Genomic DNA, 69855 nt, shown 5'->3' on the forward strand with positions numbered 1-69855 from the left:
TCCTAAAAAGGGGTGCGTGGGGGATTATATACTCACATTATAGCTATTGGATCCATCACAAACGTGCCAATAGTACATGTTCAGGGCAACAATCAGATAGCCAATGATATGTTTTTGCCAGTCATATTCCAAACGTATCATCCTACTGAAACGAAATCCTATGGATTTTCTTCTTCAGAAGTCTTGGAGTTTTATCCAGCTGCCATTCTATCCTGTCCTTTCCCTTAGTGTCAGCTACATAGCTATATCTGTTCTGATCGATCTCCTGTCTCTATCTACCAGCCCTGCTGAAGATTGCCTAGAGATTATTGCTCCCCGGACCTGCAAAGCATGTGTTGAAACATCAAGATGCACAATAATGTGTCTGCAATTTGGTGTATGTGTATGTGTTTAAATTTATCTGCACTGTTTAAAAACTTTCCCACAAATTATATGGTGCAAATGAGGAGCTATCTATGGATCTTCTGCGTAATGTTTTTGGATTCGCTCTCTAATGATAAGCCCTGTAATTTCCCATAAGGGAAATCAACATTCTGCATTACAAATAGTTTTGAATTCACCTAACTAAGAAATAATTTGCTTTTGAATTAAGCACTTATTTATTAACTAGCTGTTGCACTCAGGTCCTGCTTCTGGTCTTCCCCATGGCATCTGATTGGCTACTGTAAGAACCAGATGCTGGACTAGATGGGCAATGGCCTGATCCAGCAGGATTCTCATATGTTCTTAGGACTTCTTCATAGCCCTTAAAGAATGTGAAAGGCACAGCAGGCTTAATTCCATATTCCATATTATTACAACATCTAAAGCCAATTTAATGGTTCCTTGCCTATTAACATGATAAATGTTGAAGCCACAGACTGCTCAATCTGTAATGGACTGGATTAGGCATATTGGGAAGGTAGGCTTTTCAAATGAAATCAATGTATTACAAGTGAGATCTGCAGTAGGATATTGCAGAATTCAAAGTTCCAGTCAGTCAGCCATGCTCTTTTCTGAAATACACCATTCCATGATCCCCCGAAATGTTTTCTCTCCCTCCTACACATGCACACAATGGACACTCAGAATTCTGTGGCCACTGAATATGATGAGCCCTCATTGCATTATGCTGGGGTTCCCTTGCTTACATTTTTTCTAAAGCATATTTCTGCAAACCTTGTGCATGTAGACAGCACTAATGATACTGTGTTTCACCAGACACATGGATAGTCCAATGGAACCACATGTCACTGTCCTGTAAACTCTGGCTGCCAATGAGCTGGTGGGCCCAATTCAAGCTGTTGCTGCTATCATATAAAGCCGTTAAAAAGGCTTGGGGCCAAAGTACAGAAAAAGAGAACCTTCTACAATATCAATTATCTCAGGCCCTGAGATCATCCAGTGAGGCCTTGTTGGTGGTGCAACAACTAGGGAAGCCTGGCTGGTGTAGACCCATGATAGGGTCTGCTCAGTGGTGGTTCCCCATTTATGGAATGCCCTCTTTAGAGAGGTGTAGCCATCTCCATCATTATTCACTTTTAGGAGGAATTTGAAAACACTTCTGTTTACCCCCTGTTCCTTAGATCACTGGTTAAGGGAATGTTTTTAACTGTTTCTGGTTTAGAGTGTTGTTTAAACAAACAAACAAACAAACAAACAAACAAACAAACAAACAAACAAACAAACAAACACACAGCCGTCATAGAAAACCAGCAGAATCCCTAATCTGTCCTGATTACCCAATGCCAGGAACACAAATTCTATATTCCACTATATACCTTTTACAATGAAACTTAGATAGTTATATTTGAAATGTGGATAGTCTTGAAGGAAACATTTCTCCATCTTCCCTCTTGGTTCTCTAGCTAAACAAGAGAAGGAAAACACTGTACATCTTTTTATGGAAACAGGTATCATGGAAACCCAGCTTTTTATGGGAATACATTGATCATTGCGGTGGTGGTGAAAATACGCTAATTCTTTTTCAGGTATTTTGATGTTTTAAGTGACATTGAATTCATTCTTCTCCTGTACTGGGGATGTTCTCCTCCTCCCCCCCCCCTCACTAAGTTGTACTGTTTAAAGTTAGGTTCAAGCATATATTCAAATGAGTTTATTAAATTCATTGTTTCTGGAAATTAGAAATATTGAATTGAGGGTTCTGCAATATATTTGAAAATTAGAATAAGACTGCAGAGATGTAGATTTAATGGGTGAGATCTAACATACAGAGAATGGACATCATTTCTCTCCTCCTTCCTATGATCATCCTTACACTCTTTTTCTCCCATCCCACTCCCTGCCATCCCATGCTTTAAAACTAGAAATGCGGGAGAAATCTAATTCATTTCTCACTTAACCTACATAATTATCACTTTCTGATGCAGTGCACAAACCCAAACATAGTCATCCCTTGAAATTTGCACCTCTCTGAATTTTTCAATGCACTTTTTCAGCCAAGTAATGTGTACAAAATTGCACAAAGTAGGAAGTAAGAGTAGAAATTTGATTCAATTCACATTTAAAGGCAAGCCTTTCTCATTAGCATTCTCCAAAGCAATACATGGCTCAAGCATAGTTATCCTTCTAAATCAGGCATCGGCAGCCTAAGGCCCATGGGCCGCAAGCAGCCCACGGGGGTCGTTTAACCCGCCCATGAACCGCCCTGAACCGAGCCGCCGGCTCAGCAAGTCCTTGCACGCTGCACTAAACTGGCATAGCGTGGCGCAGGGACTCCACCTTTGCACTTCATAAATTATGAGCATCTTTGACCACATAACAAGTAAGTCTGGAACCTTACATGAACAAGAACAGTGTTTGTAAGTCCTCCCAGACTTGGTGGCAGCCTAAGAATAACACATTGACTTGGGTGTTCTGAAGAAGAGAAGGCCGTCCCTCAAATTACTGGTTTGTGGTGGGATTAATATGCAATGAAATAAAATAATGTTGATGATTGGATGAAATCTTTGCCTCCATTCTCACTGCTGTCTGGGTACATGTGTAGATCCATAGTACTTTAAACATACACATACTTTTATTTATGAGCTGCCCTTCGTGTATTCTGTGGTGTCTTTATCACAGTTAATGATCTGATTCAAACATATGTAACTCATTTTATTGAACTGAAATATGCACAAGCTTTATGCCCTTTCTCTCCATATTCTTAGTGTGCTGAATTAATCCACGAAGTCTGGATTATGAACCAACAGGCTAGGTTCACCAGGATCAGGGCAAACCAAGATTTAAACCAATTCTAAACCATAGTTTAAGATCTTAGCTTATTCCGAATCTTATAATGATAGTTTATTGGTTCAGCTGGAACAGTTAACTAGGGTTAATGGAAGACTTCCTGGGTTAATCTCAGCACACAAAGAGACGAGGAATGAAGAAGTAGCATGAGGATGAAGATTGAAATATTTCAGAGATACGTTGGATTAAAGTGAGATTTGAACAGTGACACTGGGCCAACGACCTGTCAAAATTAATTCACCCATAGTGAAAATTGGAATAGGATTTTGTAGACCTGAAGTTAAGAAAAACAAGTTATAGGATTGCAAATATTTGTTTAAGCTGAAGATGTGCTTCATCAGTTGCGTGCATTTATTGAATTCTGCTTCCCTCTCTTGCTTTCTTGTCTACATACTCCATACATAATGTCTATGTATATACATTAAGAAAGAGAGAAATGCATGTGTTTGTTAAGTGGATGAAGCCATGACATTGGGAGGATAAATGAGTTAAACATGATGCTCAAATAATTAAAGAATGAGGGCCATGAAATGTCCCCATCCTATACCTAACATTCTCTCTCTGCTCTTCTCTCACACACACCTGGCACAACTACAACTGTTTCAAACATTAATCATTAGTACTGCTTCTCAGTTTCATATGTCTGCACTTAGAATGAAACTCAAAACCTAAAAGTCTTGGTACTTCCCAATATATCTGAAACTGTCACCTGCTCTTTCCTAGTAGCAAAATAGGAGGCTGATAACCTTTGCTTTGGAGAATAAAATATGTTCCCTTATTAAATAATTGAGGATTTTTTAAAAAATGACCATCAAAAATGGCGACCAGCATTTACATCTCATGGTTATCCCTACCTGAAGCCCTTCCTTTAATAATTAGATTATGTCTGTGAAACTGGAAAGCCATGAAGGGATGAGAAACATCTAGACCTCCCAGTATTGGACTCCAACTCCCATCATCCCCAGACCATCATGATGAGAGCTAAAGTCCAGCAACATATGGAAGGACATGGATTTGCCATCTCTGGAATAATAATAATAATAATAATAATAATAATAATAATCCTCAAGTCTAGTTGATGAAGATGGAATGTTCTGTCGCTCTAGGACAGACACAAGAAAGTAGAATAATTGGGCATCTAAAAGCCCCACAAACCGGCACCCCATAGCTACCCATCCCAAATGTCACAGAGCATGCCAGTCACTAAATCACACAGTTCAAAGTTGGATTTAACTCTTTATCAGCAAAAACATAATCTCCACAGGGAAACATCCATGAATTTGAATAAACTGCTGTATGAATGCAACCTAACCCACACGTTATGGTAAAAGCTTTGTTTGGATCAGAGCTCACTTAGATGCAAGGTTAAAGCTTACGCTGCCATAAAATGTATTGTATAATAATAATAATAATAATAATAATAATAATAATAATAATTTATTTATACCCCACCCATCTGGCTGGGCTTCCACCGCCACTCTGGGCGGCTTCCAAAAAAATGTATTAAAATACTGTACTACATCAAACATTAAAAGCCTCCCTAAACAGGGCCGCCTTCAGATGTCTTCTAAAAGTCGGGTAGTTGTTCTCTTTGACATCCAATTCCACAGGGAGGGCGCCACTACCGAGAAGGCCCTCTGCCTGGTTCCCTGTAACTTGGCTTCTCACAGTGAGGGAACCGCCAGAAGGCCCTCGGTGCTGGACCTCAGTGTATCAACAAACTGTAGTGTTTTTTGCACACTAACATGGCTCCCACCACTGTTGTTTTGTGGGATATCTTTGGGAGAAGAAAAACCTAAGGCAGAGTTGCCATATGTCTGGAATTTCCCAGACATATCCAGAATACTGTGGTTGGTGGCAGTGTCTGGGCGGAAATCAGCAAAATGTCCCAGGAAATCTGGACATTTCGCAACCCATGTCGGCAGTGTAGTTTCTGCTGATTTTCCATAAAAAATAGCTTAAAACATCATTTTTTAAAGTGATTTGGCAGAAAAAAGCTCATCGGTGTTTTAAATATGGCTACCCTATCTAAGGAGTAAACCCTACACAATTCTGGAGTGGAGTCCTTAGATCAGTCATGGCCAAACTTGGCCCTCCAGCTGTTTTGGAACTACAACTCCCATCATCCCTACCAGGACCAGTGGTCAGGAATGATGGGAATTGTAGTCCCAAAGCAGCTGGAGGGTCAAGTTTGGCCATGCCTGCCCTAGAGGGTTGGATGGTGCCTTGTACGCCTCCTTCTGGCAACTCCTGAAGCCAAGCTGGTGCCAAACGTATTGCTCTACTTTCCTTTGGACCACATCAGCCAGGCTGAGGGGGTGGTCTTGTCTGGGCAGCTCAGAACCTCCATTCACACTGTCCAGGCTTGCGCCCCAGGAATCTCACTTTGGTGCTGCTAATATATTGGTTTGACTTCACCCTCAGAGGCTCACTCCATTGTCTCTTGAAACAGATGGATGCCAACAAGATAATATTTTCAGTTACTATTGTATGCAATTTATCATTAGACTATCATGATCAACTTTATTGTGTCAATGTAATAAATCATTACAACTACACATATTTCCCCAAAAGGAACAGGTGCCTGATTAAGAAAAAAAAACCTGTTAAAACTGTCCAAAGTTAAACCTATTTCTGAACTAGGCATATTTCACCAAGAAACCAAAACTACCTCCTCCTCACCAGTCCCTGAATAATGGTAATTTGTATCTCTGCTTTCTCATAACTTCATTATCTCAACCAGTTTGTTCTTGATGGAGCTTTCAAATGACATGCAGTGGCCACTACTGAAATACCCAGGTGTCAGGATTCTGAGAAATACCTAGACAAAAATATTTCAGAGGTGATAAAATGAGCCAACGGCCACCAACCACAAATGTGCTAATCAGGGTATTTCTTTTGTACATGTGTGTTTGAGTTTTTAGCAATGCTTTATGTCACTGTAATGAAAGATGAGGTTTAAGCTTCGAAAGAGGTTTGTGAGAATCCCAGCTGTACAAGTTGTGTTCTCAAGCACCACCCTTTTAAAAAAAGAAATAGACAATAGAATGATACATTGGGAAAATAAACCTACTGTTTGGTATTAGGCCCCAACTGCAATATTCATTAAATGGTCATGGCTTCCTCAGAGAATCATGGCAATTGTCATTTATTTATTTTTATTTTTTAAAGATATTTATTAAAGAGTTTCTTAATACAATAGAAAAAACAAACAAAATAACATAATTTTACAATAACCATATTTTCTTCACTTCTTTGGACTTCCTCGCATCTCTCGTTCCTGCGTTCCAAGTTTTTCGAGCTTTACCCAGCAATTTATCACCTTGTTTCAATTCTTATATTATAATTTTCCAATATTGTGTCTCTAGTTTTAGATAATTTTACCCAAACCTTAAAAGTTTAATTTTAGCATAATATTTATCCAAAATTTATCTTTTCTTATATTTTCATTTATCTTCATATTCCTTTTAACTAGCTTAATGGTGCCATATTGTTAATAATCTTACATCTTTCTTAACACTCATACAATTTACAATATTTTTGTAAATAGTCCTTAAATTTCTTCCAGTCCTCCTCCACAGCCTCTTCTCCCAGGTCTCGGATTCTGCCAGTCATTTCTGCTAGCTCCATATAGTCTATCAGTTGCATCTGCCATTCTTCCAGCGTGGGCAAATCTTGGGTTTTCCAGTGCTTGGCGACAAGTATCCTTGCTGCAGTTGTTGCATACATAAAAAATGTTCGGTCCTTCTTTAACACCCTCTGGCCGACGATGCCCAAAAGAAAGGCCTCTGGTTTCTTAGGGAAGGTATACTTAGATACCTTTTCCAACTCGTTATATATCATTTCCCAGAAAGCCTTAACTCTAGGGCAGGTCCACCAGAGGTGAAATAACGTTCCTTCAGTTTCTTTACATTTCCAACATTTATTATCAGACAAATGGTATATTTTTGCAAGCTTGACTGGGGTCATGTACCACCTATATATCATTTTCATAATATTTTCTTTCAAGGCATTACATGCCGTGAATTTCAAACCAGTGGTCCATAACCTTTCCCAGTCAGCAAACATGATATTGTACCCAATGTCTTGTGCCCATTTTATCATAGCCGATTTGACCGTTTCATCTTGTGTATTCCATTTTACCAGCAAATTATACATTCTTGAAAGTACCTTAGTCTTAGGTTCTAACAATTCCGTTTCTAACTTTGATTTTTCCACCTGGAACCTATCTTTTTATCCAACTTGAAAACTTCTTTGATCTGAGCATAATGTAACCAATCTCGCACTTTATCTTTTAATTTCTCCAAACTCTGCAACCTCCAATTATCTCCATCTTTTTCTATTATTTCCCAATATTTCGGCCGGCAATTGTCATTTATTAAGGGTACACTGAGTTGTTAGGAGACCCATATTCTCTTTCCTTGGAACACAACAATTCCCAGAGTCCCCTGGGCAGAAGGATTGGTTGTTAAACCACTCTGGAAATTTTAGCTGAGTGTTGTAGCTGGTGCAATAAAGCTGAATGTTGTAAGATTAAGGACAGATAAAAGAACATATTTTTTCACAGTTAAACTATGGAACCTGTTTCCACAGGAGGCAGTGTTAGTGACAATAGTAGTGGTAGTAGTAGTAGTGGTAGTAGTAGTAGTAGTAGTAGTAGTAATAATAATAATAATAATAGCAGCAACAACTTATTATTTATACCCTTGACTGGGTATAAATATACCTTGACTGGGTTTTTCCAGCCACTCTGGGCAGCTCCCAACAGAATATTAAAAACACGATAAAGTGTGTTCCCGCTCATGGAGAGCACAGGTTGCGGGCGGGGCTGATAAGACACCTCACTGTTACTAGGCAAATGGTTTGGCCATCCTTTAAGCAGGGGTGGGCTGTTACTGGGGAAATCTAGGATGTTGATTGACAGCCATATTTGTTAAATACAATTCTCGCAGTGAGGAACTTCCTCTTTTCTCTGCTTACTTCGGATCACCTGGAGCACTTGGACCATCTGGAGGACAGTGGAGTTCTTCTCATTGTCTGGTTACATTTCTTTATTTCCCCCTTCTCTTTAATCCTCTCTAGTCCCTTAATTAATTTAATTCCACCCCTTTTTCTTTTCCTCTTTGATTTCCCACCCCACCCCTTACCCTGCCATTTGGGAAGATTCTCCCTGTACCTGTGAGCGCTGCCTGTGCATAATCCTCCTTGGCTTGCCTTTCCCAATAGGGAGAGTGCCCCCATTAGGGGCTTTCTTTTGCAGAAAGGTTTCCCTCATTTTGCCTGTTTGTTAATTGTGGGGCTAGTCAGGACTGTTCCCAGCTTAGCTGGAATCACTTTCGTTTATAGTATCCCCAAAGGTGGCTTTATTTTGGGTGTGTGCAGCGCTGTTGGCCGAATTTTAATCTAGCCTTGGACAGGAGCACCATTTTGAGCTTCCTTTAATATTGCAATGAGTCAAAGATTTTTAAGAGCAGAAGCAGTGAGGCCTACATTCAGGCCTAAGCCTGCTACAGTTAGCAGTAAATTGTTAAGTCTCTGTGACATGTGACTCATTCTCTCTCTAAGAATGTATCTTTTGCTTGCAGGCTCAGTTGCTATTGTATATTTGGGGCAGACAGAGTGGAGCCAGTGTCTCTGTGCCTCCAATGACTATGAGCACTCTGTGTATGCTCTTTAACTATGCTGTTTCTGAACAAGTTTATTTTCTTCAACTTTGTTTTGCCCTGATAGTGGCTCCCACCATTTTAGAGATGATTTGTGTCTTAGTGGCTAGAGTACAGGACTAGGTCCTGGGAGACAGGGTTCATTTCCCCCTCTTAGCCATTGTTATAACAAAACAAAACAAACTGCTCCTTTTGGACTATTCTGTTGCTGGGTAGTTGAGCCCATTTGTGATTTCATCGCCCCCCCCCCAAAAAAAAGAAGAAGAATGGAAATGAAAAGAAATTTGGGTTTCTTGAGGAGGTGCTTCCCTCTAAAAGGGCAAGCAGTGGAACCATCAGATGGTGGCAAAGCTTTGAAGGCAGTGAAATGCTACTCGTGTGGACGTCTAGGCCATATGAAGAGGGAATGCAGATTTCCCAGGGCCAAGACAGAGCAGCGCAGTGAAAGCTCAATGCGTGGAAAAGGCAAAGGCAAAGGTCCGGTGTCCAGGACAACGCAGCACAAGGCAATGGTCTCACGCTTCACTCCAAAGGTTGCAAAGGTCCAGAAGACGTCTAGATCGTTCTGTGTATCTGAAGAAGTGTGCATGCACACGAAAGCTCATACCAAGAACTAACTTAGTTGGTCTTTAAGGTGCTACTGGAAGGGGAAAAAAATTGTTTTGACTATGGCAGACCAACACGGCTACCTATCTGTAACTAGATCGTTCTTTGTGATTGTTTCAGGAGCGACCCGCCACATATGCAACGACAAGTGACTGTTTGTGTCTTTTACACCGCAGGAAGGTATGATTCACCAGGCGGATGACCACACGATCTCCAGTCAAGGCTACGGAACTGTTGTTCTTCACAGTTTGGACTTGTTGATACACAATATTCTCTACGTTCCAGATGCTGCACACAATCTACTCAGCGTTGTGCAGCTGAATGAACGGAACATTGACGTTTCATTCAAGAACAAGAAGTGCACCATCACAAAGAAAAATGATTATGTATTGTATGCTGAATATGTTGATCGTTTGTTCTGCATTTTGATGATGTTGTGCAGGATGAAACTTTTTGCATTGCAGGTTCTAACAAAAGTTTGCATGTAGGATGTATTCATGATTTTCACAGGAAATTTGGTCATTTACATTTTGAGGCAGTATCTAAAATGCCTGCCTTGGTTGAAGGTATGACTATTAAACCCTGCAGGTACCACACGAAGTGTAAGGCATGCGCAGCAAACAAGGTGAAAATGGCTGTGAAAGGTAAGGTGTCTAGTAGACAAGCTACAGAACCATACCAGGTAGTGCCCTCTTTGGGTGGAAACAGGTACTTCATGGTTCTCATTGATGCATTTTCCAGGTATATTTATGTGTACAATCTTGAGCAGAAATCAGAGGCTTTTCCAAGGTTCAAGGAATTCTGTGTTTGGTTGGAAAATGTGCATGGTAAGAAGATAAAGACTCTTTTCACTGATTGCGGGGGGAATTCACTTCTCAGCAGTTTGAAGCTTTTCTAACTGAGAAAGGAATTCAACATGATTTGTCTAGTCCTCGTTTGCCATGGCAGAATGGACTTTGTGAGAGAGAAAATCAAACATTGTTTCAAGCGTTAAAAACCTTACTGCATGATGCCAATCTTCCAGAGAGTTATTGGGCCGAATCTCTCTCCTGTTTTGTTTACAGTTATAATCACAGGTGATCTTCAGCGATTGGTTGTACCCCCTATGAAAAGATGTTTGGCAAGAAACCATACATCAAACACATGAGAATTTTTGGTTCTGACATGTGGGCTCACACACCACAAAGCTCCAAGTTAGGCAAGAGTGGATTGCATGGTATCTTTCTAGGTTATCAGAAAGGTTCTTACAGAATAATGATGACTGACTCTAAAAAAATTAGGCTCACAAGAAGTGTTGAGTACAATGCCAAGTGGGGGGAGAATGTGGGAATTTTCCAATGTTATCCTGATGACAGTCATGAGACTGAGGATAGGCAACAGCCACAGCAACAGCAGCCACAACAGCCACAACTGCCGCAACAACCCACACCCACTGATAAAGGTCCTGATCCTGAGTCTGAGACTGAATCAGATGATTCAGAGGATTTCAAGAGTGCAAAAGCCTCTATGCGACCCTCTGAAAGCTCTGATCAAGAATTGGAGGAACCCTTGTTCACAATAGGTCACTTTTCTCCTAAGAAAGAAGAGGAGAGTGTTGAAGACCTAAGGCTAATTCGCAGGTCACAAAAAGCCACAAAAGGCAGACCTCCAAAGAGATTTGCTGATGAGTTTGCTAAGACAGCAGTAGCAGCTGTTAAAAGCTCCAAGAAGGTATTTGAACCTTCAAGTTTCCAAGAAATCCAGGATTTGGATTCAAAGGATGCTGAGCCATGGTTAAATTCCATGAAGGCTGAGCTTGACTCCTTACAGAGGAACAAAACATGGGAGCTAGTTCCAGTAGTTCCAGGAATGAAACTGCTTGGAAGCAAATGGGTCTTCAAAGCGAAGACAGATCAAAATGGCACGTCAGACAAAAAGCCAGATTGGTAGCCAGAGGTTTTTCACAGGTACCAGGTGAAGACTATCACGAGACCTACTCACCAACAGTGAGGTATGAGAGCATTAGGCTTATGCTCAAACTTGCTGCAGAAGAGAATCTACACGTTAGTCACCACAATGTGAATACAGAGTTTTTGTACGGATCTCTAGGTGAATCACTTTTTATGCTTCCACCTGATGGCGTACAGGTAAAACAGGGATTTGTTCGTGCTCTGAAGAAGTCCCTTTATGGTCTAAAACAAAGTGCACGGTGCTGGCACACTAAACTCACTGAAGTATTGTTTTCTCTAGGTTTTCAGCAAGGGAAAGCTGATCCATGTGTATTTGTCAAAGAGGAAGGGCAAAAGAAGCTGTATTGCTTGTTTTATGTTGATTATATTTTGTTCTTTTGGAAAGATGTCACAATGTACAATAACGCCCTAGCTCAACTGAAAGAGCACTTTGACATGAAAGATCTTGGTGAGGTAAACAACTACCTATCTCTGGAAATAGAGAGAGATCAAGATGGTAACATTCTAGTACACCAATCACGGAAAATTGCTGCTGTGTTAAGCAAACTAAACCTGATGGATGCTAACCCTGTAGACACACCGATGACAACAGGTTATCAGGTAGATGACACTGAAGGAGCATTTTCTGATACTACACTGTACAGAAGTGTGCTAGGCAAACTAAACTTCATTGCCAGATGTTCAAGACCAGACATTGCTGTTAGCTGTAATTTGCTAAGCAGACAAGTCAACAATCCTACTGTTAAGGATTGGAAAGCTCTGAAACACATAGCTCGCTATTTGAAAGGCACTATGCATTACAGACTGAGATTTAACAATCAGAAGTCTGGAGGTCTTGAGATATTTGCAGATGCAAGTTTTGGATGTGACACTACAGACAGGAAAAGTACATCTGGAGTTTGCTACATGTACAATCAGGGTCTATTTGATTGGTCATGCAAGAAGCAAATAACAGTTAAGTACTTGTGAAGTTGAACTGAATGCACTGTCTTATTCACTTAAAGATTGTGAATGGTTGTTACAATTGTGCAAAGACATGAAAATTCCTGTCAAATGTCCAATCCAGGTTTATCAAGACAACAAAGCATGTTTGGCTTTGCTGAATTCTGAAGGTTGTAAGCAAAGCATGAAGCATTTGCAATTGAAACTGCAAAATGCAAAATGTGTTCAGAAGGGACTCGTAACGGTGTCCTATATGCCAGGTAATGAAATTCCTGCTGATGTATTGTCCAAGATTGTATCAAGGGATCAACACTGTACCTATGTGCAGAAGTTGGGTTTGTACTGATATTGTATGAACATGCTGCCCAGTGATGTTCACAGAAAGGGGGAGGATGTTGGTTTCTATTTCCCTCACTGAGCAGCAAAATGCTTGTCACAAGACAATTGTTTACATTCCACAGTAAGAGTTACTGTTGGGTTCCCACAGGAATGGGAGACTGGATGTGACGTATACTGGTTTCCTGTTTTTCAGTGTTCTCTTGGTGTTCTTTGTTTCCGAGGGGAGTTGCTTCTCTGCTCTCACAGAGGCAGGATGGATCTTTGTATTCTCTCAGCATAGAGTCTAAGTAAAACCTAGCATGTAGCACAATACCTGCTTATCCTTTCGTTCTGCGGACTGGAATTCTGCTCTGCTGGGCTCAAAGCAAGATGAGCCATAGTGTCAGCTCCAGATGGGCCGGAGCTGGCCAAACAAACTAACAACCTGTTCAGGCGGTGGGCTGCCTTGAGTTTGTTATTTCATTGGAATTATTTATGTCTGGCCTAGCAGGTGATCCTAAGGCTTTGCTTGCTTTGTCCTAGAATTCGATAGCCTCGTGCAGCGATTCTGGCCTGAATAGCGTCCCCAAGTGGTGCACGAAGCATTGGTTTCACCGGTTCCTCACATTGTTTAGTTTTTTGCAGACTATGGCAGGGCCTTTGCAGATGCATCCAGAGCTTGCCTCTCCTGCAGAGGATGACTTGCTAATGCCCCAGGTGCCTTATTCCAGAAGGAAGCTCTTCGGAGGTGGCAATCCAGGAGGAGGGCAAAGAGGAGCAGGGATGATGCTTACACTTCCTCGCAGGGATGGGGACATGCGGACTACTTGCGCAGGTACATCAGCCCTGGGCTCTGATGAGGATTCATACATCACCTTGGACCTCTATGGGGGTCAGGGTGAAGCTGTTCCAGGTCTTTAAGGATCATCCTGGATAGCTCAGCAGGTCAGCGCGTGCGTGGTGCTGGTAATGTCTAGGTTGTAGGATCGGTCCCTGTATGGGACAGCTGCATGCTCCCCATCGTTCTAACCGGACACTGAGGTCCAGCACCGAGGGCATTCTGGTGGTTACCTCACTGCGAGAAGCAAAATTACAGGGTGCCAGACAGAGGGCCTTCTTGGTGGTGGCACCCGTCCTGTGAAACACCCTCCACCAGATGTCAACTACCAGACTTCTAGAAATGGAAACAGGAGGAGCTACCTACGATAGAAGAATGGAGAACTAAAATAATGGACTATGCAGAACTGGGTAGAATGACAGGAAGGATCCGGAATCGACGAGATCAAAGATTTTCAGAAGATTGGGAAAAGTTTATTCAATATTTGCAAAAACTGAGTGATAACCAGATTACGTTTGTAAGTTTTAATGAAGCTCTGTGATGGGAAAATGTCAAAATAAGTATTAAGAAATAGAATGAAGTTTATAGTAAAAACGTAAACGGGTAGAAATGTGTAAAAAGTAAAAATATGAAGGATTTGCAGACAAATTGTGGGAAGTCAAAAAAGAGAAGGGGGGTGCGAATGTCAGAGCTGTCCCCGGGCGGGGTCAGTTAGTGCTACCAATGCCTAAGCAACCACTCACATTGCTGTAATTTGAATAAAGTTGTGGCCAAAATTATGCCAAAAACCTTAAACAAAAATTAAGTGTCAATTGTGTTTTTCTTTGGGGGGGGGGGGGTGTCTTGGGGACCTCGACACGCAAAACATCAAACATTTAAAAAGTCCCTAAACAGGGCTGCTTTCATTTGTTTTCTAAAAGTCAGATAGTTGTTTCTTTCCTTGACATCTGATGGAAGGGCGTTACACAGGGCGGGTGCCACTACCGAGAAGGCCTTCTGCCTGGTTCCCTGTAACCTCATTTCTTGCAGTGAGGGAACCACCAGAAGACCCTCAGAGCTGGACCTCAGTGTCCAGGCAGAATGATAGGGGTGGAGATGCTCCTTCAGCTATACTGGGCCAAGGCCATTTAGGGCTTTAGAGGTCAGCACCAACACTTTGAATTGTGCTCAGAAACGTACTGGGAGCCAATGTAGAACCTGGATGCTTTGAAGGGGTATTTGATAAATCCATGGAAGCGAAGATAATAAAAAACTACTAGCCTCCGTGGTTAGAGGCAGTAATGTTTCTGAATGCCTGGAAAGTGGAGGAGGGGTGAGTGCTCTTGTGATTGGGTCCTACTTGCCACAGGCATCTGGTTGGCCAAACAAAGAACAGGATACAGGACTAGAATGGTCATGGGCCTGATCCTGCAAGCTCTTCCTGTGTGCTTAACAAAACAAAATAGAAACTCAAGTCAACAATTCTCTAAATAAGTAATTCAATGGCATTTAAAAAAGTAATAAGTGGCTAACCGGATGCCTACGAGATGCCCCAAAGCAGGACTCAAGTGCTACAGCTTCCCACTGGTGATTTGCAGCAACTGTGCCTGCTGCCCCCAGCACTGTTTCCCCACCCTGCTGCCTCTGCTGCTGGCCGAGAAATAACACTAATACCAGCACTAATTTTGGGTGAGATCTCACTGAAAGTGCCCCACAAGATATGCCCAGAATGCCGATGGGGCTGCCATCTTGGGGGCTTCTTTTGACTGAAGTAACCGCTTCATTCTGCCTCATGACAGAGCCCTCCAGATGCCTATAGGTCAACCAGATGCCTATGAGAAGCCTGAAAGCAGAACCTGAGTGCAGCAGCCCTCTCCCCACTCATGATTCCCAGCAAAGGCATAGCCACTGTGTCTCAAAGTCATTGCTTCTGTGTTCCTTCTCTTCTAGCTAGGCTAGATTTCTGTTTGTTCCTACCAATCCCACCAAACACCTTTTCTCCTAGCACCTTGTTTTTAGGAACTTTGCCTCCCTTAGCATCTCTGCAACTTGGCAATGCTTCCCAGTGCTCAGCCCGCCCCACAAAGCTATTTCTCTGTGGACAACTTTCTTTCCCTTTTGAATCCCTGAGCAGTTGGAACTATGAGCAGCCACTTGGTGCCAGGGGCTTCTCTTCAATAATCATAATACAATGTAGATGTTGACATGGGAGAGTTACAAATTAATTAATTAATTGCATTTTTATCCCATCTTTTCTCAATTGAGCTTACACCCTTCTCCTGCCCCTCATTTAATTCCCACCTCAACCCTGTGAAGTGGGATAGGCCAAGAGGCAGGTTCACCCATTGAGCTTCATGGCCACGTGGATATTTGAACCCTGGTCTCTTAGGGCCTAGTTCAACACTCAGACCACTACACCAATTGAGGAATTCAGATTTTTGAAATCAGATCCAATTTCCCGACCCAAGCAGCTACACATTGCAAAAATTTATAATTGTAACTTCTTCTTCTTCTTCTTCTTCTTCTTCTTCTTCTTCTTCTTCTTCTTCTTCTTCTTCTTCTTTTCATGAGACCAGTTTCCCATGAAGGGTGGGATTCATTAAAGAAAGAAAGAAAGAAAGAAAGATCAGGAGACGTGACCTGTGAATGTCTTTCAAATATTTGCTCATCTCACATCTAGAAGGATTGCCACTCATTTATTTTTTAATGTCTTTCTCAAGGCATTTAATTTTATTAATCATTTCTTTCTCCAGCCTGGGGTGTCAGCCCTCTATAGAGCTTCAGGCAGGAAGTGACCACAGATGCAAGCCTAGATGCACATGATTCAGTTTGGTTTCCTTTGCTCCGAAAACATCTGCCGATTGTGACTGCACTTGAAAGCAGTGACCGAGAGACTGAAGGCCATTTTTAGTATATCCTTGCAAATGAGCTTGAAAGTGGGGGGAGGGGAATACACAGAGAAAGGCAATGATCCAGGAAAACAATTTGTACCATAGTGTAATGGTGGTAAAGTTGTTTTGCTACAATTTCTGGGATTCTCCATTTTGTTAGTAGGGTGACTATGCTAGAGGTTGGATGCAGAGACTCCATTTTGTGTGCTAGAGGTTGCATGTATCTGGGAAGGTGCAGATTAATAATAAAATACTCGAACCACTGGTGTTTGAAGCCAAGTGCACATGACATTCGCCACAATTCTTCAGTATTTTGTAGTTTCTTTAGAATGACCCCTTACTCTCCAACTAGCTTCCACCTGATTAGAAAACAGAAGCCATGGTAGAACTGAGATGTGTCAGGCAGCCATTGTGAAGAAGAAGAAGAAGAAGAAGAAGAAGAAGAAGAAGAAGAAGAAGAAGAAGAAGAAGAAGAAGAAGAAGAAGAAGAAGAAGAATGGGTTTCCTCAGCCACTCTAGGCAGCTTCCAACAGAATATTAAAAATACAATAAAACATCAAAGATTAAAAAGTTCCCTAAAACAGGGCTGCCTTCAGATGTCTTCTAAAAGTCAGATAGTTGTTTATTTCCTTGACATCTGATGCTCAGAAATGTACTGGGAGCCAATGTAGGTCTTTCAGGACCAGTGCTATATGGTCTTGGCGGCCACTTCCAGTCACCAGTCTAGCTGCCACATTCTGGATTAGTTGTAGTTTCCGGGTCACCTTCGAAGTTAGCTCCACATAGAGCGTGTTGCAGTAGTTCAAGCGGGAGATAACTAGAGCATGCACTACTCTGGTGAGACAGTCTGCGGGCAGGTAGGGAATCAGCCTGTGTACCAGATGGAGCTGGTAGACAGCTGCCCTGGACACAGAATTGACCTGCACCTCCATGGACAGCTGTGAGTCCAAAATGACTCCCAGGCTGCTCACCTGGTCCTTCAGGGGCAGAGTTATCCCATTCAGGACCAGGGAGTCCTCCACACCTGCCCACCCCCTGTCTCTCCAAAAACAATACTTCTGTCTTGTCAGGATTCAACCTCAATCTGTTAGCCGCCATCCATCCTCCAACCGCCTCCAGGCACTCACACAGGACATGACATCAGGTAATGGACATCAGGTGAATACCACCCTGCCCCTTTTCTGGTATGAACCACAACATTAAAAAGTTACTTGAAAAGCAATAGGGAAAACAACATGAGGCATTTCAAGGTGTTAATATGTATATAGCCATAGCCAAGATTAAATTACAGAAGCAAAACAAGCAAACAAACAAAAATTGGGCATATTTTTTAAGAACGCATTTTCTATGGTCCCTCTTTTATACCCTATAATAGCTTTATTGATGATTATTGCTGCGATTGAAACAACTTTTTTTTTGCTCTCCCTTCTTACAATTTCTAAACTTTGCATAATTTAGCCCCTTTAACTGTGAACTAGCATGAATTTCATTTTTAGCTTGCTTTTCCTCTCAAGGGAGACCAGGCCAGCAAGCAGCAAAACAATATGATATATATAATATATATAAAAAAATCAGAATATATCCTAACTGCAGCTGCTGAGATTGCAATAGACATTCACAATCTTAAAGGGCTGGATAAACAAACAGGCCTTTATGCTGCCCTCAACAGCAACAGTGTAATAGACAGATGTGTCACCTGGGAACAGAGTGCCATAAATGTAGTGTGATCATGGAGAAGGCCCTGTTGTGAGTCATTGTCCATTAGCCTCCCCTACAGATAGAATGATAGAAATGTAGAGTTGGAAGGGACCTCAAATGGTCCTCTAAGTTCAATTCACTGCAATGCAGAAATCTCAACTTCTTCTTCTTTGGTGATCACTCATAGTCGAGTAAGACTGTCTTTCGTAAACACGGTTTTAACAATGAGTCCGTAAGTGACTGTGGAGGCCAATTCTAGATCCACACGTCCTTCCACAGTGGGGACATAGGCTTCCGGGCAGGAGTGGATCACGGTGAAGGTTTGCCAAGCTCATTTCTCCCTTTCATCCTGAGTTCGAGCATCTTCAAAGCCCATGAAACCTTTGGTAAAGGCTGTACTCCAATTAGAGCACTCGCAGGCCAGTGTTTCCCAGTTGTCAGTGTTTATACTACTTTTTTTTTATTTGCCTTGAGAGAGTCTTTAAACCTCTTTTGTTGACCACCAGCATTACACTTTCCATTTTTAAGTTCGGAATAGAGTAGTTGCTTTGGAAGACAATAATCGGGGATCCGCACAACATGGCCAATCCAGTGAAGTTGATGTTGAAGAATAATTGCTTCTACACTGGTGATTTTTGCTTCTTCCAGTACACTGGCATTAGTTCACTTGTCTTCTAAAGTGACGTGTAAAATTTTTCGGAGACACTGTTGATGGAATCTTACGAGATAGTGTTTATAAGTGGTCCATGTTTCACAAGCATACAGTAAGGTTGGTATTACAATACCTTTGTAAACTAGCATTTTGGTTTCCCTGTGAATATCCTCAAACACTCTGCACTTCAGTTGGGAGAAAGCTGCACTTGCAGAGCTCAGGCAATGCTGGATTTCTGCATCAATGTCAACCTTCAACCGAATCTCAGATGAAGCATCCATGATAGATGGCCATCCAACCTCTGCTTAAAAACCTCCAAGCCTTCTGATGGAGTCTGTTCTACTGTCAAATAGCTCTTACTGTCAGAAAGCTATTCCTAATGTTTATTCTGAATCTCCTTTCTTCTAACTTGGAGCCATTGGTTCAGGTTCTACCCTCTCTAACAAGAGAAAACAATATTGTTCCCTCTTCCATGTGATATTGGAAGATGGCTGTCGTATCTCCTCTTTGTCTCCTCTTGTCCCAGCTCCTTTAACCGTTCCTCATAAGCTTGGTTTCCAGACCCTTGATCATCTTGGTTGCCCTCCTCTGCACAAGTTAAAGCTTATCAATATCCTCCTTAAATTGTGACACCCAGAACTGGATACAGTGCTTCAGGTATGGTCTGACCAAGGCAGAATAGAGTGGTATATATCAAAGTAGGGGTTGGAGAGTATTACTTTGTACTTTTACAAATATTTCTATACCACGACCTCATACAGAAAATATTTAAGTGGTGTATGGCAAATATAAAAAGAGACAATGTTGTGCCGTAGTTAGAGAGCTGGATTAGGACTTGAGAGAGCAGGGTTCAAATCCCCACTCATCCATGAAATTCACTGGGTGACCTTGGGCTAGCCACTTCCTCTCAGCTTAACCTACCTCTCAGGATTATTGTGAGAATTAAATGAAGAGGATGAGGATTATGTAAGCTGCTTTGAGCTCCTTGGACAAGAAGATAGGACATAAATGCAATAAATAATTAACACAATAAGAACAATATAAAAGCAATGGAGGGAATTGGAAGGCACCAGCCATTCACATAGAATCCATGCAGCTCAAAAGAGCTGTAGACACATGGATGTCTTCAGAAGGCATCTGGAAGTATCAAATGAGGGTGCCTGGAAGATTGCCATCAGGAAGACATTCCGCATTGCTGGGCCAGCTATGCTAGATGCTCGGTTTTTCAAGGATGCCACATTCAGTTAACAGTATTCCTTAAACATATCTCAGTGATATATGTTTGAGTGAAGGGTTCAGGTGGTCCTAAAACTATCCTGGACCCAACTTGTCATTGGCTTTGTACATCAAGGGCTGTGAACTTGGGCCCTGAGCCATTTGGGGCTTTGAACTCTAGTATCGAAACTTTTAATCAGGCCCAGTAGCACAGAGAAGTGTTCTACTTGAAGGACCTGTGATAAATTGTCCCATTCCCCTGAAGAGCCCCAACTTCCAAGCATTCTGCCCCAGCTTCCAGACAGTTTTCAAGGGTAGCTCCACATAGAGTGAATTGCAATTAGACCAGATGTCTGCAGGTCTTTCTTTGAAACCTCTAACTCCCTCCTGTCTCTCTGGATTCAGGGTAGATTTCCAGGGCATTCTCTATCAAGAGGGCTACCTTGCATTCTTCTAAAATTAAGTCATTACATCCAGTGTTCCAAACAAGCCAGATGACATCTGGAAGTTTAGTTGAGGGTTTGCCACATTGCTGAACATTCATGGGTGGCCACGCTTCAAAGCTTTTCAGTTTCAGCTGCTACTGTTCTTCCGGCATTCAGCATTCAAATGAAGTGGAAGCTAGTGTAGAACCACAGGTGGTTGTTTCAGAACGGCAACCACATGGTCTGAAAATAAGCCCGAGAGCCTCAAAATGGTATCTTGTAAAGCAGATTGCAGAAACCTGTTGTTGTTGTTGTTGTTGTTGATCTCCTATTTTTAGAGAGCAAACAAAGACTGAAGCTAATGACATTTTCAGATTAATGAAAAATTCAAGACACTGAAATATTGGTAGGGATCTTGGAGTTGTTTAGCCCAATGCAGGTTCAACTTTGATACTTCTCAATGCAGGATCACCTTTCATATTTTCCACTCCTGTTATCTAATATCTTTTTGTGAGTCCTTTGCTTCTACAGTACACTGTCAGCTCTGGCATCCATGCAGCATTGTCACTGGGTGCACAGAGCAAGTGGGTCAATGGCAAGGTGAAGTTCCCCTAACCTGGACAGATTCCATAAGAACATCAGAGCTCTGATGGATCAAGCCCAAATATCCATCTGCTCTAGCATTCTACATTCCTCAATGGCCAATGAGGTGGCTCAAGGAGACCCACAAGAACATAACAACGAAGGCACACTAGCTCTGGAAATTTGGCTCTTATGGACCCAGCAGCCATTGATATAATTTATCCTCCATGGATTTGTCTAAAACACTATTGAAACCACCCAAAACCGTGGCAATGACCAGAATTCATGGAAGTTACTTCTGTGTTTCAGTGTTTGTATTTATAGAAAACGCAGTTGACATTCCATACATGTAAAGTCTATTTCACCTGCCCTTGCTTTGTCACCCTCACCAATCTGAGAACTATTGTTATGTACGAAGAGGAACATAAGAAGAGAACTGATGGACCAGGCCAATGGCCCATCTAGCCCAGTACTCCCAGTGACCAAACAAGTGCCCACAGGGAGCCCCCAAACAGGACCTGAGTACAACAGCACTCTCCCCCAACATAGGAGCCAAATCCAGGGAGCCAGGGGTGCTTGGGCACCCACAATAATATAATTCTGGGGGCAGGGAACCCACAAAGTCAACGAGAAAAGGCAGCAGATGGCAGCAGTATTGCCTCTGAAAGAGAAGGAGTTCAGCACCCCCCTCCGCAGCTAGCAAGCGAGGCAGCCTTTATGGGGGGGGAAGGCTTGGATGCAGAAGTAGGGCACCCCTGCTCCCCAGTTGTGATTCCCAGTGTCTGGGAATCAGAGGTTTATTGCCTCCTGCAGTGGAAAGCGAAAATATTCCCTGTGGACTGTAGCCATTCAGTTGCTCACGTGGCTTGGGCAGTTTTCAGATTAGGAATCTCAGGTCCTATGGTCAATTAATTCCTCTTTCCCATTGCATGCTTACTGATGTTACCTCTCCAAGGCGTTTTTCTAACAACAATATTCATCATAAGCTTTCCTCAGGAGGATTATGTGTATCTTGCACTATATGTGAAGAACCAAATTTCAGCTATTTGCTAGAGAAGTATGCTATCCATTGTTTTGTTTTGTTTTTAAAAAATAGGCACTTCAGTGAGTAAGACTTAAGCATCCTTCTCTCTAGTCATGTTTGAGAATTCATAAGAATGAGAAAAGAGCTCCACTGCATCAGAACCAAAGGTCTATCTGTTCCAGCATCCTCTTCCTCACCTGTGGTCAATCAGACTCATATATGAAGCCCGTGATCCCTCACAGTGGTCTCCCTGTTTCTCACAGTGGTCTCCCTGTTTCTGGTACTGTGGTAGCTCGAGTTACAAGCACCTCATGTTACAAATACTTCAGGTTACAAACTCCGCTAACCTGGAAGAGTTACCTTGAGTTGAGAACTTTGACCCAGGATGAGAATGGAAACTGTGTGCTGACAGCACAGTGGCAGCAAGAGGCCTCATTAGTGAAAGCACATCAATAGTTAAGAACAGTTTCAGGTTAAGAACAGGTTAAGAACAGACCTCTGGAGCGAATTACGTTCATAACTAGAGGTACAACTGTATTCAGAAGCATGATGCTTCTGGTCCTGGAAATAGCATACAGTCATTATGGTGAGTGCTATCATTGGCTAGTAGTCATGGACTAGTGGCCAATGGGTGGCGCAATGGTCAGAGGGCCAGACTAGGACCCGGAAGACCAAATCACTGGGTGACTTTGGTTCAATCACTCTCTTTTCCTCGAACCCGCCTCGCAGGATTCTTGTGAGGATAAAAGGGGGAGGGGAGAATAATGAGCTCCTTGGAGGAAATGTGGGATATAAAATGCAATAATACTTAGAATGAAATAAATAGAATAAGATTTTACCTATGTGAATGTTGTTATTTAACATCAATTAATTGGGTGTTTTTTTTTGATGGTTGGTATGTTATTTTTATCAAAAATGTATTAGTTTCCACTTTACCACTTGACTCTTGATGGACAATCTAAGTCTGTTGTTTTCAATTAAAAAAACACACGAACAAAACAAAACTTTTCTGCCTCATTCTCTGATAAGTGTGCAGCTAGCAAAACAAATGCTAATTTGTTTCCCCTTCCAAACCAACCTCATTATCTGCTTCCCCTGATGTACCAAGAGAGCAAAAAGTTTGCTACTAACTCTTCAAAACTTTGTTGCCTGATTAAGTCCCATGCCTATAGATTAATTTTGTTCACATTTCTGCAGGATACCCCCAAAGGCCTACAAAACTTATTGAATTAATTAAAGTGCTTTACAGTCTGAAACTTCTACCAAGGGAGATGATCAAAAGGATTTTGCTAACTTTTCTCCTACTGTAAATGCAGTAACAGGTTTTTTTTCCTGCTATAAAATTATACATATATAATGTTGTGTGTGTGTGTGTGTGTGTGTGTCAACATATCAAGAGCTTTAGGATGTTTGTTTTCATGTGCTGATCCTAACTTAGACCCCATCTGCACTATGCATTTAAAACAGTATCATACCACTTTAAGCAGTCATGGCTCCACCAAAAGCATCCTGGGAACTGTAGTTTGTTAAGGGCAAGGCGAGTTGTTAGGTGACTCCTATTCCCCATTCTGGACTACAGTTCTCAGAGTGGCTTAACAATCAATCCCTCTTCCCAGGAGCTACATCGCCTAAGAGCCTCTCCAAACCTTTGGTCTCCACTGCACCGGGTAACAAGAAGAATTGGGCCAAACATTCAAAAGTAAAGTCCAATCCAGTTCATCTCTCTCTCTCTCTCTCTCTCTCTCTCTCTCTCTCTCACACACACACACACACACACACAAACGCGCGCGCACACACATACACACACACACACACACACACACACACACACTTCAAGATGGAAAAGGGGACAACACAAAGGAAGGAGTAATTCTGAATTGCCCCCAATCTTCATAATGGCACACTCCATCCTATGTTCACAGTTAGGACTGCACAAGCTGAGGCACTCAATAGAGGCTAGCTGCTCTCAAAGTTGTTTGTAGCACAAGGTTCAGTTTGAATTAGGCCTCATCAAATTTTGATTGTGGAGCTGGTTTTCCACGTTAAGATTTACCTTCGAAATATCACATACCGGTTGTGTGTCCCAGAAAAAATGGGACATCCCTCCCCCCCCCATGCAAGATCACAACAGCCATTTTGCGTGCTGCGAACTCTCGCCGTCTCACCCTGGAAAAGCACTTTTATCAGGGTACAGTGAGGCGTGGGTCACATGACTTGCCTGGGAGTGCATCCCAGAAGACACACGTCCTGGTATCAGATCTCCAAAATATGGAGGGTATGACATCACAGTGCTTTTCTTGCATCCTCCCAGTGCCTTTTCCCCGTCCAAAGCTGATTTTTCACACAGTAGCTATCACTGGCAGATTTCATGAGAAAACTATGAGAGGGAGATAGGCTCATCAGGTTTCTCCACCATTAACCCAATGAAGCAGATTGTAACAAGCAACCATATCTAACAACAGATCAGCCATTTTTACTATTTTTTCACCAGGATACCTGATAGGAGCCTCTTTTGGGTTCCTCCAGATGTGAGCTTAGGGCTGTAGCCTACTAAGTTCTACCCTGAAATTAATTGGTCTAAATTGGCAGCTATATTAATTTCAATGGGTCTACTCTGAGTAGGACCAACTTTGAAGACAACTCTTAGTATTGCAAAAGGAGTTGTTCAGATATTGCAAGTGTGTGTTCTGTGTGTGTGTGTGTGGTTTATTAGAATTCCCCCTGAAAAGGTAAATCCAAATTGAATGGGGCTGGGGGATTCTGAATGCCAACAATGTTGTGTAGATGCTGGCAAAAATGTGTATGCATTAGAAGCACATGGTGACCCATTTTATGTGATTTGTTTCTCTCACAAATTGGACTTTTCACAATAGGGTATTCCAACCAGAAGCCCCAGTTTTCACAAGAACGGAGGTGTTGCTAGTAAAACCTTTGCAGAGCTGCAATTCCCAGCACCCTTAGTAAACTGCAGGTCCCATAAATCTTTGAGGAAAGCCATAGTTTTTAAAGTGCTATAGGAGTGCATTAAATGTATGGTATGGGTGTGACCAGGGACTTGTAACCACCCTGGCAGAATATATGAACAGGAGCACAGGCTTCCTCCCTCAGGTGGTTGTTGTGCTGACAAAACTGCATAGTGCTGCCCCCTCGTGGCACTTAAAGGGTTATTTAATCTTCTACAGTAAAGAGTTCTTCCTTGAAAAAGATACAATGATTAGTATGTGTGAAAAGAATAAAAACACAATTTCCACAAAAAGCTTAAGCCAAAGCCGGGCTCAGAGCAGGTAACAACAAGTAAAAATAGTACAGTGTACATAAAATCACATAGTCAATTAATTAAAATACATTCTAAAATGAATTCAGAATCAAATTAATGGCAACCATTGCGTTAGAGTTCTATGAGGATTACAGAAGGAGAGAGGGGGATAGACTGTGCCTTGGCCAAAGGCCTGGTGGTACAGCTCTTTCTTGCAGGCCCTGCAGAAAGATGTCAAGTCTCTTGTGACAGAGCATTCCACCAGATATGGGCCACAGCCGAAAAAGCCCTGGCTCTGGTCGAGGCCAGCCTAACCTCCCTATGGCCCGGGATCTCCAAGATGTTTTTATTTGAAGACTGAAAGGTCCTTTATGGGACATGCCAGGAGAGGTGGTCGCGTAGGTACGAGGGTCCTTGTGAGCCAAAGTTCATCAAAACTCAGTTCTGGCACCTCTCAGGTGGGCACCATTGCCATTATAAGAGAGCAAGGGAGAGGTTCATGGTGAGTTCTGGCATTAATTTTTATAGAAAAATAACACTGCCTAAAACTATGATTCTATGAATTTCTAACTATGAAATAAGGCTCTGGTGATAATTCACAGGTTTTCCACAACAGTGAAGGCTTTTGTTTTAATGAGAAAACTATTTATTTCGGCTTCTGAAACTCCATAAGAAGTATCATGGGTCTATTTCAACCAGTTCATAACTCCCCCTTCCTTCCATCATTTCAAACTGCATGAGTTTCTCTGCATTTTGTTAAATACATGCTTGCAGGCAAAAGCATTTTTCAAAGCATCTTGGACCTGCCTGTTCCTCAGGCTGTACACAAAGGGGGTCATTAGAGGACAAACCACATTGTTAAGAATGGCCACAACCTTGTTGAAGTTTTGCCCACCATCCCGCTCAGGTATGACGTACATAGAGATGCAGCTTCCATAAGTGACAGTGACAATGGTGATGTGGGAAGCACAGGTGGAAAAGGCCTTCTGCCTCCCTGCAGCACTTGGGATGTGGAGAACAGTTGAGATTATATTCACATAGGACACAACGGTGATAGCTAAAGTCCCCAGTAGCGTAAACACCGAAAGAATAAAGCTGGAGAGCTCCAATAAATGTGTGTCACCACAGAGAAGATGGAGTAATGCTTTGCTGTCACAGAAGAAATGGTCAATGATGTTGGAGCCACAAACAGGAAATTGAACATATAGCAGAGTTTGAGCCAAAATCACAGCAAGCGACCCAATCCAAGAGAAGAGCACCAAAAGTGTGCAGAACTTCTCGTTCATGATGGTGGTGTACCTTAGGGGGTTGCAGATGGCCACATATCGGTCAAAGGACATCACAGTCAGCAGGAAGAAATCTGTGGTGCCCAGGAAGAAATAGAAAAACAATTGGCTTATACATCCAGCATACGAGATTGTTTTCCTGCCAGATGCAAGGTTGAACAACGCCTTTGGGATGGCAGCAGTGGTGTATCCAATTTCCAAGATGGCATAATTCCGGAGGAAGAAATACATGGGTGTCCTGAGGCGGAAATCCATGAGAGTGATGGTGATAATCATCATGTTTCCTGTTACTGCCATCAGGTACATGATTAAGAAAAGGACAAAGAAAAATAGCTCTAGTTTGGTGTTCTCAGTGAATCCCAGCAGTAGAAATTCATTGATCTTTGTTTGGTTCTCCATAAAGTCTTGACTTTCATGAGTTATCTGCTGGCAAAAGATGAGTATAGATAAATAGCATTATTATCATTATCATTATCATTATCATTGTCATTATCATTATGAAGTTAAGCCAAGCCTGCCTGGATCAGACCACAGAATCATATAGTTCAGACTCAGAATCGGAGTCATAGAATCACAGAGTTGAAAGGGACCACAAGGGTCATCTAGTCAAAACACCTGCAATGCAAAAATCTTTTTGCCCAGTGTGGGACCTGAAGCCAAGACCATAAGATTAAGAGTCTCATGCTCTTCCAGTTGAGCTAAATAACCTGTGGAAATTCACACAACTGAATTCAACTGACCATACCTGCAAAAATAGAGGGAAAATGTCCATTTACAAGTGCCATCTTTATCCAAAGCACACATGCAAAGAGTCAAGCACACATGCAAACACTGAACTCATCACTTACAAAGTCCTTGCCTGACAACATATCTGCAAAGAAATTCATTGGGACCACCAATATTTATTGGTAATTGACATTCACACAAACGGTTAGTACTTCCACTTAATGAAGACTTAATAACAGTGTTTGTGAGATAGTGCGTGAGGAAGACAGTTAGTGAATTTGCACATCACCATGGTCAGCCCTAACTTAGGCTGAGTGAGGCAGTTACCTTATGGAACAGAAACTGAACGGTATCAGTGCAATGTTGAGGATAGAGTTGTGGATACCACAAGCCCTGCCATATATTCCTTCAGCTAAAGTTTGGCAGAAGACTTCACTGTGTCACCAGTGTTGACCTAAGAGTCAGCTGCCACAGTATAGGCAGTTTCTGTACCTGGAGGGAAGGTGGCATCCTGCCCTTTGCCACATGCTCCGTAATACCTCATCTCGCCATGTCCATTGTATTGTGACTGCCTCTGCCCTGAAAGAGAGTCTGACTTCACTGTGACAATGGTTGGATTACCAAAATCACAAGCTGAGCAAATGGGATTGTGGCAGGAAATTGCTACAACAGCTTTGCTAACTGTCATGGAGCTCAGGTCAGAAAATTACCGTGTACGGCGTCTGTGGCTTGAAGTCAGAGTACATAGAAGCCTTCTTGTCCAAAATGGTTGTGAGAGAGCTCTAAGATTTCCAAAAGTGTGTAATTGGAGTCCAGCCACAGTGCCTAAAGGAACACAGGTGGAAGGGAGGGAATACTATGAATATAATGGCAAAAGTGGTCAAATTCTGCTATAAATAGTAATGGTAATAATAATAATGAGAAGCGCAGGTTGGAAACCTCTTTTGCTGACCTTTTATGGAGTACATGTGCAAAATGGTGGCAATGATCATCAGAGACACCCGAGACAGACAAGGAGATGACTAACACCAGTCCAGACAGAATGTCCTCCAGAGTCAGAAAGAGCTGCACCTGATTTCAAGGAACTTTTATCATTGTACCATAGTCACAGAAAAAATGGTCTATGACATTATCGCCACAGAAGGACAACCAAGTCAGCAAAAGCGTGGGAGCAAAGTTGTTAAGGAAAGCGTCAACATTCTTCACATTACATTCTTGTTAAATGTGTGTTGTTGAAGGCTCTCAAAACAACTAATAACACATAAACGGGGGGGGGGGTTATCATTTTTCAAAAAATTCAGTTCTCGAAATATTGGAATGCTGTTCTCCAGCCACGTAGTGGGTGCAGATGTGCATATACTAGGATAGAAAGTCCATAAAAATGCACACATTGGTGACAATAACATGTCAAAGTTTATTATATTATAATAAATTGCTTTAAAAAACATGTAGATTAGGAAGAAATGTGCACATTAGGGGGATTTTTTTCATGAAGACTTAAAAAAATATGTAAATACAAGCTGATTTGCCAAATGTTTGTACTAGTTAACTATTTAATCATATAGCTTGGCACTGATACTACCCTAGATATGTCTCTCTCAGAAAAAGGAATAATTGACGCGTTTGGCCATAATGAAAATAAGAAAATTCTGAATACCTTTATAAAGCAAAGCAGTATAATATGCTATAATATGCCTTACCTTGGTATGATGCAGCTTTCAGCACCAGATCTATAATATAGATTTCCTGTGTCACTTAAATCTTATCACAGCTGGGTGTCTTCCATCATCCTCTCCATGGAATACTCGTGAGACAAGCTTTACTTAAAGGTCCCTTGGGAGGAGGACGTTCATTCTTAAATGGAATAAAGCTGTGTTAATTTGCACAGATTAGCCTTCTCCAACCCATGCTCTCCACATGTTTGGACCACAGCTCCCAGCTGCCAGGGCCAGATTCAGAGGGTCCCAAATTCAATCTCCAGGTTAGGAGCTGATGATTATTCCAGTCTTTCCCAGGCCTATCTGAAGTTGGTAGCAATTGAACTCAGGACTTTGTGTGTGCAAATCAGATGCTTTACCACTCAGCCCTCCCTGCCCCCACAGTGGAATGTGTTGCACCCATAACTAAGGACAGGAAACAATTGGCCAAGTGGAGGAAGTCCCCAATTGTTATTTATACATATAAAAACATACACACTAGACCTGCCAGCATGCTGAGCAAAGCAAGAAAACAACTAGAAGTTGGCAAAAAATGTATCTTTGGATCTCTGTACATCAGTGGTGGTTAACTTTGGTAGGACCACAGGATAGCTACCCTTGCTCTGTCTATAGGCATCACCTTTGCCTGTTTAAGTGATGGTCTGCAGTGATTAAAAATGGGTCCATTTTCTAGACACCTTCCTCCCAATGAAATGCTTTGCAGACATTTAATTTATTTAATGAACTGTAACCCCCTTACAGTGGAGTTTACAGTTTTATGGTGAGTCTTTCAGTCTCCTGAAATAGCTGTTTGCCAGTTCTTCATGCTTGCAGTGGCCTGACCGCCATCAATGGATGCTAACTTTTCCTTGTAGCCCATCTCTCCTCTCCTCTCATTCCTTGAATGCTTTCCAAAAGTACTTTATAAGTATCTAAATGTGCACTCACCCAGATATGGCTAGCTGGTATCACTGAGAGCAATAGTAGGGAACTGAGGGTGCCGACAAGTGGTGTTTAATTTTAATTTTCTCCAGAATACTGAAAAGGTTGCCATAAAAGTGATTTTGTCAAAGTGGAAAGTGTTTGTTCATTTCTAAAGAGAGCTGCTTTTTTTTCAGAAATGAATACAAATGACAACAGTTTTACAAAGGAGTGCTGATTTAAAAGGTATATTATTGTACATTGATGTTTAAGTTAGGGGACTTAGATTGTTAAAAAAAAAACAACCGATCCCAGTATTCATAGACTATCTAAAAAGTACTGCAGGAAACTTTGCTATATAATAAACTTTAAACTTTATTATATATTTTCCTAAACTCCAAGTCTACTCATTAACTTCTTAATAATAGTAGTAGTAGTATCTATGCTGAAATACCTCTATGAATCAAGTTGTGCTTCTTATTCATTTTCTGGGTGGTAATTAATTCTCTAGGGAATGAATTCAAGGAACAAATTTATTAAACTGTGACAGAATAATTTCTGACCTCCAGCAACCTTAGTTTATTCTAGCAGATCAGAGTCCCTTACAGCCACCCAGATTTGACTGGTTGGCATAACTGAGGGCAATTGTGAGGAACTGAGAGTGTGGGCAAGTGGTGGGAATTTAAACAAATTTTTATTTTTTTATTTTTTGTGCACAGAAAAAGTTGCCATAAGAGTGATTTTGACAGAGCTGGAAGTGCTTGTGAAATGCCATGAGTAGTTTCACCTCAACTCTAAACATGACATTCTACCTGTCAGAAGGAGGACCTTTTTCAAAAGCATGTTGATTTTAAATATACAGTATGTCTTTTTACACTGATGTTAAATTACACTTTTACACAGGACTTTTAAAAATCTAGTTTTCATAGGCCTTTTCATAGAGCATTGCTAGAAACTTGACAGATAATTAACTTCAAACCTTTTTTAAACAACTGATTAGTTCCCAAGCTCCAGTCTACTTATTAACTTCTTAAAAATTAAACCATCCAAGTTGAGATGCCTCCAAGGATCAAAACTTGCCTCTCACTTCAGGGTAATTAATTCTCTAGGGAATGATTGCTAGGAACAAACTTCTTAAACTTTTTTTAAAAATAATGATGATGATGATGTTGACCTCTAGTAACCTTGGTTGATACCAGGAAATCAGAAAACAACTGAATGAATACCAGATCTCCTTCTCATAGACCAGCATGTAGACAGTGGTGAAGTGGTCAGTTCTAAAGTGCAGGAACCTATCAGGACAGCCCCCCCTCAACACGGGAGTCCACAAAAGTGGGCTGGTGTGGACTATATATATCAGTGGTAGCCAAAACGGTGCCCTCCACATGAAGTTGGACTGTTGATACTGCTGTCCCTGACCAATAGCTATACATGCTGAGGCTGATGGGATTTGTAGTCCAACAACTTCTGAGGGGCATCTTATTGGTAATCCATGATCTGCATACAGGCACATACACACGAGGCAAAGGACACAGAATATATTATCCAATGTATGAGGGTCAGAAAGACTGTAATTCAATGCACGGTTTCCTGGAAAGGAGCCAGGAGTGGTTCATCCAGTGGAGCAGATTGCAACAGTGAGATCACTGCCACATACCAGAAGGGAGGGAAGGTGAGGATGATGGGGCTGTGTGGCCCCACCATCAGGGTCAATACAGCTCTCCTGCCATTGCACACATGCAGCCTTGACCTGACTGCCACCTTGCTCTTCCTCTTCTGGTAGATGACAGAAAGGCTATGCTCATCTCCACTTTACCAGGTCAGATGTTTGAGGAGTTAGCTCCATAGGATGCCACAGAGGCCTGTACTGTATGCTTCCATTGGTTCTGGGCTCTGGACTCCTAGAAACATGCCAGTTGACCCAATAAAGAAGGAAGCTGTTTATTGGACAATAAACTAGTGTGATTTCAACTTCCTTCAGACTTATAAGTATGTAATGTACTTTTCATTTTTCTTTGACATTTTTTGGACTAGGATCTGGGAGATGAGGGCTCAAATCCTTGCTCAGTCTCGAGGCTCACTGGATGAAATTGAGCCATTCAAAATGTATCAGCTTTACCTACCTCAGAGAATGGTTGTATGGATGAAATAGAGAAGGCAGAACTATATATGGCATCTTGGTTGGAGGACAAGTGGGATAGCCATTAAAGCAAAAATAAAATAAACCAAATGACATCCACAGGTATTATGCCAATGCCTTCAGAATTGTACCATCTTGGAAATTGGACACACCCACTGCTGCCATCCCTAAAGTGTTGTTCAACTTTCCAACTGGCAGGAAAACAATCTTGTATGCTGGATGTATAAGTCAATTGTTTTGCTATTTCTTCCTGGGAACCACAGATTTCTTCCTGCTAACTGTGATGTCCTTTGACCAATATGTGGCCCTCTGCAATCCCCTAAGATACACCACCATCATGAAAAAGGTCTGCAACTTTTGGTGCTGTTCTCTTGGATTGGGTCACTTGCTGTGATTTGGCCCCAACTATGCTATTCATTCAATTTCCTTTTTGTGACTCAAACATCATTGACCATTTCTTCTGCGACAGCAAACCATTACTCCATCTTCTCTGTGGTGACACACATTTTCTGGAGCTCTCCGCCTTTATTCTTTCAGTGTTTACACTACTGGGGACTTTACCTATCACTGTTGTGTCCTATGTGAATATAATCTCAACTGTTCTCCACATCCCAAGTGCTGCAGGGAGGCAGAAGGCCTTTTCCACCTGTGCTTCCCACATCACCATTGTCACTGTCACCTATGGAAGCTGCATCTCTATGTACATCATACCAGATCAGGGTGATGGGCATAATTTCAACAAAGTAGTGTCTGTACTTAACAATGTGGTTTGTCCTCTTATGACCCCCTTTGTGTACAGCCTGAGGAACAGGCAGGTCCAAGATGCTTTGAAAAATGCTTTTGCCTGCAAGCATGTATTTAATAAAATTCAGACAAACTCATGCAGTTTGAAATGATGGAAGGAAGGGGAGTTATGAACTGGTTAAAATAGAACCAGATCAGGGTGATAGGCATAATTTCAACAAAGTAGTGCCATTTCTTAACTATGTGTTGTGTCCTCTTATGACGCTCTTTGTGTACAGCCTGAGGAACAGGCAAGTTAAAGATGCGTTGAAAGGTGCTTTTTGACTGCAGACATTTATTTAATAAAGGACAAATAAACTGGTGTAGTTCAAAAGAAAGAGAGGAGGGATAAGTGTGAACCAACTCAAATAGGCCTGTGATACTTCTTGTGGCATGTCAAAAACTGTAACAAAAAGTTTTGAAAAAGGAAAAAGGGGGGAAAGAAAACCCTCCTTTGTTCGCAAAACCTCTCTTTATACCTTTTAGGCCAAATAATCCAAATCCTTGTTCAATTCAGGAAGTCCAGAGCAAGAGCATCTGAACCAACTCATGATGGGTGGCTTTCACAACACCTTTCCTTACCAAATTTGCAAATGAGAATAGCTATGTTCAAAACCATCAGCTTTGGGGTTTGTGGCAGGGAACAAGCACATCATTTGGTGTGGGAAATGTTACTTTCCTCAATCTCAAATTATGGAATTGCATGAAAAACCATCTCAACTACAGGATGCTGGCAAAGCCTAATTCAAAGTAGAACTTGTGCTATATAACATAATATATAATACGTCTTCCAGAACAGTATGTAGTATATGGATATGTTTGTCTGTTTAATGAAATGAAATTAAATAATACATTTATTTAACAGAATTAAAGAACAATAATAGTAATGATCAGTGTTTTCTTGTTCCTAAAAATGTTTAAGGGTACTCTTGTTTTGACTCAAGAAAATCACCATTTTATAGTTCAAATTGGGAAAAATAAATACAGCAAATGGACAAAAGTACAGTGGTACCTCAGGTTAAGTACTTAATTTGTTCTGGAGATCTGTTCTTAACCTGAAAGTGTTCTTAACCTGAAGCACCACTAATGGGGCCTCCTGCTGCCGCTGCACCGCCGCTGCACGAGTTCTGTTCTCATCCTGAAGCAAAGTCTTTAACCCGAGGTAATATTTCTGGGTTAGTGGAGTCTGTAACCTGAAGCGTATATAACCTGGAGCATATGTAACCCGAGGTACCACTGTACAAAGATTCACAAAATGATTACGGTTATACGTAACCTTGTGTCCTCCCTGGTAATGATGATGTTTCAAGATGGAGTGTAACACTAATTTTTCTAGGCAGAGCTTCTGCAAAGATGGATACTTCTGAAGAATAATACAATGCCCATTTCCTTTCACAGTCTCTTTTCAGATGATCTCTTTTCACAGTTCCTTTTCAGATGGTCCCTGGTCCCTTAGCAATGGTTTTGAGTTGCCCAAACAAATTTCTCAAGGCCTCCTGAACCTGTTTGTTCCTCAAGCTGTAGATGAAAGGGTTGAGCAAAGGGGACACAACAGTATTGAGGACGGCCACCATTTTGCCAAACTCCACTTTGCTGCTCTGTGTTGGTTTGATATAAAGGAAGATGCAGCTCCCGTAGGTGAGGGACACCACAATGAAGTGAGAGGCACAAGTGGAAAAGGCCTTCTGTCTCCCTGTGGCAGTGGGGAAATGTAAGATGGTTTGGATTATCTTAACATATGACATTACTGTAATTGTCAAGCTTCCCAGCACAGAAAGCACAGCAGTGATGAACCCAAAGAATTCCAAAAGTGATGTGTCCCCACAAACGAGTTTGATCAACGGTGTATTGTCACAGAAGAAGTGGTCAAGGACGTTGGACTTGCATATTGGAAACTGTAGGAAAAGCATTGCTGGACCAATGATCAGGAGAAAACTGCCAACCCAACAAAACACAACCAGCGTGATGCATAAGTAATGGTTCATGATGGCTGGATATCGCAAGGGATTGCAGATGGCTACATATCGATCGTAGGACATGATAGCTAAGAGGAAGAACTCGGTAGTTCCCAGTTGGAAATATAAGAAGGACTGTATCATGCAACCAATGTAAGTGATGTGTTTATTGCCGGTTGAAAGATGGACCAAGGTTTGGGGAATTATTGCTGTGGTGAAGCCAATTTCTAAGAAAGAGAAATTCTGGAGGAAGAAATACATAGGAGTGTGTAGCCGGTGATCTATTTGAGCAACCGTGATAATCACAGCATTGCCTAGGATGGCCAGAAGGTAGGAAAAGAGAAGGGTGGTGAATAACAGGAGCTGCAGTTTCCGGATGTCGGTGAAGCCCAGAAGGATAAACTCACTGACTGTTGTTTGGTTGTACTTCATGCCTTCTTTAGAACAGGAGATGGGGTGGGAGAAGAAAGTGATGGACAGAAATAAATAACATTGAAATAAATAAATAATGTTGTGAACAACCCTGTGATCTTTAGATGAATGGCTGTGATAAATATAAGCCAACACATAAATGAATAAATGTTCATAATCATTTTAGTCACTACAGAGCTGTCGACAATTGCATGTGCAACCCCCAAGTTAAAATATGCCAATCGAAATTACTTAATGGTGTTGATGTTGAGGATTGAGTTCAGTCAAGATAACCATTATCTCTACTGCTGGGCTATGGCCCCTACAAAACATGAGGAAAACACACAAAGTAGGAAAATTGATGCCAACCTTTACTATATTTAGACAGACAGATGGACAGACAAACACACACACACACACACACACACACACACACAGGGCTAGAAGAGTAAAGCATAAGAAAGGCAGAGGTGGATGGAAGAGGAGAAAGGGAGGAATCTAAGCCTGAGTGTGCTTTTTATCTTGGTGGATAGGTATAAAATTCTAAGCTACTGAAAATCTTTTCTCCGCATCCTCGCAGTAACTCTAAAGTATGTCACCTATGGAAAAGAACCAGCATGGTGCAGTGTTTAGTGTGTTGGACTAGGGCCTGGGAAGCTTGAGTTCAAATCCTGACACAGTCATGAACCTTGGCCTAATCAACTTCTCAGGTTTATTGTGATGAAGAATGGGAACGAGAGAACCATGTGACCATTTTAAGCTCTTTGCAGGAACTATGAAGTCAGGCTGCCAGGTTCCAAATGGCATTCCTGCTATCAGGGAAAACTGCAGAAGCATTACAATGTGCATTGTATATCCAGATAATCGTGGGAGAAAGATAGGGGTCCATTTTAAATTAAGATGGCTGGTGGACCTAAGTTCTTCCAGAGGTTGTTGGATTCCAGCTCCCACCAGCCCCAGCCAGCATGGCCAATGGTCAAGCAGTGTGGGAGCTGAAGTCCAAAAGGATCTGCACAGCCACAGCCTCCCCATTCCTGACAAAGGATATGAGCCACCTCTCCTTCCTAAAGCTTACCTTGCAAATTATTTCATGCCTTCCATATTGTGGCTGTGCCAACTGCAGTGTAAAGGACCGTGGACAACATTTGTGAATGATTAGCCCCCTAATATCTCCTTTCTTTTCTATATTTGAAAGCTGTATAGAAATATTGACGAACGGAGATCTAGTTTTGTCAGATTTGTGGCTCATTATAGGTTCCCACAACATTATAGGTTCCCAGAAGATCTATGTATTCTGAGTAACAGATGACTAATTTAATCCTCTCTTGTTTTGATTCTATGGACTCCATACTTGAAATGGGGGAGTGAAATGAAGAGGCCATGTTGCGTCTAGGGCAGGGCATGGTGAGCTTAAACCCAGGAGGGCAAGGTTCATATCCCCAGAGAACTCAGAAACTTTCCTTGGGCCAGGTACTCTCTCTCAGCTTAACATCCTTCACTGTTGTGAAGATAAAATGGGGGCAGGAACCATTCATGGAATAGTGAGATAAGAATGTAAGAATTAAATGGCAATGCTATAAAATTCATAACTGAGGTCTAAATGATATACTTTTAATTTAAAAAAAATCAGGGTTAACATTGTTAATATTTTAAAAATATTAAAATGCTTGCATCATAATGTGATGATGATGATTCAGCTCACAACTATGGTGGGAATGGAAGGTTTTAACCATTTCCCTCCCAGCTATTTACCCAAATCTCTCTCCAACCCCTTTCTTTGACTTAAATGGGAGCTTTCTTCTAAATGCCAATAGAGGCTGGCGGGTAGGGGAGAGGATTTTCACAGAATCATAGAATCATGGAATGGACCCTGAGTCATTGTGACCAAAGCCAGAAGGGAAAGGTTAGCACCCCACACCCCAACCTGATGTTTCCCTGACCTGTGGCTATCATTTCTGTTTTAAATGATTCCTGTAAACCTAGAGAGATACATTGAACTTCACATTTTGGATTACCTGTGTTGGTTTCTGAAATATACTCAGAGTCCTGTAGTGATTTCATGCTCTTTATTGCAGCTTGTAAAACAGTGATTGAATCCCCCCCCCAAAACCCTCAGGCTTTTATATACATTATTTACACAATGAGTCCTGTCTGATTGGCTGATTCTGCTTCCCTCCTGGAGCCTGACTGGTCTTTTTCTGCAAGCCAATCAGTTGTTGCATTCTAGGATCCTATTTGCCTATTGTTCTAGGATCCAAGCTTAGTACATAACAGTTTCTAAATAGCCCTTGAGGGACACCTATTGTCTGTAGCTAAGGTCTGAAAGTGAGTGTTGTGGGGGGTGGACATAAATGAAAGCAGAGGAGGATGCTTTTGGTGGCAGTTGAAGTGTGGAGATGTCAATGAGTTGGCCATGCCCTTTTCGCAAGATAGGTCATTCCATTACCCCTCCCATCGCATTTCCACCACTATCACCCTCAACAGTGAGTTAGCAGCATTTCATGGCTATGGAGCATGCTCACTGTACTTTTGGCTCTCTGGGCAATGAAAGTGAGATGAGAAGGACTTTACTTGAGACTTGGGTTCCCCTGACATTAGGTATGCAGCTGGGAGCTTTTAGGACTCGGTATTAATCATTCCCAAGTAACTTCATATAAACTCTGTCTCAATGACAGCACATTCTGTAGTAAGAATGAAGACACGGCACTAAGTCATGGTAAGATTAGGGGGCCAATGAACCAACACTTTATTTCTTTATTATCTTGATTTGGCCGGTAGCTACATAAGAAAATTCAGAGGATGTAATAAATTTTGTCTGTGACTTTCTAATTCTTTGGAGTCTTACGGTGCTGGAGTAGAAGAAGATACAGGTTTTTTTGCCAATTTCCCCTTCCATCGGCACCACTTTCCATACTGCTCTGACCCCACCCCAGCAGCACCTTCTGAGTAAGATTTTAGGGTGCATATGAGTCTGCAATGTGGAAAGGGAATATGCCCCCTTCTCCAATCTACTGACTCAATGCTCTCCTGAAAAGAAGAGGGCTCAGTGGGAGCCACTGGATAAATCCAAATAATGTTGGCTGTCTATTTTAGATTATTCACTATACACATACATTGGGTTTTAAGAATAATGGGGGCTCTTTAAAGAGGTATGTGAATAGAAGAACAATTTGTTCATCTTCCTCCTCACATCAGACAGTTCTAAACTGAATCATTCAAACATGCCTATTATACTACTGTTGCACACATTTGTTTCATGCATGGGGTGGTGATTTTTTCCAGTACAGATACAGCATTTTTCCATGTATAAGACGCCCCCTAATTTTGGGGACTCCAAATTGAGAAAACACCCCACAGCACTACCCATGTATAAGACGAGCCCCAATTTTATTTATTTATATTTTTTGTATAAAAAAAAACCTAGTCTTAAACACAGAAAAATACAGTAATCGACTTTTCTATCACCCACTTGTTAGGCATTGATCTGAGAAAAATCCAACCTAGGACAATCTTATGGAACCTCTCATTGTTAGGAATAGGCCTGGGAAAGAGTGGAATAATCATCAGCTCCTAACCTGGAGATTGAATTTGGGACCCTCTGAATCTGGCAGTGGCTGCTGGGAGCTGTGGTCCAAACATGTGGAGAGCATGGGTTGGAGAAGGCTAATTAAAACAGCTGTGCAAATTAAAACTTCTTTGTTCCACTTAAGAATGAACATCCTCCTCCCAAGGGACCTTTAAGTAAAGCTTGTCTCACTAGTATTCCATGGAGAAGATGATGGAAGACACCCAGCCGTGATAAGATTTAAGTGACACAGGAAATCTATATTATAAATCTGGTGCTGATAGCTGCATCATACCAAGGTAAGGCATATTATAGCATATTATACTGCTTTGCTTTATAAAGGTATTCAGGATTTTCTTATTTTCATTATGGGCAAACACGTCAATTATTCCTGTTTCTGAAAGAGATATCTAGGGTAGCATCAGTGCCAAGCTATATGATTAAATAGTTAACTAGTACAAAATTTTGCCACCATCTTTCACATGTACTCCGTAAAAGGTCGGAAAAAGACGTTTCCAACATGTGCTTCTCACAGCAGAGCCACACCCACCTTTTATGGCAGTGCAATATTCATGTACTCCTTGCCCAGCCAGGGATAATCTTGGTATGTCCAGAAGGGAGTTGCATTACTTACTGGAGTGGGTACACCATTTCTGAACCCTTTTATTTATAGTTTGAGGAATGAGAAGGTCAATGAAGCCTTCAAAGACTATCTGAAGAGGAGGAAATCTGAACACGTGTGGTCCTTTTTTACAAAGTGGCTGGCAAATTAGGGAGGCTGGCAAATTAGGGAGGGGTGGTGAATTAGTGGCAGCAATGTTTGTAGTAGGTTGATGGCCCTTTCCTTTGGTACAAAGATATAGATCCCATCTTCCAACTGGCAACATCAAGGCAATCTACAACCTGTTATATGCCTACAGGAAAGCTGTATGTAGGACCTGAGTGCAGCAGCAACCAGAAAGCAGAGTGGTGGATAAAAATTCCCTCACTCCCCTTTCAACTTATTCCTTTTACACCCCCCCCCCAAAAAAAAAACACAAACCATTTTATGGCAGAAATCCTTAGCAATTTGGAATGGAATGCTACACCTGCCACCCACCTAACATGCCTTTACCTACCCTAAAAAGTCACTCATAAATCCTGCCTTTTCTGGGGGACAACTGATCTCATGAACAGGTATGTGTCCAGCCCTGTATAAATATCAGGAAAGCACTCATTTAACTGCATAATAAGGGATTTATCAGTGTGTGAGAGCATATCTATATATGTGTGTTTATCTGTTTGGCAGGACTATTATTTTTAAAGGCTCAAATTGATGTAGAAACAGAATTAAGGCATGTGAATGAGAAGTGAGCCAAAATCAATAGATCTACTTGTTCATATTTCAATTACATACAGTTCATCTATAATACTCCCCCCTCCCCCCCAAAAAAAACCACCCTCAGATTGAAGGGGAAATACTCTTTTGAAAGAAAAGACAGCTGAAGGCAGGCCTGAATCAGGAAATTTTAAATGTCTGATGTTTTACAATTTTTATATATGCTGTAAGTGGCTCAGAGTGACTGGGGAAACGCCGCCAGATGGGTGCTGTATAAATATATTTATCATCATCATCATCATCATCATTACTTCTTCTACTACTACTACTACTACTACTACTACTATACTATTATTTATAGCAGAATTTGACCACTTTTGCTATAATATTCATAGTATTCCCTCCCTTCCACCTGTGGTCCTTTAGGCACTGTGGCTGGACTCCAATTACACACTTTTTGGAAATCTTAGAACTCTCTCACAGCCATTTTGGGCAGGAAGGCTTCTATGTACTCTGACTTCAAGCCACAAACGCCGTACATGGTAATTTTCTGACCTGAGCTCTGTGATGGTTAGAAAGCTGTTGTGGCAATTTCCTGCCACAATCCCTTTGGCTCAGCTTGTGATTTTGGTAATCCAACCATTGTCACAGTGAAGTCGGACTCTCTTTCAGGGCAGAGGCAGTCACAATACAATGGACATGGTGAGATGAGGTATTACGGAGCATGAGGCAAAGGGCAGGATGTCACCTTCCCTCCAGCTACAGAAACTGCATATACTGTGGCAGCTGACTCTTACATCAACACTGGTGACACAGTGAAGTCCTCTGCCAAACTGTAGCTGAAGGAATATATGGCAGGGTTTGTGGTATCCACAACTCTATCCTTAACATTGCACTCATACCGTTCAGCTTCTGTTCCATAAGGTAACTGCTTCACTCAGCCTAAGTTAGGCCCGACCATGGTGATGTGCAAATTCACTAACTGTCCTCCTCACGCAGTATCTCACAAACACTATTATTAAGTCTTTATTAAGTGGAAGTACTAACCATTTGTGTGAATGTCAATAACCAATAAATATTGGTTGTCCCAATGAATTTCTTTGCAGATATGTTGTCAGACAAGGACTTTGCAAGTGATCAGTTCAGTGTTTGCATGTGTGCTTGACTCTTTGCATGTGTGCTTTGGATAAAAATGGCACTTGTAAATGGACATTTTCCCTCTATCTTTGCAGGTATGGTCAGTTGAATCCAGTTGTGTGAATTTCCACAGATTAGTTAGCTCAACTGGAAGAGCATGAGACTCTTAATCTTATGGTCTTGGCTTCAGGTCCCACACTGGGCAAAAAGATTTTTGCATTGCAGGTGTTTTGACTAGATGACCCTTGTGGTCCCTTTCAACTGTGATTCTATGACTCCGATTCTGAGTCTGAACTATATGATTCTGTGGTCTGATCCAGGCAGGCTTGGCTTAACTTCATAATGATAATGATAATGATAATAATGCTACTTATCTATACTCATCTTTTGCCAGCAGATAACTCATGAAAGTCAAAACTTTATGGAGAACAAAACAAAGATCAATGAGTTTCTACTGCTGGGATTCACTGAGAACGGCAAACTAGAGATATTTTTCTTTGTCCTTTTCTTAATCATGTACCTGATGGCAGTAACAGGAAACATGATGATTATCACCATCACTCTCATGGATTTCCGCCTCAGGACACCCATGTATTTCTTCCTCCGGAATTATGCCATCTTGGAAATTGGATACACCACTGCTGCCATCCCAAAGGCGTTGTTCAACCTTGCATCTGGCAGGAAAACAATCTCGTATGCTGGATGTATAAGCCAATCGTTTTTCTATTTCTTCCTGGGCACCACAGATTTCTTCCTGCTGACTGTGATGTCCTTTGACCGATATGTGGCCATCTGCCACCCCCTAAGGTACGCCACCATCATGAACGAGAAGTTCTGCACACTTTTGGTGCTCTTCTCTTGGATTGGGTCGCTTGCTGTGATTTTGGCCCAAAGTATACTGTTCATTCAATTTCCTTTTTGTGGCTCCAACATCATTGACCATTTCTTCTGTGACAGCAAAGCATTACTCCATCTTCTCTGTGGTGACACACATTTATTGGAACTCTCCGGGTTTATTCTTTCGGTGTTTACGCTACTGGGGACTTTAGCTATCACCGTTGTGTCCTATGTGAATATAATCTCAACTGTTCTCCACATCCCAAGTGCTGCAGGGAGGCAGAAGGCCTTTTCCACCTGTGCTTCCCACATCACCATTGTCACTGTCACCTATGGAAGCTGCATCTCTATGTACGTCATACCTGAGCGGGATGATGGGCAAAACTTCAACAAGGTTGTGGCCATTCTTAACAATGTGGTTTGTCCTCTAATGACCCCCTTTGTGTACAGCCTGAGGAACAGGCAGGTCCAAGATGCTTTGAAAAATGCTTTTGCCTGCAAGCATGTATTTAATAAAATGCAGAGAAACTCATGCAGTTTGAAATGATGGAAGGAAGGGGATTTATGAACCGGTTAAAATAGACCCATGATACTTCTTATGGTGTTTCAGAAGTCCAAATAAATAGTTTTCTCGTTAAAACAAAAGCCTTCACTGGTGTGGAAAACCTCTGCATTATCACCAGACCCTTATTTCATAGTCAGAAGAACATAGAATCATAGTTTTAGGCAGTGCTCTTTTTCTATAAAAAGAGATGCCAGAGCTCATCATGAACCTCTCCCTTGCTCTCTTATAATGGCAATGGTGCCCACCTGAGAGGTGCCAGAACTGAGTTTTGATGACAAGGACCCTCATCCCTATGGGACCACCTCTCCTGGTATGTCCCACAGAGGACCTTTAAGTCTTCAAATAAAAGCATCTTGGAGATCCCGGGCCACAGGGAGGTTAGGCTGGCCTTGCCCAGAGCCAGGGCTTTTTCGGCCATGGCCCATATCTAATGGAATGCTCTGTCACAATAGACTAGGGCCCTGCCGGACTTGACATCTTTCTGCAGGGCCTGCAAGAAAGAGCTGTACCACCAGGCCTTTGGCCAAGGCACAGTCTATCCCCCTCATTCCTTCTGTAATCCTCATAGAACTCTAACCCAATGGTTGCCATTAATTTGATTCTGAACTCATTTTAGAATGTATTTTAATTAATTGACTGTGTGATTTTATGTACACTGTACTATTTTTACTTGTTGTTAGCCACTCTGAGTCCAGCTTTGGCCGGGGAGGGTGGGATATAAATAAAAAATTATTATTATTATTTATATGTATAAAAAAAAACCTGGTTTGAGGCCTTGTAGGCCAAATCTGCATCCAGGGCTGGAAATCTAGAGCAAGCCAACCTGGAACATATGTGGCCATTCATGGTAGGAAGCATTCACCACAACACTTTAACACCGTGCTCCGATGGAAGCTGCATCTCTATGTACATGAAACCAGAGCAGTACAGCCTTTCAGTAAGGCTGTGACCGTTTTCAACAATGTGGTTTGTCCTCTTATGTCCACTTCTGTGTACAGCTTTGTGGAACAAGCAGGTGAAAGATGCTTTGAAATATGCTTTTGACTGAAAACATGTTTTTAAGTTCATGGAGTTTGAAACAACGAGAGGAAGGGGGAAAGTGAACTGACTAAAATAGGCTCATGAAACATTTTGTGGTGTATCTGAAGCCCAAATAAACCAATTTCTTTTAAAATAATCAATGGTTTCCAAAAGTCAATGAACTTGGCATATCATGTGTGCCTCTTGACTTTCAAGCAACAGAAAACTCTGTTCTACATAACTGGATACTGGTAATCTCTCTTACTCCCAGTATGGTTGTTCTAAGGAAACTTAAGCTTTTTTGAGGAAATTGTGTTTTTATTCCTTTCGCACATACCAATCACTGTATCTTTTTCAAGGAAGAACTCTTTACTGTAGAAGATTAAATAACCCTTTAAGTGCCACGAGGGGGTAGCACTATGCAGTTTTGTCAGCACAACAACTGTCTGAGGCAGGAAGCCTGTGCCCCTGTTCATATATTCTGCCAGGGTGGTTACAAGTCCCTAGCCACACCTATACCATACATTTAATGCACTCCTATACCACTTTAAAAAACATGGCTTTCCCCAAAATTTCTGGGAACTGCAGTTTACTGAGGGTGCTGGGAATTGCAGTTCTGCAAAGGTTTTGTAGCACCCTGCTTGTGGTTAACGCTTAGCTGGAATGAAATATTCAACGCAGCAATAGAGAAATTAAAATAATAATTTATTTGTCAGACAAATAAATGATAGGCACAGTGGTATATGGTTACCAAAGCTCTGCCCCTCCAGCCGTGATGGCCAGCACTTATATTTCCTCAGCCCAGCCCCCTTGCTCCTCTTTTGGCTGCCTCTGTCCAATCCTATTGTCTGTTTGCTAGAACCAATCATAAAAGATACACCCATTTCCTATTACCTTTTATGGGAGACAAAGAGCTATATTTCCTTCTATCCATAAATGGCAGACAAGTAGCCATATATCTTACATTTGCCTCGACAAGGCACCTTAATTACCAGATCACCTTTTGCCCCTGTTGCCCCTGCATTCCAAAACAAATGGCTAAAACAAATGGCTTATGGTATTAAATTCTATCTAAACAGAGATCTTGGGTTCACATTCTCACACACCACCAATGAAATAAGAATCTAACATAAGAATCTAACATTTCTTACTTTCTAAATCCTTTGAATAATTACATTAAGCCAACAAATCTCATACATAACATAGATAGCTTTTTAGAAGAAAAGGCCTTTGCAAAGTAAAAAAGGAACTCAGTAAAAACAGCTTCAAAAGAAGCCTCTTCAGTTTATACCCCCCTTTCCCAGCCAGCTGCTTTTCCCATTAGCTCTTCCCAAAATTTATTGCCCTTTAACTCTCTCAGTATACCTTAAACCTTAGGAAAATATGGCTAGAGTCTGATGGGAGGCACATGGTATTATTTTCTGTTAAACAATAAATATTACTATTTACCAACTCTTAATTAGTGTTTTTATATGCCTGTTGTCTTTGTCCATGGAGTTTTCTTGGCAGGGATACTGGAGTGGCTTGCCGGTTCCTCCTCCAGGACAGATTGTGAAGCTGAGGCTCCAGTACTTTGGCCACCTCATGAGAAGAGAAGACTCCCTGGAGAAGACCCTGATGTTGGGAAAGATGGAGGGCACAAGGAGAAGGGGACGGCAGAGGACGAGATGGTTGGATAGTGTTTTCGAGGTTACCAGCATGAGTTTGACCAAACTGCGGGAGGCAGTGGAGGACAGAGGTGCCTGGCGTTCTCTGGTCCATGGGGTCACGAAGAGTTGGACACGACTAAACGACTAAACAACAACAACAATTAGTGTTTTTGCAGCTTGATTATATTCTGTAATATGTAGGGTCAGTGTAACATTTGCTCCCAGCCTGCAATTCCCTTTTACAACTTTAAGAAACTTGTCTCCTGCTACTGCTATAAATCAGGGGGGCCCTTGTTCAGGAGAGCAGGAAGATAAACAACTGCCAAAGTACTTAGCCAGCTGGTTTCTGCCTGGCATGAAACATACAAACATTTGCAAATATATCTTTAAGCTCATTTTAAAATACAGGCCTTGATCAGATGCCTCAGTTTTACTAGCAACCCTCATGCGATCTCAGTTCTTGTGAAAAGTGGGCCTTCTGGTTGGAATACCCTATCATGAAAAGTCCAATTTGTGAGAGAAACAAATTACATAAAACAGGTCACCGTGTACTTTTAATGCATGAGAGAGCCACTGTGGTGTAGTGGTTAAGAGCGGTAGTCTCGTAATCTGGGGAACTGGGTTCGTGTCTCCGTTCTTCCACATGCAGCTGCTGGGTGACCTTGGGCTAGTCACACTTCCTTGAAGTCTCTCAGCCCCACTCACCTCACAGAGTGTTTGTTGTGGGGGAGGAAGGGAAAGGAGAATGTTACCCGCTTTGAGACTCCTTCGGGTTGTGATAAAACGGGATATCAAATCCAAACTCTTCTTCTTCTTCTTCATACACATTTTTGCCAGCATCTACACAACATTGTTGGCATTCAGACTCCCTCATCCCCATTTAATCTGGATTTACCTTTTCGGGGGGAATTCTAATAAACCGCACACACACACACGCACACACACTTGCAATATCTGAGCAATTCCTTTTATAATACTAAGAGTTCTCTTCAAAGTTAGTCCTACTCAGAGTAGACCCATTGAAATTAATATAGCTGCCAATTTAGACCAATTAATTTCAGGGTAGAACTTAGATGGCTACAGTCCTAAGCTCACATCCGCAGGAACCCAAAAGAGGCTCCTATCAGGTATCCTGGTGAAAAAATAGTAAAATGGCTGATCTGTTGCTAGATATGGTTGCTTGTTACAATCTGCTTCATTGGGTCAACGGTGGACAAACTTGATGATCCTTTCCTCCTCTAATAGTTTTCTCATGAAATCTGCCAGTGATAGCTACTGTGTGAAAAATCAGCTTTGGATGGGGAAAAGGCACTGGGGTGATGTAAGAAAACCACTCTGATGTCATACCCTCCGAATTCTGGAGATCTGATACCAGGATGTGTATCTTCTGGGATGCACTCCCAGGCGAGTCATGTTACCCACGCCTCACTCTACTCTGATAAAAGTGCTTTTTTGGGGGGTGAGACGGCGAGAGTTCGCAGCACGCAAAATTGCTGTTGTGATCTTGCACGGAGAAAAAAAAGCATGTCCCATTTTTTTCTGGGACACACAACAAGTATGTCATGTTTTGAAGGCAAATCTTAGTGTGGAAAATCAGCTCCACAACCAAAATCTGATGAGGCCTAATTCAACCTGAACCTTCCCCTAGAAACAACTTTTAGAGCAGCTAGCCTCTATTGAGTGCCTCATGTTGTGCAGTTCTAACTTTGGACATAGGTTGGAGCTGTACCATTATGAAGACTGGTGGCAATTCAGAATTACTCCTTCCTTTGTGTTGTCCCCTTTCCCAACTTGAAGTGTGTGTATGTGTGTGTGTGTGTGTGTGTGTGTGTGAGAGAGAGAGAGAGAGAGAGAGAGAGAGGGAGGGAGGGAGGGAGGGAGGGAGGGAGATGAACTGGATTGGACTTTACTTTTGAATGTTTGGCCCAATTCCTCTTGTTACCTGGTGCAGTGGAGACCAAAGGCTTGACAAGGCTCTTAGGAGACGTAGCTCTTGGGAAAAGGACTTGATCGTTAAGTCACTCTGAGAACTGTAGTCCAGAAAGGGGAATAGGAGTCACCTAACAACTTGCCTTGCCCTTAACAAACTACAGTTCCCAGGATGCTTTTGGGGAAGCCATGGCTGCTTAAAGTGGTATGATACGGTTTGAAATGAATGGCGCAGATGGGGTCTAAGTTAGGATGAGCACATGAAATCAAACATCCTAAGGCTTCTGATATGTACACACACACACATTATATATGTATAATTTTATAGCAGAGGGAAAAAACTGTTACTGCATTTATAGTAGGAGAAAAGTTAGCAAAATCCTTTTGATCATCTCCCTTGGCAGAAGGTTCAGACTGTAGAGCACTTTAATTAATTCAATAAGTTTTGTAGGCTTTTGGGGGTATCCTGCAGAAATGTGAACAAAATTAGGCAACAAAGTTTTGAAGAGTTAGTAGCAAACTTTTTGTTCTCTTGGTACATTAGGGGAAGCAGATAATGAGGTTGGTTTGGAAGGGGAAATCAATTAGCATTTGTTTATCCTCACAAGAATCCTGCAAGGCGGGTTCGAGGAAAAGAGAGTGACTGATCCAAAGTCACCTAGTGATTTCGTCTTCTGGGTCCTAGTCTGGCCCTCTGACCACTGCACCACCCATTGGCCACTAGCCAATGACTACTAGCCAATGATAGCACTCACCATAATGACTGTATGCTATTTCCAGGACCAGAAGCATCATGCTTCTGAATACAGTGGTACCTCTAGTTACGAACTTAATTCGTTCCAGAGGTCCATTCTTAACCTGAAACTCTTCTTAACCTGAAGCACCACTTTAGATAATGGGGCCTCCTGCTGCCGCTGCGCCGTCGGAGCACGTTTTCCATTCTCATCCTGGGACAAAGTTCTCAACTCGAGGTAACTCTTCCAGGTTATTTAAGGCAGTTCCATTTTTCTCCAACATTTCTCTGTTGAAAATAGGGACATCCCATCCCAGAAAGATAATTTTACTATTTATACCCCACACATCTTACTGGGATGCCCCAGCCACTCTAGGCAGCTTCCAACATATATAAAAATATAATAAAACATTAAACATTTTTTTTTAAAAAAAAACCTACCTATACCAGATTGCTTTAAAATGGCCTAGGGGTCGGATAACTCCCTACCCTCCAACATTTCTCTAATGAAAATAGGGACATCCTAAGGAAAAGTGGGACATTCCGGGATCAAATCAGAAACCAGGATGGCTTCTCCAAATCAGGGACGTCCCTGGAAAATAGGGACACTTGGAGGGTCTGTGATGGTTGATGTTTGGACGGTTTGAACTGAGCAGGACCTATTGGGAATTGTAATCCAAACATAACAAGAGCACAGATTGTAGAAAGCTGATTCAAGCATTGTGACCATCCTCCGAAGGCATCTTTAAATAAAGCTTGCTCAACTGATATTATGTCAACAGAATGAAGACAATCAGCTGTGGTAAGATTATAGGATTTAGAAATCTACATGAAATATAATTTCACCATGGCTATGCCAGGCATATTACAGAATATTATACTGATTTGCTTTCTTTATAAATGTATTTATAGATTTTTTATTATGGGCTGAACATGACTATCTTTTGTGTGAAAGACATCTAGTGCAGTATAAACGCATTATTTTGTGTTTTGTGCTTTCTGTTTTCTTCCTACCTACTCTACAAGTCATTGTCCAAAAATAAATATACTATACTTCTACATAATTAAATCATTAAATAGGCAATAAAGTTAGAATAAAACCCAAAAGAATAATCTACAAAGCAGTTGGAAATGGAACCACAAATCTATTACTGTTAATATTATGTATCTAACTATCAAAGTCTTTATTTGATTATACATATTAGGCTGGGTGTATTTCTTCAGGAAGGGATATACCATGAAATCGTATAAAGTCTTCTTAGAAGTTTGTCTCCTAGAGTTCAACAAGGTTTAATCCTAGGAAAATGGGAATAGGATTGCAGCCTTAATGCTCTATGTACAAATGCTGAATTTTTGTATTTGGTTGGAAATAAGGATGAGTGGTTGTGTGAATTTTGATTTATCTCTGTTCCTCACTTTTCACATTCTGAAGTTTGGTTTTCCACATTTTCAAATCGGATTGTGGTTGTTGTTGTTGTTTAAGTCATCCTGAAAAATTGTCAGTATCTCATTGCAAATTTCTCCTATTTCTTCCCCATCCCTAGTTGGAAGATTGAGGATGCTGTGGTTTGTTTGTTTTTTAAAATGAGAAGAAGGTATAGATGAGAAATAAGGCTCTTTGTGATCAACAACTTTATCTTGTAAATGATATTATAAAGAAGCAATAGAAATAAAACAAACACATAATTAGAGGTAAGGTAAAGCAGCTATCTTTCTTTTAATAAGGTCCAGTGAAGGTCTGATTGTCTTGAACAACACATGTTTACATGCAATGTACAGTGAAGAATGCTGGTCATTTTCCAAGTGCAGAGTACTGCAAAATCAATGACAATTTTACAGAATCATGATCTGGAGGAAAACCTACTTTGAGCTATCTGTTCTAAACTTCTACTGCTTGAAAGAAAATAAAACATTCTGTGTGTTTTTTAATGAGCAACAGAATGAAAGGAACAAAGAATTAGTTGTGGTGTCAACAGAAGACACCTTGATAATGCTTGTCAGCGAGGAAGCTCCTGTTAGTGCCCAGAACAGTAGAAGAGTGGAAAAAGAGTCTGCCTTGAATCACACAAACTCTAAAGCATACATGTTTCAACTGCTTGATTGTTCTATACTTCCACATTGGCCATGGGATTGAAGAACCAGAGCAGCATGGAGCAGGTGACTGAGTTCATCTTAACTAGCTTCCATCTTCCTAGGCACCTGGAGTTCCTCCTTTTTGTGGTGCTTCTTGTTGTTTTCCTGATAACAATATCTGGGAATATCACCATCATCACACTGGTATGCTTGGACCAGCGCCTCCAAACCCCCATGTACTTTTTCCTCTGCAACCTCTCACTCATGGAGGTCTTCTTTGTCACGTCTATTATCCCCAAGATGCTGGTGGACATGGTTTCTCTGAACAAAGTCATCTCTTTCTTGGCCTGTGTGGCCCAGTGCTATTTCTACTTCTTCTTTGGGGCCAGTGAGACCATCCTTCTTGCTGTGATGGCCTTTGATCGCTATGTCGCCATCTGCAAGCCACTGCGCTATGCCATCATCATGAATGCATGGGTCTGCATTGATTTGGTCCTGGGCTGCTGGATCGGTGGCTTCCTTGCTCCTGTTGCCCCAATCATTTTACTCTACCCACTATCCTTCTGTGGCTCTAATATTATTGACCATTTCTTCTGTGACTACACCCCAGTTGTAAAGCTTTCTTGCAGTGATGTGCAGGCCCTCCTGGCTCTGGAGAATATCTTGTGCTCAGTTATGCTCCTGGGCTCTTTGTTTGTCACTCTTCTCTCTTACGTCTACATCATCGGCACCATCTTGCGCATGCATTCCACCAAAGGTCGAGAAAAGACTTTTTCCACCTGTGCATCTCACATCACTGTAGCCTCCATTTTTTATGGCAGCTCAATTATCATGTACTCTTTACCCAGCCAGGGATACTCCCAAGTTGTCCAGATGGGCCTTGCTGTCCTTACTGGGGTAGTTACTCCTTTACTGAATCCTTTTATTTATAGTCTAAGGAATGAGAAGGTCAAGGAGGCCTTCAAAGACTGTCTTAAGAAGAGAAAATTCACACTCTGAGAATGAAGCAACTTGTTGATCCATCCTGCTCTTCCTTTGTCGAACTGTCATTGGTTTGATTTGTTCTTCTACAAATTGCCTGGCGAATGAGGGCAAGTTGTAGGGTGATGTGGTCAGTGCTTTTTTCTAAAAAAAATAAATGTTTAGGGGTACTCTCATTTTCCTACTCATATTGAAATACTGCCCCTCAACGAGGCCAAACTTAGATTCACAAAATGTTTAGCAGTATGCATACCACTGTATACTCCCAGGAGAAAAAGCACTGAATGGGTTAAATTCCACCTTACCTCCAAGGAGCACAAGGTGCTGTGCATGGTTCTCCCCACTACCCATTCCACCCTCACAACAACTATGTGAGGTAGGTTAAAGAAACAGAAATACAAAATTGGGTCATATGACAAGAAGGTTATTAAAAAAACCAAAAACAGTGCACCTTTTCTCTCACACACATGCCCAGAAAATGGAGAACATTGAGCAAACTTATCTCCAGGTATTTCCCATGCTGTTAGGGTGCATGTGGAGTAGTAGTCACCTTTTCCCTTTAGAACACAGATGGGGAATCTCTGACATATGGGCCACATATGGTGTTCCAGGTGCCCCTATTGGGATCTTCAAACTATTTTGGGGAAAGCTGCACCCATCCACCATACACTTGATGTGATATTTGCATAAGTTATGGGGCAGATAAGGGTGCGGTTTCAAAGGAACTATTACGAGATTAAAGCAGGCTCCTGATTATTCCTTTGCTGAAGGAAGGTTTGCATTCCAATGTCCAGCAGCTGATCAGATGTTGGCACACACCTTGCTCAAGGAATTCAGTGAAAACCACTTCTTCCTCCCCGTGATGTTCCTTGAAGTTGTCCCATGCTGGGGACTTAGGTACCTTGGCAGAACTACCAATTGTGTGACTTCATAATGATGCCACATGATTGCCAAGTGAGGTGTCCCACCCAACAGTCAATCGTTGCCCTATAGCAGGCATGTCCAACAGGTAGATCCTGATCTACCGGTAGATCATTGGATGTCTGTGGTAGATTACTGGTAGATCACTGGCTCCCCCGAAAGAAGCTGAACAACTGTGGCTCCCCTAAAAAAAGCTCCTCCTCCCTGAAAAAGCTCAATAACTTTGACCTGAACCCTAAAAAAGAGGGTAGATCACTGTCAGTTTTTAACTCTGTGAATAGATCGCAGTCTCTTGGGAGTTGGCCACTGTGCTCTACAGGGTGGAGCCGAATGTTCCCCTGCCTTCCCTCTAATGTCACTAAGTCTGGGATCCTGGGAAGGATGAAAACTCCTGGCCAGAATTCCAACACACTTGCTGCTGCTGTGCCCGACTCCACTTGCAACCTTGGGGTGGAGGAGAGAAAGAAGAAGATAAGCTAATGTATTGTAATCATTATTATTTATTTATTATACCGCCCTTCATCTGAGGATCACAGGGCAGTTTGCAGTACAGACATCCCTTCCACATACACACGATCAATTAATAATCAACTGTGTGTACACGCAGTGCTGGGAAATAATCAAATAATTCAATTCAAACCAGGAAATGGTGGGAGAGAGCTGGAGAGTGCTTGTGGCTCATGCATAGACCATCCCCGGAGCTCAGAGAGGAAGCCCCTTAGAGACCAGAGGTATAGTGGGGCTTTGTTTAGGCTGCTCAGCCTCCCTGCCTAACAGACGGTGTGTGGGATAGTGCAGCAGCAGCAGTCACTTTTCCACATGTCCTCCAGCCTCCTGCCCACCTCAGAGCTTCAATTCTAGTTGTGGATATTTTTGGACACAGTATATTTGGTATGGGTTGAAAAGAGAGTGGCAGAGAGGGAGTTTAAAGGGTGTTTAAAGGGTGCTCCCCATCTTATGTGATTTCACTTAAGCATGAGGGGGCCCGGAACGTAACCCCAAGATAAGTGGGGAGTCACCTGCATAAGAACACAACAATGCATAACATAATTACAAATGGAACCCTCCCCCAAACCACAGTTTCAAAGGCCATAGATTATTTAATTAGCCAAAGGTACAGAGAGGATGAATGGTTTTTTCTTGTAACTTGAATGCATTGATTCAGGTCCTACTCTCTGGAGCAGGAGAAAACAAGCTTGCTCTATATTCCCCAAGTGGTAGCCCTTTAGATATTTGAAGATGCAAAGGCAAATCTAGGGGAATAAAACTGGTTTGGTTGTACTGGCCACGGAACCTCTGGGGTGCCACAACAATTTGAGGCACCAGTCTCTTCTTTCCCAGGGTAAACATACCCAACTCCCTTATCTTTTCCTCATAAGGCTTGGTTACCAGACCCTTGCTAATCTTGGTTGCCCTCTGCTGCGCAAGCTCCACCTTGTCAACATCCTTAAATTATTCTTTATCACAAATTTGTTGGTTTTCAAACACACTTTTTCTCAGAAACGCATTTTTGTACACATTATATGGCTCAAGGGCAGCTGAGTTTCAGTATGCATACTATTTCAGAAAGTGTGACTTAGGTAGGCTTGTGTTTAAATGCAAGCTGAATTGAATCTTTCCCACCATCCCTGCAATGAGTCCAGATCCACTTTGTCTCTAAGTTTAATAAGCAGAAGGAATATACCATCTGTGTTTCATACGTCATCTAGGAGATGGTTACCACAATCCCTTGGACATTAATTTCACAACAAGGGAAGCAAAGAAATAGGGGCGTATTTTGATTTGTGTTGTATGTCATGCAGTGTCTTTAACAGAGGTGTTTATATGATACTATTTACATGAAAGTCCTACTTGCACATTCAGTGTGATATAGCCATCGTCCACACACATTAAAGCTTTATTTTCAGTGTTTGTGGAATGGGTCCTATTCATATACAGCTGTATGCATGAAGAACTCTATATGCATTAGAACTCTGAGGCAAAATTTAGTTACTCAAAGAGATATCTGTCTTTAAGTTTCCTTTCATTAATACTGAATGTGTGGCTAATAGAAATGAGGGGAAACCTACCTATTTCTGGCTTCCAAAAGAAAATAGGTGAACCAAAAAAACAACCATTTCCCCAAAAGTATGCTTCTCAAATTTTGCAATGATGTCATTCCACCAAGTAATATGTACAAAAATGCACGTACTAGAGTGAAGTGTGCGTATAAATGTGTATATTAGTGACATTTGCTTTGCAAAAATGTTTGTATTTGAGAAATGTGCAATAAAATGATGCTGATGAATTTTAAGTAGAATTTTTTAAAAATGAAAACCGATATGGAAATGTAGAGAACTGAATTTATGATTATGGGAAATTGAGAGAAACTAAAGCTGACAGGTAAGAAAAATTAACAATTCACAAATATTATGTATCAGGGACTTTATCCCATGCTTGCTTCATTCAGCAACCCCCCTGCTCTGTTGGAGAATTTTAAGTTCAGCTGATGGATGTTATACATATATGGGTGTTTGCTTGTTAATAAAATATCTCTTCTAAATTCATACATTGAACCTGGAGCTTCAAAGATCACACATGTTACTAGGATTGAATACTGTGTACAGTATACCTGTGTACCTGCCTTCATTTTTTTCTCTCCTTCCCTGCCCTGACTTCATGCAAATTCAGGATTGTGATGTGTGATAGAAAACCTCCAGTGGAGGCTACGTGATGATAACCTTACATTTCTATGCATATAGGAAGAAATACACTCCATTTGTGTTCTGGAACAGTCGACAGGTATGTATGAATACTTTCTTTCTCTTTAATTTTTCTTTTCCCTTCTAACTCCTACAAAGCAGATAAATGATGCCAACTATCACTTCATTATCTAAGTTTATCATGGTTCCTTGAGGCCTCCTCCAAAGCAAACACTTCTAGCTGTGAATATATCAAGGCGAGACAATTGGTGGAAACTAGTCCCCAACACACACGCAAGGCAAACTTTAAATTGAAGAGTATGTGTATGGAAGCACCCATTCAAATAGCAAAGGCACATGTTGAATCAGGCCCAGAAATGGGGTCCACCACCTACCCTTACACCAGCCAGCTCTCTTTGCAAGCCTTCCTGCCTCTGAAGCAATGTGAAGAAACAACAAAACAAATATCTTGAGTTCTATCCAATATTAAACCTACTTAGAGTGGACCCATTGAAGGGAAGGGGAGCCTCATATTGAAGTACCAAATTTGTGGCCCACTAAGCCTCTCTAAACCTCAGCGCCTAGGACTTGCCAATCGCATGGTTGGCGGTTCGAATCCCCGCGGCGGGGTGAGCTTCCGTCGTTCGGTCCCAGCTCCTGCCCACCTAGCAGTTTGAAAGCACTCTTAAGTGCAAGTAGATAAATAGGGACCGCTTTCTAGCAGGAAGGTAAACGGCGTTTCTGTGTGCTGTGCTGGTGCTGGCTTGCCAGATGCAGCTTCGTCACGCTGGCCACGTGACCCGGAAGTGTCTTCGGATGGCGCCGGCTCACGGCCTCTAGAGCAAGATGAGCACGCAACACCAGAGTCGGACACGACTGGCCCGGACGGGCAGGGGTACCTTTACCTTTTAAGCCTCTCTATCTGGTGTCCACAACTCTCCTCAGGCCACACCCTTCATTTGCTCTGCTTCACACCCACACATGTTATTCCACATCTGGAATGTGTCCTTGAACTCTGCTTCTTGCTTGTCTGGATGGAAGAGAGGGGAGTATGAGTGTAAACGTGGCCCAGATAAGAGTCCTGCCCTCGGATTAATAAAGTTTCTCAACCCAGGCAATAGAAGGAGGGTGTCAGCAGGCTTATCAAAGGACCTGCCCAAGGGACCCATTCCTGAGCAAATGTCATGTCAGGATTTACGATCTCCCTCTCACACCAAAGAGACAGCACGCTGGTGGTTTTATAACGTTCAGATTTATCGGTATTTACACAGTAGTTCAGTCCAAGCACACAGCTCAATCTTCCTCACTCGATGGGTCAGTTGAGCCCACTGGAGGGTGGACTCTTTTCCAACAGGATATCCACCATCTGCTCCTCCTCCTGTTGGCGTGACACCAAGCCTGGACTCTTCTCATCCTCCTAGTATGAGGAGACTCAGGAGCAGATTGTCCAGTTTTCCCCTCCTACCCTGAGAGCATGTCTGAAAGCTGCAGCCCCTCTGCCTGCCTTACGCTGTCCTGGAAATTTACGACCTGCATTCCAGGATGGGAGTGGCTTGCCTCACTTTTGAAGAAAGCAAGCCTCTGTCTCTTTTTGCCTGTCACCCCCCTTGGTCCTCGGAGCCCTCAATGTCACTCTGGGAAATAATGTTCCTGACATGTTGCAAGCAGCCTCCTCTCTCTATTTCCCCCTTTCTTTTTCTTTTAAAGAAAGCCAGTCAGTGCCTGTCGGTCTCAGACCCCTGGAAGTGATTAGGGGATCAAAGCAATGCTTTGGTTGAAGGAACCACTGGGCTGAGCTGATTCTGCAAGCAGCCTCCTCTTGACTGAGCTGGGATAGCTCAGTCAGTACAGCATGAGACTCTTAATCCCAGGGTTATAAATTCAAGCCTCATGTTTTTGTGATTTGTCCCCACAAAACACTTCATTACAGTTTCTTCCTATCTATTCAAAGGGCCTCTGCTGCACAATACTGAATGTAACAATTCACTGATAATTGTATCTATGTATTGGCTCACTGGGAAAACTTCAGAAATACATATAGACATGTGAGCTCAGCTACTCAGCAGCCCCTCTGCCTGAGTGATAATCCCTGGCATCCTGATACCTGAGTGCCATTCCAGAAATAACAAACCCAGATGAAGACAAAAGGGTGTGATTAACTTGGCTGGGGAACAGGGAAATGTAAATATCTCTTTTGTTACACTTAATGGGTGTTTGGTGGAGGGCAAGGGGAACCATGGGGCAGGGTCCAGGATGCTCAGATTACTGCCTCCAGACCTCCCCTTTCATGATGTATTAGTGATGTAGTTTTTTTTGGGGGGGTGTAATATGGGGATTAGCAGCTAATAAAAGTTTGGGTTCTCTTTTGTTTGGGGCTTCCATCTTGTTTCACCTTGTGGCAGGTGGGAGTCCTGTCGCAACAGTCTTCAATAAAGACCAAGCCTACTGGCTGCTGTTTTGCTCTGGTATTCCCAGCTGGTGTCCTTGTTTTTTGTCCAAGGGAGCCCTCAGATTTCTCCATTAACACTTCCAACTCTACAATTCTGTGTGAAATATCCTCAGAGTCGCAAAGTGATTTCATGCTCTTTATTCAGCTCATAGTGGTGAGGAGGAATGAATGAATGTCCCCTCAAAGTATCTGCTTTATATACATTATTTACACAATGGGCTGCACATGATTGGCTAATTCTGGAATTCTACTGTAAGCCAATCAGGTTGTGGATTCACTTATATCTGGAGCATGATTGGGTGGTTCCTGCCAACCAATCATATTGCTGCATTGTTCTAGGACCAATCAGACTGCTGCAGTTTGGATCCTATTCAACTCAGTACATAACACCCCTCCCCTCTAAGTTCCAGTCCTGCCCGGGAGGTCGCATTCATAGTCCTCGAGGTACGCCGGCGGCCTACGTGTGTGTTGCGGCCTGGGGTGTTCCCTGGTCCGGGGTTCAGGTTCTGGCTCGTGTTCCAAGGCTGCTGGCTGTGATGGGGCTGTTTGGTCTGGCGCAACCGGCTCGCTCAGTCGTGGTTCTGGTTCCGGTGTCCTTTCGGCCTCACGGGTCCTCTCTGTATTTACTGATTCTGCCTCTCCTGCTTGCCCCTGCTGCTCTATGGGCCTCACTGCCCCACTGTTCCCTTGGGACTCCTCTGACCTGTCCTCCTCCTCCTGGTTTTCTCCCGGGAATCGTCGCCGTATCTGGTCGCAGTGGCGGCGCCAGCATTGCCCCCCATCCGTTAGCACCTCATACAACACGGGGCCAGTGACCCTGGTGACTGTGGCAGGTACCCATGCTGGGCCTGCCCCAAAATTCTTTGCGTACACTGGGTCCTGGGCCTTGAAGGTCTGGGGGTTCCTGCCTTCCCCCACCACTACCTCATCCTGAGCTCTATCGGGGTGAAGGCGGTCCAATCTGATTGCAAGGCGCCGACCCATTAGTAGTTCAGCGGGGATCCGGCCAGTTGTTGAGCTGGGGGTGCTGTGCTGTGCTAGGAGGAATGTGGCAAGGCGGTACTCCCAATCCCCTTGCGTCATGCGGCGAAGGGTGTCCTTGGTGGTCCGCACCATGCGTTCTGCTTGGCCATTGGTGGCAGGGTGGAATGGCGCCGAACGGATGTGGCGGATGGCGTTCTGCGCTGTGAAGGTTTGGAATTCTCCTGACGTAAATGCAGTCCCATTGTCTGAGACGAGAGTGTCAGGGAGCCCGTGGGTTGCAAAGAGCCTGCGTAGTACCCGGATGGCTGCGGATGTAGAAGTGGACGGTACCAGTGCAACTTCCAGCCATTTGGTGTAGGAGTCCACCACTATGAAGAATGTTTTCCCCTGAAAGGGGCCAGCGAAGTCCACATGTAGGCGTGACCATGGTGCTCGGGCAGACTCCCAGGACTGGACTGGGGCCCTTGGGGGATCTGGGCGGGATTCTTGGCAGGCCTGGCAGTGTTTGACCCAGGCCTCTATCTCTCCGTCGATCCCTGGCCACCACACATAACTCCTGGCCAGGGCCTTCATTCTTACTACCCCTGGGTGTGTCTCATGTAGGGCTGTGAGGACCCTTTTGCGGAGGGGCTGGGGAACAACAACCCTGCTTCCCCATAACAGGCACCCCTTGTGGGCTGACAGTTCATGTTTGCGGGTTGTGTAGCCAGCGAATTCTGGCCCGGGGCTGCTGCTGGGCCATCCCCTCCACACCCAGTCCAGGACCCGGGAGATGACCCTATCTTTCTTGGAATGGTGTGCAACTTCTTGTGCCTGAATGGGGCGGTGAGGAAGCAGCTCCAGGCTCATAACCTCTTGTGCAGGTGCTGGGTCGGGGCCTGTTTCTGGTAGTGGTAGCCTGCTGAGGGCGTCCGCATGGCCCATCGCCTTCCCCGGGCGGTGAATCAGTGCATACTGGTAGCTGGCAAGGAAAATTGAGGACACGAGGAGACAGCACTTGGGGGGTCTGCTTTTCGGAAGCAAACAAGCCAAGCAACGGCTTGTGGTCAGTCACCACGGTGAAGGGCCGCCCGTACAAGAAATCATGGAATTTTTTTACTCCCTTCACGATTGCGAGCCTCTCCTTGTCTATTTGCGAGTAGTTCCGCTCGGTTGCATTGAGTGTCTGGGGAAAGTATGCTACCGGTACCTCTCTCCCATCCGGGAGTTGGTGTCCCAGGACAGCGCCAATGCCATAGGGCGAGGCGTCGCATGCTAGCACCACCAGCAGCCTCTCGTCGAAGTGTGCCAAGACCGAGTTTGAGACAAGCAGGTCCTTGACTGCCTGGAATGCAGCCTCCTGGCGCTGGCCCCACACCCAAGGGGCCCACTTGTCCAGGAGTCTGTGTAGGGGCTCCGCTACCGCCGCTTTGTGGGGAAGGAAGGAATGGTAAAAGTTCAATAGTCCCAAGAAGGCCTGAAGTTCAGTCTTGCTCTTGGGTGCTGGGGCATCACAAATGACCCGTACCTTGTCCCCAGTTGGGTGGACCCCTTCTGTGTCCACCATAAATCCCAGAAAGTCCACCTGAGGCACTCCTAGTAGACATTTTTCCCGCTTAACCTTGAGACCCGCCATCTGGAAACGGTGCAGAACGGTGCGGAGGCGGTCCTCAAACTCCTCTGGTGTGGGCCCGGCAATCAACACATCATCGAAGAAGGGGGTGACGCCAGGAATCCCTTTAAGGAGCGAGTCCATTAGATTCTGGAATATGCCTGGTGCCACACTGACACCGAATTGCAGCCGCTTTATCCTGAACGCTCCTCTGTGCGTCACAATTGTCTGTGCCTCTGCTGTGGCCTCATCTACTGGCAGCTGTTGATATGCTTGGGCCAAGTCCAGCTTGCCAAAAATTTTCGACCCAGCCAGGGTGGCAAGGACATGGCTGACCACTGGCACTGGGTATGCATGGGCCGTGAGGGCCTTGTTTATGGTACATTTGTAGTCTGCGCAGATGCGGACTGAACCATTAGGCTTGACAGGTGTGACGATTGGGGTTTCCCAGGGGGCATTAGGCACCGGCTCCAGCACTCCTTGCTCCACAAGCCGGTCCAATTCCTCGTCTATATGGGGTTTCAGGGCGAACGGGACCCGGCGGGCCTTTAGCCTGACCGGTCGTACTGCGGGGTCAAGCTGTAGAGCAATGGGGGGGGCCCCGTATACTGTCCCAATTTCCCATCGAAAACCTCTGGAAATTCCTTGCATATGGCATCCACGTCCACTTGTAAGGTAGTGTGGTTCACCCCGGTGACGGCTAGCCCCAGTGGTCCAAACCATGCCAATCCCAGTAAGCTAATGTAGGGGCCCTTGACCACAAGCAAGTCCAGTTGCCGCGTCCGCCCTCGGTATTGCACCCTGAAGGTCTCCACCCCCATTGTGGGGACCTTACGTTTCTGGAAGTCCCGGAGGGTGAATGGGGCCGGCCTGAGTTTGGGACCCCCAGTAGGACACAGTTTCCTTAAGGTCCTTGCCGAGATTATGGATAGATTTGAACCCGTGTCAAGCTCCATGCGGCATGGGGCCCCCTCTATCCGTACCTCTACATAAATTTCCTCTATGTTGGGGTAGGGCAACTGGTATACCTGGACGTCCGTGAGCTCCGTCAAGTTGCCTTGGTGCGTTGGGCCCCGGGACCTGGGGCTCTTGGATTGGTCATCTGATGCCTGGCGTCGGGTGGGCCGAGCCCGACACATCCGGGCGATGTGTCCCAATTTTCTGCACTGCCTGCACTCTACGTTGCGGAAACGGCAGGTCCTCCTCTCGTGACTTTCCCTGCAGCTTGCGCAGTTCCCTCCTTCTCGTCGAGGCAGCTGTGGTATGTGGGCTGCTTGAGTGTGCTGCTGTACTCGGTGCACTTCCTCCCTGTCAGATCCTGAGTCGTCGGTGAGGTCTTCGTGGTGAACCCTCGGTTGGGATGGCAGGCTCGGCCGTGCCTCTTGTGTCGACCTCTTGGCAGCTTCCGTTGCCAGGGCCTCCTCCAGAGCGACCTGGAACGTTAGGTCCTTCTTAGCGTAGAGGCGTCGTTGCAGCTTCTCATCCTTCAGGCCACCGACAAGGCGGTCCCGAAGCATGTTCTCCAGCTCTGAGAAGTTGCAGAACCGGGCGGCTTGGCGGAGAGAGGTCACAAACCCAGTTATGGTTTCCCCAGGGGCTTGCCGCTTTGCGTAGAAGGCATTTCGACGAGCCACCACTGAGGGCTGTGGCGAAAAGTGCCCCTTAAGCTGTTCCATTATTGTTTTGTATGGAACAGTAGCGACGTCTTCAGGCGCAAGGAGGGCCCGGGCGATTTCAAATGTCTCCTCTCCACAGACGCTGAAGAATATCGCCCTCTTCTTGGCGTCTTCTTCATCGGTGACCCCTTTGGCTTCTAGGAGGAAGGTAAAACGGGAGGCGTACGCTTCCCAGTCTCCCGTTGCTGGGTTGAACGGCGAGAAGCTGCTGTCGGTTGCCATTCTGAGTTCCTTGTGTCCCGGAGCTGAAGCCTGGATACACGGTGCGAGGCAGCGGTGCGGCAGGTGGCGGTGCTGCGGTGCTGTGTGTGGCAGTCAGCTCAGCGGGATCCCATCCTCGTCGCCAGTGAAATATACTCAGAGTCGCAAAGTGATTTCATGCTCTTTATTCAGCTCATAGTGGTGAGGAGGAATGAATGAATGTCCCCTCAAAGTATCTGCTTTATATACATTATTTACACAATGGGCTGCACATGATTGGCTAATTCTGGAATTCTACTGTAAGCCAATCAGGTTGTGGATTCACTTATATCTGGAGCATGATTGGGTGGTTCCTGCCAACCAATCATATTGCTGCATTGTTCTAGGACCAATCAGACTGCTGCAGTCTGAATCCTATTGTTCTAGGACGAATCAGACTGCTGCAATTTGGATCCTATTGTTCTAGGACCAATCAGACTGCTGCAGTTTGGATCCTATTCAACTCAGTACATGTGTTTCCATGCAGATACTGGTCTGTGCAAAATTAGCCACCTTCCTCCTCCCAGTGGGCATCAGTGACTCTCCTGGTGAGAGGTCAAGCAAGCACAGCTGTCCCACCTTGCCACCCAATATTCCAAAGGAAATGATCTGGCATTACTGTTGTAATGCTTTGAGTCCATAGTAGGGTGACCTAACAAGAGAGAAGGGTAAGATATCCCATTGGTGGCTCAGTACGGCCAATGCAGTAGTGTCCTAGTGTATTTCTTGGGGCAGCAATAGGATTGAAGGAGCCCCAGGTTCGTGGGAGCCCCACAGGGGCAGATGACCCAACAGGGTTACCACTAACCTGGAGCACTCTTGACCTTACAGACATTGCCTCTCCCTGTTCCACTACTGTCCTGACCAGCACAATGCAGCCAATGACAGGAGGTTATTTACCTCTGTACCCAACCAGGAAACACGTTTCCTACTTAGTAACAGCAGTGCACATTAAAATAATAGCATCAGAAAATGGGGTGGGTCCTCAAGGGTAATTTAGCTGTATCGTGGTACCTTGGTTCTCAAATGCCTTGGTACTCAAATGCCTTGGTTCCCAAATGCTGAAAACCCAGAAGTAAGTGTTCCGGTTTTTCAACGTTTTTCAGAAGTCGAATGTCCAATGCGGTTGTCAGCTATTGTTTCCGGGGCACCTGCACCAAATAGAAGCCGCACCTTGGTTTTCAAACCTTTTCAGAAGTCAAATGGACTTCCAGAACGGATTAAGTTTGAGAACCAAGTAACCACTGTATTTGGCGCTTTTGTTTTTGCTATTTATTTTGCATTTTTGTTTTTGAGGCTACTGATTGATTATTGTGTGACTGCAGAAATGGATGAAAGCCCCCCATCCAAACAATGACTATTATCAGTGCAGGTAAGAATTTAATCATTTTTTATCATTTACAATATTGTCTTATTTATTTTATAGTACAGTACATTGGTTATTGCTTTCATTTTATGTCTTGTTAGATTGTAAAATTCATGTAAAATTGCTGTTTTAGGGGTTGTTTTTAAAGTCTGGAATGGATTAATCCATTTTGCATTACTTTCAATGGGAAAGCATGCCTTGGTTTTGGAATGCTTTGGTTTTGGAATGGACTTCCGGAACGGATTAAGTTTGAGAACCAAGGTACCACTGTAGGTCAAACCTTCTCATGCAGGGAATCTGCTCCTACTAGCCCAAGAGAAAACAATCTGAAGTGTGCTTGATTCACCTTGAATCCCCAGGAGTGAAATGTTATGCATGTCTACTCAGAGGAAAGCCACAGAGTTCAAAGGGACTTGCTCCCTGGTATGATACAACCGTATATATGTTTAACTGGGAGTAAGTCCTATTGAATTCAGAAGGAGCTCCCTTTGTGTAGATATGCATAGCTAATGCATTGATAGTATCAAAAATAGGAGTGGCCCTACAGATGTTCAACTCCCAGCATCCCTGATGATTGACCTTGCTGCCCTGGGCTATTGGGATTTGGGAGTTCTGCAGCATCTGGATGGCCAAAGGTTAACCCCCTGGTTCTAAAGCAGTGTTTCCCAACCGGTGTTCCGCGGCACACTAGTGTGCCACGAGACGTTGCCTGGTGTGCCGCGGGAAAAATTAAAAAATTCGAAACATATCCGGAGAGGCGGCCTTCGGGCGAGTTTTAATTTTAATTTTCCTTCTCCCACTTAATGCCCCACGCTCGCCCGAGCAGCTTGCAGTCCTCGGTAACCACGGCGACCCGAGGGAGGGGAGGGAACAGGGAAGTCGAGGGCGGCGGCGAGCCGCGATGACGTCAGTGGGCCACGCCGCCTCGCCCTGGCACGGTGTGAGAGCCCCGGCTAGTGGCGCGAGCTTCAGAATAAGTGGGATCCGCGTGCGCGAGACCGAGATCGTGGGTAAGGAGCTCAGCCCTGGGCAGGAGGAAGCGGGGCCGCGCGTGCGGGCCACATCCCCACAGAGAGCGAGCCTCCCCCGGCCCACCACTCCAGGCAGGTCCACTCGCATGAGGGGGCGGCGATGGCGACGGCCGGCAGCTTGCCTGCAATGCCATCCCTCGAGCAGGTGAGGAGCCCGGAGGCTACCAGATGCGAGTCCTCTTTCCCACCCTGCTCGGGAGTCCAGAGCACTTGGTCGCATTCAGGATCTAGAGTGGGGAAGCGGGGCTTGTGTCTGGGCTGGACATATTGGGCTGCCTGTGCCGCTCGACCTGCCACTCGAAATCAGGGTGGGAGTCACGACCGTGAGGCAGGGCTGTCAAGTGTGGCAGAAGAGGACACGGCCGTCGCACCTGTCCTTAGGTAGGAGCTTCTTCCGTGTCGACCTGCTGCCCTAAAGTCTTGGCTTTTTTCTTGGCTTTTTGGCGGTTGGCACAGAAGGAAGGCAAGGGGGAGGGGGAAAAATTGAAACTTACACTTTCGTGCGTCCCTCCCGGCGTGACGCTGCGCGCTGACGTCACGGGGCTGTAATGGTGGTGTGCCTCGAGATTTTTTTCATGAAACAAGTGTGCCTTTGCCCAAAAAAGGTTGGGAAACACTGTTCTAAAGCATCAAACATTTACTTTTCAGCTCTTAATTGTTTGTAACTATTATTCCTTTGGGAACCTCTCCATGAAATGTAGAAAATGAAGACTTCTGGGAATTTGAGTTTACAAGCACCTAAGAAGGCATCTATCTCATCAGGTAGATGATAGATACCCATGACAAAGAGTGCTAAGAACAGCTTCTTTCTCCTGCTATTGCCTTCTTGTGTTTATCTTCCCTTTTTATTTCCAGAAAAAGCAGCACACAAACATTACCAGAACTCTGACAGATAACCTCTGAAATCTGTATTGTTGCTCCTAATGCCACATTCTTGCATGTACTTTAATTTCTGTTATTAGTGGGAGCTTTGTTTTGTTTTTTTAAGTATATAATTGCTAGGAGATTCCAGTGTTCCTTGTTGGATGCGAAGAAATTTGAATGCTCTGCTTTTTATCATATATTAAAATAGCTTTTTAATTATTTCTTCACAGGCTGAAGAGAGGAAACACAACAGGTAAGTACAGCAAACAATAGATTGTAGGCAATAATGGATTGTAGACTATATTAGTTGAAATTAATGAGCATGATTGGGGTCCTTTATTTTTCAACAGGTCTACCGTGAGTAAAAAGTAGTTGGATACAACATACAGTGGAGAAATAAAGAGTGGCCATGGACATGAAGACCAGTGAAGAATGTTGAGAGAGAAAAGTTTGGCTCCCTCTTTCATAAGATTAAAGCTTGGGGACATCCACTGAAGCTGGACGTTGGAAAACCCAGGAGAGACAAAACAAAGTACTTCACATAGCACATCCTTGACCGATGGATTGCATGTGTGTGAATGTGTTTCTTCTGCTTGATCATTCCACAACTCCACATTCACCATGGGACTGAGGAATCAGAGCAGCATGGAGCAAGTGGCCGAGTTCATCTTAACTAGTTTTCAACTTCCTAGACACCTGGAGCTTATCGTTTTTGTGGTGCTTCTTGTTGTTTTCCTGATAACAGTAGCTGGGAATATCACCATCATCACACTGGTATGTTTGGACCAGCATCTCCAAACCCCTATGTACTTTTTGCTCTGCAACCTCTCTCTCATGGAAGTCTTCTTTGTCACATCTATTATCCCCAAGATGCTGGTGGACATGGTTTCCCTGAGGAAGGCCATCTCTTTTTTGGGCTGTGTGGCTCAATGCTACTTCTACTTTGTCTTTGGCACGTGTGAAACCATCCTTCTTGCTGTGATGGCCTTTGATCGCTATGTTGCCATCTGCAGACCACTTCACTATGGCATCATCATGAATGGATGGGTCTGCACCTATTTGGTCCTTGGCTGCTGGCTTGCTGGATTCCTTTCTCCTGTTGCCCCATTCATTTATTTCTATCCACTATCCTTCTGTGGCTCTAATATTATAGACCATTTCTTCTGTGATTATGCTTCAATGCTAAAGCTTTCTTGTGATGATGTACATTTCAATCTAACTTTGGCTTCAGTCCTGTCCTCAGTGGTGCTCCTCAGTTCTTTGTTTGTCACTCTTCTCTCTTACATCTACATCATCGTCACCATCTTGCGCATGCACTCCACCAAAGGTCGGCAAAAGACATTTTCCACCTGTGCATCTCACATCACTGTTGCCTCCATTTTTTATGGCAGCTCAATTTTCATGTACTCTTTACCCAGCCAGGGACGCTCTCGGGATGTCCAGAAAGCAGTTGCTGTCCTTACTGGAATGGTTACCCCATTGCTGAACCCTTTTATTTATAGTCTAAGGAATGAGAAGGTCAAGGAGGCCTTCAAAGACTGTATGAAGAAGAGGAAAGCTCTTTGATGTATCCTTTTCTTTCTTCATTGCACCATCATGATTCAGTTTGTAAAGGTTGATTAGTATGTGAGCAAGTATGTGATGGACTGCTGGTTGTGGTGTTTCTTCTGAGCTGAAAGTATTTTTTGGGGGGGGGGTGCAAGTCCTGTCTTTCAGCTACTATATCACCAGCAAATGATTGCATGAACATTGATAATGCAAGATATCACCACGTGTAAAATGGTTATAAATAGAAAACTGGGTAACTGGGAGCCAGTGTGGTGTAGTGGTTAAGAGCGGTAGTCTCGTAATCTGGTGAACCCGGTTCACGTCCCCGCTTCTCCACATGCAGCTGCTGGGTGACCTTGGGCTAGTCACATTTCTTTGAAGTCTCTCAGCCTCAGTCACTTCAGAGATTGTTTGTTGTGGGGGAGGAAGGGAAAGGAGATTGTTTTGAGACTCCTTGGGGTAGTGATAAAGCGGGATATCAAATCCAAACTCCTCCTCCTCCTCGTCTTCTTCTTTTTCTAACTGGGTATGACAGACAGACCCTGGCTTAGCCTACTATTGACCCAGAAACCAATCAAGACTGTGTCTATTATTGTCAAATCAGGAGGGAGGAGTGAGTTAGAACACAACAATTTAAATATCAAATAGAGCTTTTCTGACAGTGAATGATTGTTAGGGCTTAGAGAGCACCTAGATAGAGCACAGTTCAGAGCCTGCTTAGGGCTGAATTAGAAGTTAGCTAGGCAGGGCAAGCCAGATAATTTTCATGAGGGAAACATAAAGATCTTAGAAGGGACTGGGAGTGTTTTACTGGTTGATGTTGGCACCCATCTGTCTCAAGAGACAATGCAGTGTGACCAGACCACTAGCCACTCTAGAAGGCATTATTGTGTTTAGAGAGAGGTTCAAAGTGAGAATTTCAATAGTTCTGTAAAGAGTGAGTGAAACAATGAGCTGTGCCTTATTAGAGAACCCATTAATCTGTATCCCTCATCAAGATTATGTAAATAAAATTCTAGTTTTGTTCCCAAAGTGCCTCATCCTTACTTTGATCCTCTGGGAGGGGATAAGTGAAAACAAGTGATTTCATAAAATCAGTTACCTCTAAAGTAGGTTAAAGTAACAGAAGTATAAAATTGGGTCAGGTGACAAGAAGGCTGGGGGGGGGGGGGGAGAGACACACACAAATCATGTCATCCACACATACCCAATAAAGGAAGCAGACTTTCCTCCCAATTATTTCCCATCATTTTGAGTGGAGGGTAGTAAATTTTCCCTCATCATCACCACCAAAATGCCCTAGAATAGCAATAGATCTGGGAACTGTGAGGAGTGAAAAATAATGGCCAGGCTCCCAACACACTTGCTGCTGCCCACCCCCCACTTGCAAGCTTGGTGGTGGTTGTGGGTGGAGAGAGAAAAAGCTGTGGTAATGGCGAGCCCCACCCTCAGCGAATTGTTCAAGATCCCCTTCCTGGATAAATTTTGGTGAAATGGTTTCCCCTCAATTTCTCTGTTCACAAAAATGAAGCATGCTCATTATCGTTTCCTGCTGGGGTCAGTAAATACAACAGAACAGACCTTTCCTTGACTATCAGCCAAGGAAATGAAAATGGAACAACATTACCTCTGATTTCAATATGACGATCATTTGTCAGGCTTTATGAAATTGATGATTAAAGAATGAGTAGGTAGGGTTGGCATACGCCCATAATTCCCTGGACATATCCAGGATGTATGGCAAGTCATGTCGGCAGTGTTGTTTTTGCCGATTTATCGAAAAATAGCTGAAAAGCAGCTCCAACAACTTTGGCAAAAATAAATAAATAATCTCAATAACTTTTTTGCCTGGATTTTTTGAAATATGGCAACCCTAGACGATAATAGCCCCCATGAGAATCTCATGTAGCACCTCTGAGAGAAGGAGGATGGGAAACCTTAAGCCCAAGAGCAAGATGTGTAACTCTCCAGCCTTTCTATCTCTTCCATGTAACTCTTCCAAAGCCACAAGTTTCATTGACTCTGATTCACAACCCAAAGTGTCATTTGCATGGCTGTTTCACCCCATCACCTGCTATTCCAATGCAAACACTTTCGCATTACTGTTCCAATTCTTTGAATCCTAACTCGTGTGACCTTAGAAGAGAGAGAAGTAAGGATCACCATCAGCTCATGAGAGCTGATACAGCAGTGTCCTAGTGGTGGTAGAACTGTATTTGTTGAGACAGAAGTGGGATTGAAGGAGCTACAGGATTTCGGTAGCCCCAAAGGTGTAGGTGCATTGCTGCCCTGACCAGCAGTGGGCCACAAATGGGTCAAAGTTAATGCCTCTGTACCCCCTGCACACACAAATCTTGAGTGACCACTGAGACACACTGTCTCCTACCTAGTATCAAAGAGCTGGAAGGGACCTCAGAGGTCATCTAGTAGCAGTAGTACAAACTTTCTGCTGTTGCTTCTCACCCAAGAAAAACAATTCTGAACGGTGCTCGAGCCATCTTGAATCCCCAATGGTGAAATTCTACGCATGTCGCCTCAGAAGAAAGCTACATTAATTTCAATGGGACTTGCTCTGCAGGCCTGTACATGTTTACCTGGGAGAAAGTCCTACTGATTTCAGTGGGAGTTTCCTCTGAGTAGACATGCACTGTTAGTATTGAAAATAGAAAAGAATACAAAATAGAATAGAATAGTATTGAAAATAGAAGTTGTAAACCACATACTGCGAATCTTCAACTCCCAATATCCCCTGATGTTGATTATGCTGATGGGCCAGCAAGATTTGGGAATTCTTCAGCATCTAGATGGTGACAAATTAACCACCCTGGTCTAAAGCGTCTAACATTTTGCCTACCAACTCTTAATTGTTTGCAACCATTTTTCCTTTGGGAAGCTCTCAATGAAATACAGAAAATGAAGACTTATGGGAATTTGAGTTAGAAACCACCAAAGAAGTCACCTCATCACATAGATATCCTATAGATACCAGGGACAAAGAATGGTGAGAATGAATGCCTTCTCTTGCTATTATTCCGTGCCCCCACCTCCTGCTTTTTACTTTTACTAAAAGCAGCACACAAACATCATCAAAACTCTCATAGACGTGCTCTGAAATCTGCGTTGTTGCTCCTAAGGCTGCATCGAAGAACACAACTTTTCTGTTTTGGCATTTGCTTTGATTTCTGTTATTAGATTTTGTTTTGTTTTTTAGAATACAATTACCAGGAGTGTACAATGTTCATTACGTGATGGGATGAGATTTATGCGCTCTACTTTTTTATTTAACACATTTTAAAATGGCCTTTTCTTCATATCTTTCCAGGCAGAAGAGAGGAAACACAAGTGGTAAGTTCAGTACTTAGTGGACTGTATCCAATATTAATTATACTCAGACTCGGCTCATTGCGATTAATGAGCATGACTAAGCAAGGTCCTTTAATTTCAACAGGTCTACTGTGAGTAAAATTTGTTAGGCTACAGCTTAATGTTTCCCTCCTGCAGCCTCTGAC

The 69855-nt window shown here is 43.2% G+C and overlaps 3 protein-coding genes across 3 annotated transcripts; 2 read left to right on the forward strand and 1 right to left on the reverse strand.

Annotated features, from left to right (window-relative positions):
* Positions 1–25991: 25991 nt before the first annotated feature.
* Positions 25992–35209, reverse strand: LOC310830735 (olfactory receptor 6E1-like; the record flags this gene model as incomplete). Its single annotated transcript, XM_083710563.1, has 2 exons — positions 25992–26591; positions 34844–35209. 2 exons carry the CDS (start codon positions 35207–35209, stop codon positions 25992–25994), a joined length of 966 nt encoding a protein of 321 aa, XP_083566689.1.
* Positions 35210–41629: 6420 nt separating this feature from the next.
* LOC310830736 (olfactory receptor 6E1-like) lies at positions 41630–42592 on the forward strand (the record flags this gene model as incomplete). The annotated part of the gene is made up of 1 exon (XM_083710564.1): positions 41630–42592. The coding sequence occupies one exon, from the start codon at positions 41630–41632 to the stop codon at positions 42590–42592; it is 963 nt and encodes a 320-aa protein (XP_083566690.1).
* Positions 42593–49891: 7299 nt separating this feature from the next.
* On the forward strand, positions 49892–51143 carry LOC310828953 (olfactory receptor 6C4-like). The gene has a single exon (XM_083707072.1). It carries the CDS (start codon positions 50066–50068, stop codon positions 51011–51013), a length of 948 nt encoding a protein of 315 aa, XP_083563198.1. The 5' UTR covers positions 49892–50065; the 3' UTR covers positions 51014–51143.
* Positions 51144–69855: the final 18712 nt, after the last annotated feature.

Source organism: Podarcis gaigeae (genome assembly GCF_964106915.1).
Source record: "Podarcis gaigeae genome assembly, chromosome: 13".
NCBI classification, from domain to species: Eukaryota; Metazoa; Chordata; class Lepidosauria; order Squamata; family Lacertidae; genus Podarcis; species Podarcis gaigeae.

What these genes read in the sequence shown, in the direction of transcription:
- LOC310828953 (XM_083707072.1), top strand. Translation starts at nt 50,066, where the DNA reads ATGGGATTGAAGAACCAGAGCAGCATGGAGCAGGTGACTGAGTTCATC.